The sequence below is a fragment of the Talpa europaea genome (genome assembly GCF_964194135.1).
Source record: "Talpa europaea genome assembly, chromosome: 12".
NCBI lineage: Eukaryota > Metazoa > Chordata > Mammalia > Eulipotyphla > Talpidae > Talpa > Talpa europaea.
The window spans coordinates 3,657,223-3,729,311 of NC_140079.1; the positions used below are offsets into that span (position 1 = coordinate 3,657,223).

General features: G+C 43.3%; 1 protein-coding gene across 1 annotated transcript; it reads right to left on the reverse strand.

The window, feature by feature from the left end:
- Positions 1-911: 911 nt before the first annotated feature.
- On the reverse strand, positions 912-55,120 carry PGR (progesterone receptor; the record flags this gene model as incomplete). Its single annotated transcript, XM_084249526.1, has 8 exons — positions 912-1,067; positions 4,205-4,362; positions 6,409-6,539; positions 7,984-8,128; positions 17,413-17,718; positions 29,864-29,980; positions 52,309-52,460; positions 53,670-55,120. 8 exons carry the CDS (start codon positions 55,118-55,120, stop codon positions 912-914), a joined length of 2,616 nt encoding a protein of 871 aa, XP_084105652.1.
- Positions 55,121-72,089: the final 16,969 nt, after the last annotated feature.

Genomic DNA, 72,089 nt, shown 5'->3' on the forward strand with positions numbered 1-72,089 from the left:
CTGAGTAGAGAAAGAGAATATTTCTCTTTTTTTCCTCTTCCCTGCCTCTTTCCTGACTTCCCTTCCTGACTTCCTCCCTTCCTTTCTTCTTTAATGTGAGATGTTAATAAGAAGCTCTGAGCAGAAGGAACATTTTGCAGGAAAGACATTATTGCACCAAAGTGCCCTGTGCAACTGAGCATCTGTGAGGGGAGGTGACCTCCACCTGCCCCAGTGGGGGGAGTGGAGTTAGGGCACAGCCTCGCCTCACTTTCAATCCTGATGCAGAAAACCTTACCAGAGGACAACTCCCCAAAAGGGCAGCAAAAATCTCCAGTCCTCTTCATACTGCTGTTGTGATGACATGGCTCTATACTTAATAACCTCTTTAAATGTTTGTGTTTCCAATCTGGGAAACGATCTTAACATAAAGGGTTTTTCCTAATCAGAAAAAATCAATTTATTTCAGGGATTTTAAAGTCTTAATATTTTTTGCATAAATATAGTCAAGGAGACAGAGGGGGCTACCTAGAAGGGACAGATACGCCAAGGTTTGTTTTTTTGTATTTTATATTACGCATAAGAGTCTTTCCTTCAGAGAAAGATTTGTTAGAGGCAAAAGTTAAAAATCTTCACTTAAATGGTATGAAATAATATGGATAAGATTAAATTTGTTTTGACAATCAATTCTAGTACCTTTTCAATCTTGCAAACTCTTAAAGAAAATATGGTACACAAAAACATTTTAAAATGCTGATTATGCTTTAAAAAAGAAAACCAAAACCTCACAATTTTCTCTGAAATTTACACAGTATGATATGTTATCAATGTAAGGCTTCAAGAAGAACATTGTAAAAATGCAAGACCTCATTATCCTGACCTAAACAAAAACACACCACAAAACTTATTTTGTTCTAAGAAAAAAATAGCATTCACTTTTTATGAAAGAGAAGAGGTTTCACCATCCCTGCCAAGATCTTGGGTAACTGTGCAGCAATAACTTCGGACATCATTTCTGGAAATTCAACACTCAGTGACCGGGACTGGATGAATGTGTTCAGGCAGTACAGATGAAGCTGCTTGACAAGCTGTTGAACAAATGGATAAGCAACACATGAGAAGAGAATGAACTTGTATACTATGGAAACAAGGCAGTTAATTTTTTTCTTTTTTATTTAAATATTTTATTTTATATAATTCTTATATCTTTTTTCATCTTTGCACAATGTATGCATTTTCATTTTGGTTATATTCCCCATACAATTGCACCCCCCCCCCATTCTGACACTAGTCCTTCCTTTCCTTGCCCCCCGCCCCCGTAGTGTGTCTCTGGTTTATAGTTGCTTGTTGATTTTGATTTTTACTTTGTATTGATTAGTCTTTTTCCTGGTCTCTTATTTAGGTTTTCTAAATTCCTGCTATGAGTGAGACCATCTGGTATTTTTCTTTTTCTTTCTGGCTTATTTCGCTGAGCATGATCCCTTCCAGCTCCATCCATGTTGCTGCAAATGGCATGCGTTTATCTTTTTTGATGGCTAATATTCCATGGTGTATATGGACCACATCTTCTTGATCCAGGCATCTATTTTTGGGCATTTGGGTTGTTTCCAAAGCTTAGCTATTGTAAACAGTGCTGCTATAAACATAGGGGTGCAGGTGCTCTTTGGAATGGATGTTTCTGTGTCCTTTGGGTAAATACCTAGGAGTGGGATTGCTGGATCCTATGGAAGCTCTATGTTTAGTAGGTCCAGAAATCTCCACACAGCTCTCCACAGTGGTTGGACCAGTTTGCACTCCCGCCAGCAGTGCAGGAGAGTTCCTTTTTCTCCACACCCTCGCCAACGTTTGTTGTTGCTAGTTTTTTTAATATGTGCCATTCTCACTGGTGTAAGATGGTATCTCATGGTAGTTTTGATTTGCATTTCCCTGATGACAAGGGATGTTGAACATTTTTTCATATGCCTGTTGGCCATTTGCATTTCCTCTTCAGAGAAGTTTCTTTTTAGCTCTTCTGCCCATTTTTTGACTGGATTATATTCTTTGTTTTTGTTGAGTCTCATCAGTTCTTTGTAGATTTTTGTGATCAGTCCTTTATCGTTAGTGTTGTGTGCAAAAATGTTCTCCCAGTCGGTGGGGTTTCTCTTTGTTTTGGTTATTGTCTCATTTTCTGTGCAGAAGCTCTTTAATTTGATGTAGCCCCAGCTGTTTATCTTAAGGCAGTTAATTTTTTCTAACAATATTAAGGTCACCAAATGCTTTCCTATCAAGATGGAAATAACTCCCTCAATCTCTAGAGTAAACTATATTCTCATGATGCAGCACTCTGATACTCTGGGATGAGCTAAAGAAATGAAAGTAATTCATAATCCCACAGGATATTCAGTATGGACATCATGGGGGATGTCTTTCAAGTCTGTCTTCCTTGTCACATGTGTACAGAGACATACCCCGGTATATACACCAAGTAAACATATATACCTTTCCAAAAACTTTTGAACATAGTAGTAATAAAAGCTTGTGTTCAATGTCTTCTTGAGTTACAAAGTCTATTTGTGAGCCTGGCATTTTCATATAACAATACATTGGACTTGTCCCATGTCAATGCAAACAACACGACATAACTCATTTTAGTGTAATTTTAATTTTTGTCAATGTAATGGACATACAATATTTTAAATTTGAGGTAAGCTCTATGAGACCTTGCAGATATGAACACTTTTGTGATGTCATCAGACTCGCTTGATAGTCTGGCTGGATATAAAATTCTTGGAGGTTCTCCTTTCCTTCACAATTCTGAAGGCATTGCTTTGTGGTCTGCGGTTGACAATCTCAACAGCATCCTGCACTCTGATGGTGTTGTTCTGATGGTGTTGTAGTTTACAGCAGTTCTCTTCAAGATTGGTGTGCTAGAATTTCACATTAACACGGCTTGATTCAGCAGTGCTGTGCTCACATGCTGGGTCCCTAAAACTCATGTTCTTCCATGTAAGCAAATTTTCTTTTTTTTTAAGGTTTATTTATTTATGCATACAAGAGTTGGGGTACAAGCCAGAGGTGCAGGTGATGAGAGGATTCACAGAGAGAGTGGGGAGCAGAACAGGCAGATCCACTGAAATCCACTGCTGAGGGGAGCAGCAGGGAGACAGGAGAGGTCTGCAGCGCCCTGTGGGTCACCTCCCTGGCTGAGGATCGAATTTGTGCAGCAGTAGCTGCAGATAGTGCTGACGCTTAACCCCTTGAGCTACCAGGGAGGCCCCTCTTTTTTGTTTTTTACATAATTTTATCTATTCTTCTAAAAATTCCTTTTAATTACAAAATGGAGTCTTCTGGATTACTTCCTGAAATTTAATATCTCTTGTCTATATTTTTATATCTTTATGCAAATGTTTCCTTTTAACTGTTTTCTATTCTTTCATGGGGACAATATCATACTTATTTCTCTAAATATCTTAATTTTTTGGAAACTTTCTTTTGAAACATTCTCTGCACTGGTGCTTTTCCCCCCAAGTCACATTTTTACTGTTTGTTTTGCTTTCTACCTTTCATTTTAGAGGCTTTATTTACCAAAATGACTAATACTCCTTGGCTAGCTTTTCATATACAGGGAAAAGATCTCAAAAGTTGGCCTGGCAAGTGGACAGCTTTTAAAGCCTCAACTCATTTTAGTGTGTTTTTTGAATATAGTAGTACTAAAAGTTTGTGTTCAGTGTCTTCAATAACTACATATATCTTGTTTATAAATCCAGTTCTGGTGTTGCGCATTTTTTCTTCTTTTTCTTTTGTATAACCAACGCAGTGGTGAACATTCCTGCATATGTATCTTAAATACTTGCCTAGTTATTTCTTTAAGGTAAATTCTAAAAAATGGAAATTTAAAAAGTAAATTTTAACCTTTTCTATATATTGCCAGCTTATGATTAGCACTGTTATTAATTTATTATTCTATCCAAAGTGGTATGAGTCTTTTTTTTTCATATCCATACATTTGATTTTGTTGTATATATAAAATACTGTATACTTTAAGGCAACAATATTTTAGAAAGAATTCAGGAAAATGTATCTCAATTCCTATCTGCCATTAAACTATTCTCAAAAGACACAAATGCTAGTAAAAGAATATTTGGGTTATCCACAAGAAAAAGAGAAAAGGTTAGGTTTGACATTTTAAAAAGTTGTGGACATTCAGAAAATTAATCAATGATATTCTGGAAAACAAAATACTTACATCATGCAAGCTATCAAGAAGTTTTGTGAGTTGGTAGAAGCGCTGTGAACTGGAGACCACCCCCTTTTGTCTCAAACCAATTGCTTTGATAAGTTCTCTAATGTAACTTGATCTCATCTCTTCAAACTGGCTTTGACTTCTCAGTCCTTCCAAAGGAACTGTAAAAAGACAATTATAAATGGGAATGGTGGTTTTAGAAACATGACATGAGCAGTTTATAATCTGAATCTCTGAGCAGTATAAAGAATTCTTTTGCTATGCAGCTCTAGATACAAACATCTGAACTAGGAAAGAGAGCTATTGATCACGGTAGGACATACAAACTTCTGGTTTTCTGGAGGAATATAATTAAAACAATTAGATGCATTAAGAACATTTCAGCTTACCTATTTTAGAGCTGTGTCAACAGATGACGCATTTACCTGAATACTTGCTCAGCAACACGCCCAACATCTTTCTAAATCCCATCTCCAAAACTTGGTTTGATTTAGTTTATACCTGCATGTATGTTAGGCCTTGTCCTTTTTCTTTTCTTTTTAGCAAATATCTGTGTCTTTCTGTAAAGTTGTTTCTTCACATAAATTGCAAGTGTTTGTCATTTAGGTTATTTATGTCAAATTTATCTTTATTGTTGTAATTTAACATTCCTTCAACAGATTTTCTTTTTTCTGATGATAGAGGACAAAACCATTGGTGCTTGGATGGTACTCTGCTATCTAGCCACTGGCTGCTTCTCTGTGTGCTTCTTTATTTAATTTCTATTTTAAATTCTCACAGTTTTTGGTTGATTGCCTTTTATACAACCACATTATGTTCATGTAATACTTTCATTGCCCTGTTTCCACTAGCTGTAACTTTGATTTCTGCTTCATCACTATTCATCGATTATTCAGGACGCTCAGAACAATATTCAGTAATAATAGTGAAGACAAATATCCTCAGTGATTTTAATGGGAATGCTGTTAACGGGTAAGGTAGCTATTTAGCTCTGAAAATTTAGATTCATAAATACGGATCTCAGGCACAACTTCCTAGTCTTCCTAGGAAGTTGTCTTCCTAGTCTTTTCTTTATACTGTCGGTAACTGAGCTCCCCAACGCCTAGCAGGGCCCTCCCATTTTAGTGTGTTTAGCTCCCCAGAGTAGAGCCTTTCTTCTTGAGGGGCACCTCTCACCCTCCACCATTTAAGATGCACACCCCTAAAAAAGAATTCCCTGCCAAGATGCTCTTGATGGAGACCCTTGGCCCGTCATCCCCCCAAGGCCACAGCTCTCTCCTTCCAAGCTGTCTGAGTGAAAGAGGGAGCAGTTCAGACATCCAGAGCTGAGCCTCCCCATGCAAGAGACAGGCACAGAAAAGGGGAAGAGGTAAAAGCAGTTTTGGGGTTTTTCCCACTCGGATCCCTGGGGTGCAGGGGCATATGAGCTCTTGGTCTACAAGGAAGACAGGGAAGGAGGCCATCTGTCTGTGCAGTGAGCCTGGTGATGCGCCACCTGTGCGATTTCCTTCTCCCTCTGGGTCAGCAGCTCGTGGGCACTTCCCAGCCTCTCCTGTGGCTAAAGTAGCTGCAGGTGGGTGGAAACCGCACAGGGCATCCCAGGTGGCGCCTCCAAACCTTTGCCACTCCAGCCTATCTTCAATCAGATCGACCCAGGACTGCAAGCGCAGCCAGAGGGTGGAGCTCCCGGCTGGAGGGAGCCTGTGTTCTCTCGCCAGGCCGCTGGCCCATGACTGTGCGTGACAGGGGACAGGGGACAGGTAATCCGCTACTGAGTTATGCTGCAGCTCTCTGCAGGCACTCGTGACAACCTTGAGCCTGACCTGACAGAGGGAATAGCCCTGAACCAATCTCTGGATTCCACACAGTAAATCCTCTGTGGGATGCGGGTGGAGGGAAGCATAGTGTGTGTTGCCACAATATTAATTAGTGTATAATTGTTCCTTGGGTGAATCTGAAAAACTCATTTCATCATCTGTTACCTAAAAAAAAGAAACAAATCAGCTGAATCGATGGGCTATTTTAGCATTTGTGACAATTACTACCTGAGACCTAGAAGCAAGTTTCTGAGTTTATGTCAGTGTTCCAGGCATTTCCCCATTGTAGCTACACTAAGACTCATGCCTGTTATAACCATTGACCACATTGCTGGGGCTTTCCAAGGAGCGGATAGTTAGGAAATCGCCCGACGTGACGCGCCCACTCACTTGTGTTGAGAAGCAGCAGCACCTTCATGCACAGGTACTCCTCCTGGCTGACCTGCAGCTTCACGAACTCCTGGGGGATCTGCCACATGGTCAGGCACAGCGAGTAGAAGGACAACTCCTTCATCCGCTGTCTTGCGCCCCACACGCGCACCAAAGAGAAAGCAGCCAAGAGAAAGAGGCACACACAGCGTGTTAGTCACTTTAGGCACTTTGTTAGAGAACGCAAGATTTAGCACTTCTTATAGGGAATAACTTTTTTACCAGCAGACTCAGTATTTGGAATTTTAAATCTCTTCTAAATGCACTTGCAATACTGAATTTTTGAGGTCATGGAATTTTAAAGCAAGATAATCATAGGAAATACATTTGACCAAGATTCAGGTTGTTCTCACCATTATGTTGTAAAAGCCTAAGCTGAGGAAAGAGAGCAAAGTGAAGCTGAAGAATGCACAGGAAACACTTTATTTACTGATTTTTTTTTTCCTGTAAAAAGGTTATCTAAAAATGTGTTTGCAGTTCAGTGAGGGACCACATTCGGTGTGCAAAACTGCACAGGAGAGAAAATCACACTGTGAACTCTTCTAGGGGCAATGAATGGTGACATGGAAAAGGGATGACCCCAACCATTAAGTAATGCAAGATGGATCCCCAGTTCTGAACTGGTTAGGGACATTTATTTATGGCGGTCCCTCAGCTATGTGCTACTTTGTGACATCTGCATTTGTCAAATGAAGCTAAAGGGAAAGTGAAAAGAAAACTAAATTTTGACCCAGATGACCAAAGATTAATTCTGACTCTCACTCAGATTCTTTGCATTTGTCACTCAGATGCAATTCTGAGTCTGTTTCCTGAGCTGTGCAATGAAGGCTGCTGATTCCTTACAAATTTCAAGGGATCACAGGGTAAAATACAATAAAATGCATGGAAATTAAATTAAATCATAAAGACTTCTACAAGTTTGAGTTATTATGTTACATAACTCTGTGCTAGTAGCCTTTACCATTAAGATAGTATAAATAATTCCAGGAAAAAATTCCTACAGCTTAAGAGTCTATGTAGAAAATGAGTTGTAGTCATTGAAATGGAATCAAGCAAATGGAAATATTTATCTTTCAATTTTTAAAATAAATTACCAGTCTGCTTTTTCCTTTAGGAAAAGAGATATTTTACTTTTTGAAGGCAACTCAGTACTTTTAGGTAAAAATATTTCTAATTTACCTTATTATCTTTCTACCGAGGAATTCGATTTTATTTATTTTAATTTTAACTTGACCAAGTAAACATTTAATTTTGTCTTGAAGAATATTGCTTGATACATTTTTGTAATTCAGAACCTTGAACTTGAGACTACAAGATACATTGAAACAAAAGGGGAACCTACGAGCAGCAGACCCCCTAGAGCAATGAGTTGATTTAATTACCACTATAGCACAGGCTGTATCTTGGGGAGATTCTGAGACATCCTTCAGGGAAATTCTATTATTTAGGACAGTAGATGATCATCTACTGAAATAATTATCAAGAGTGTACTCTTTTGAAACTCATAAGAACAACAAAAGCCAAACTACTACTTACTCATTTAGTATCAGATCAGGTGCAAAATAGAGCATCTGCCCACTGACATGCTTATAGGATCTCCAGCCTAGTCCAAACACCATCAGGCTCATCCACGAGTACTGGATGAGGGTTATCTGGTCATCAATGTGTAAGTTTCGGAAACCTACAAGACAAATGAAGATAAAATGAATGTGAAAATCACTCGTGTCAAAATGTTGACAATGAGTAGACATTGGAAAATAGTTAATGTTTTCAACCTTAATATACATTTTACACTAAAAGGCAGGAGATGTTAATAAACAATAGGGCTTGGGAAATGTAAAAGGAGCCACAACTTTGAAAGTCATTGAAATCAGTCAACGTGATTTAGCATTTCTGGGAATTTAGCGGCCAAAGCAGTGTTGATCACTCATCCGGGCAGTGATCATAATTGAGAACCATTCCCGCGCCAGGCGCTGTGCTAAAAAAAAGCCCAGCAGAAGGAAGAGCACCTAAGCGCTGAGGCAGAGAAGGTTGAGACAGAACACCCCAGAAACTGGGAGAGCAGGAAAAATGCTCTGAAATAAAGAGATAATGCTTGAGCGAAATAGAATCAATTTGTGGAGGAATCGCCGTTCTTTGGGATTTACACATACACTGGGTTTTAAATGTTTTTAAACACTGCTTTCAAGTGCTCTCACTTTTCCTTAACATGCTCAAATTGTGCCTTGGGTGGATTTCATCATTATCTGGTCACTTGCATGTGAACCTTAATCCAGTCCTGTTTTAAACTTCCATGTGGCTTAGGAGGCTTACAGTGTGTGCACGTGTGGTGTGTGTTTGTGTGTGTGCATGTGTGTGTTTTCATGAATGGGAATGAATGTGCTGGTCTTTGGCAATAGCCTCCTTCTTCCAGGTTCTGTCTCTGGCATTGCTGGCAGTGCTGGCAGAGGGATAATGACAAGGAAAAGCAAATGCATCTTGTCTGTGCCACTTTCTCGTTCTGTTTGCCTGTGTGGGAAGCATCGCCAGCTCAGGACTGAAGAAGTTAAAGGAGGGACAGGCAAGGAGGGAAGTTTGTGCCACCATGGGTGGTCCTGGGGTCTAGTAAGTAGGGAATGACACAGCCTTCTTTGCGTCATCACCTATCTCGAGGTGTCTGGTGCAGGATGAATCTAAAGGGGGTGGATCTGCATTTATGGAAGTTGAGAGCGAATGTCAAAGGCTGGAGATGCATGGAAAGGTTGTGGTAAGTCAATGGGGAGCAGCCGACAGGATGGGGAGCAACAAAAAAATACTTAGAGTGAAATCAAAGAATTTTGGCAAATGACTGCGCATGTGGCAGGAAGGAGTCAAGTGAACTTTTCAGGACTGTTGCTTGAGGGGTGGGGAATGACAACAGCACAGATGACATCGAATAAAGCAGGAGAAACAGGTTAGAAGAAAACAGTAAGCTTTGTTTCTTTGTTTTTTTTTAAAGATTATTTATTCATGCATACAAGAACCGGGGTACAGGCCAGATGTGCGGGAGGGTGAGAGGATTCACCAGAGACAGAGTGGGGAGAACAGGCAGACTGACTGAAATACACTGCTGAGGGGAGCAGCGGGTGAGTCAGGAGAGGTCTGCTGTGCCATGTGGGTTGCTCCCTGCAGAGGCTGCAGATTGCTTCATAGTGTGGTGCTCAATCCCTTGTACCACCAGGGAGGCCCAAAACAGTAAGCTTTGGATATATCTGAGGAGCCTCTGGGATACCCAGAGAGCAGGTGGGCAGACAAATTAGAAATACGAAAAACAACCTGGGTAGAAATACACATTTGGAAATGATCTGTCCCTGAGAGTCACTGAAACAATGAGATTGGATGGAATCTTCTATTAAAGGTACAGAGAGAAGTGAGGATTATGGCGGGAACCCCAGCCACTTTGCACAGAGCCATTTTAACCACATCTACTGGCCAAGTCCACATACAAATGTCCACTTTTCAAAAGTAAAACCAAAACGAAACTTAATTCCTCAAATCTGAAGAACAAAAGAAATGTAGCTGCAGGGACTGAAAATAACGTTTGCCATAGTCATAAGAAGGATGTCACAGCAGACACTGGCCTTTTTTGAGGGGTTCACTCTTCAGTGTCTAACTGCCCCCCACTCCAACCCCAGCCTTTTTATCTTCTGCTATGTTGACAGTCTCCCAGGTTGTGGGGGGACATGTACCCCACCTCCCACCATGGAAACTGGGTAAGTCTTCTGCTCCCCTGGGCTTGGGTCCTGGATTTGGTCTGTGGAACACACACTACCTGGACTTGGACTAACTGTGGTTGAAAAGGAAAGAAAAAGCTATGATTAGGCTCCATTTTTATGGTGCCTGGGGAGAGGGAGGCTGGCTAGGGAGATTCTGTAATGGTTCTTCACTGACCTGCACAAATGCCTGGCTTCTTCTTTAAGCTAGTGCCCTAGTTTCTATTCCATGACGCCCTGGTGTCATTCCAAAAAAATATTATTTTTCTTTTCATTTAGTTTTTGATAGCCAATGGGTTCTATTTATTTTTTTTAGAAAATTTATCACATTTCTTTTCATTGCCCACATCCTGGTTTATGCAGTCAGTGCAGAACGATTGTCCTGTACAAATAGCCGAGAAAGTTCTGGCATGCAACTTTCATATTTTTTTCTGTCGCTCCATAGAAGCATATGCATCTCTAAGTTCAGGTAGATATCACCAACATTTATAGTAGAAAGTGTATTATTTCCATTTAACAGAAAGGAGTACAGTTCAGAAAACAGCTTTATTTACTCCATCTTCCAGAGGGCTTATCTCTATAAATGTACAGTGTTAAATGGACTTGAACACGCCTGGTACAGAGAAGCTGTTTTTTTTCTCCCATTAACTGTAATATCATTCATTACTTTACACTGAAACAAAGGCAGGAACACCGAGAGCAGATCCCCATCCGTGATAAAGATCAGGTAAATGCAGTACATTTGAGATGATGATCAAATGAAAACCTTCACAGAGAGGTGATAGACGCCCCCTAATTGTGTTTAATAAACAGTAAAGAAAAATGCCCTTTCCTTTTAAGCGAATTAACCTGATAATTTCTGACAAAAAGTCCCATTACAAAATGTCCCAAGCTTAAAGCTTAAAACAAATTTTAAAAAAGTGGATTGTAACAGCCTGTGTGACCTTCTGGGTCTCCTATCTGACTTCCTGAGTTCTGGTGAAATACCTACGTTGTACGCCTGCAAAAAGTCTGCTGCATTGAAACAATTCATCCAGAATGTTAAATACCTCAGCCCTTTTCTCACACCAAGTAAGAGCTTCAAGGAACACCAAGAAACTTCAGCACAAAAAGAATAACCAATGTTGGATGACTTATGACTGAGAACTTGGTTAATCACCTCCTATCAACACCATCATTCACATTCTCTAAATATTCTTTAGCATGTCCTTGGAATGAAGCATTGTGCCTGTTTTGGGGTAGCAGGAGAAAATTTCCCACCCCATCTGGGTTCTTCTGTGCTTGGATGCACAAACAAATTCACATCAGACAGATTAGGAGGAGAAAGGACCACAATTTAGTAATATGTGTGTGGAGAATTCACGCTGCTGTAAATTCTGGAGAGAATAGAGCAGACGGGGGTATTTGTCCAGCATTTAGTGAACTGGGACATCAAGGAGAGAGACGGGGAGACTTCACAGGACAGGGAGGGGCGGCTTCGCCTTCATTCTGAGAGTAAAATGAGATTCTCAGAGAGAGAGAAAATGTTCTCTGGGCAAACTACGCCTGGGGTTGACCAGGAGGCCCGACCCCCACCCCGCTCCCAATCTACATTTTCTAAGTCAAGTTAAAGGGAAACATGACTCCCCTTAAGGAAACAGGCTGGGGACTCGGGCAAGGGCTTGACCGTTGTGGGTGGACACAATTGCACAGTCAGGGGCTTGATGGAGATCCAGGACAAAGTGGCGGAACCCACAGTAAGTCTGGGCAGCAGCCGAGCAAGCGAACAGAGTGAAGCATCTGTTTAATAAGCAGAGTTGCCAGAATTTGATGACTAACTGGGCGGGAGGGAAGGAGAAAAGTGAGTGAGGTTCTAAGGCTTCCCCGGTGGCGCAGCGGGTTGAGTGCAGGGCTGCGAAGCTGTCCACAGCCTCTGCAGCGCGGGTTCAATTCCCGGCCGGCCAGGGAGATACCCACATGGTCACAGGAGACCTCTCCTGTCTCGCCCGCTGCTCCCCTCAGCAGTGGATTTTGGGCCTTCCACCTGCACTGCTCCCTGCTCTGCTTCTGGTGAATCCTCTCACCCTCTGCACCTCTGACTGTACCCCAATTCTTGAATAAATAAATAAATCTTTTTAAAAAAGTGAGCGAGGTTCTGTCTGAGGCAGTGTTTTAAGACAGAAATGAGAGCTAGTGTCTGAAGTAGGTGGTTGTGATGACTTGAAGGTCATCCAGGTGGGAGTGTGCAACGCGCAGCTGAAGTGCACATCCCATGTGCCACACAGGACCGGGTGGACACAGTGTGTTCAGGAGTCATCAGGAAACCAGGCTCACAGCGACCTTGCCCGGCTGTGCAGCATGAGAAGCTACTGCAGTAAGAGACCATGCCCAGGAGAGGCAAAGCTTATAGCGTGAGTGGATGAACAAACCCACCAAAGAGGCGGGAAATGTGCCCCTTTTTAAAATATTTATTTATACATACAAGAGCTGGGGTACAGGCCAGAGATGGGGGGAGGGTGAGAGGACTCACCATAGACAGAGTGGGGAGCAGAACAGGCAGATCCACTGAAAAGCACTGCTGAGGGGAGCAGCAGGGAGACAGGAGAGGTCTGCTGTGCCAGGTGGGTAGCTCCCTGGCTGGGGATTGAACTCATGCTGCAGAGGCTGCAGACAGCTTCATAGTGCTGCGTCTAAACCCTTTGTGCCACCAGCCAGGCCCTGAGAGAACATTTCTAACTGGAAGGGCCGTGATGGATGCCAGAGAGGTTTGACAGGAAGCACTTTTTCAATAGCCCCAGAAACACGTGAAATGTGGGAAGGCTGGAAATAGTCATTTGATCTGACAAATAGGACAATTTGTTCACATTGGCAATGGTAATGTCCAGGGAATAGATGCTAAAAAATTTTCATTTAAAAAAGTCTTCCTAAAAGTATTCACCAGATCTCACTTATTCCCAGTAGGCTGATCTAATTCTTTCCCATTATTTTTTTTTTGAGGGGAAGTAATTTGATTTTTTCATTTGATTTGGGGCAAAATTCTTTTGTCACATTTACAATGGCTGTCACTGACTTAAAAGATTCTTCGTCCAGCTTCAAAACCAGAAAATGAGGCAAAGTTCTGGTTTTTAGATGCTGCTGGCCAGTGCACTGACTAGTGAGGACCAACAAGTAAGGTAGGGATTAAAAATGTAGTGTTTAAAAATATCAAAGCATTGGCCCTAGTAGATATTTCATCAAATAAGTAGAAGAATCAAGACAAAATATACAAAAAGGAAGTATTTTCCCCAAACCTGTCACTCACTTCAGTTCTGCTACAACACATTGATCTACTGACTGAAGAATATTAAGAGTGAAACTGAATTTGGAATGAGAATTTCTTGATTTCTCAAGCCTTCCCTGACTGTCAAGAACCTCCTTGATCAGCCCATAACTTATCCCTCTAAATTTACTTCCTACAACTTGCCTCCAAAGAAATTTATTGTCAGTATTTTTGTGATGAAGCCCCCAGGGGGCCAGTTCTTATTGCAGCAATGTTTGAGAAATCCTTCATATAAATGCATTTTCTCAATCAGCCACTTCTAAAGAGTTTTAATTACTATGCTGTAGGGGGGCATATAATAGTAATAGCTACAATATTTATGATAATTTAATATTCGTATATCATCAAATAAAATAGAATTTTGCATATTTGTATTATTTAATTAATTTTATAAGTTACTAAATAAATATAATATTATTTTGTATTTTGCAAAGGTCCTGGCACCATTGCAAAGAACCATTCCTAGGTTGGCCCGCTTCATCAATCACAAACATCCCTCATACTTTCCATATTTTACATCATGCATCACCCTATTCCTTCTACCTGGAACGCCTTTTCTTTTTAATCCTGATTTGTCAAAGTCTCACCTCCTTCAAGACGCAGTTTAACTGACATCTTGGCGCTGAAGTCCCTTCTAGGCCCTTAAATCAAAAGCCATATTTTTCCTTCATTTTCTTTTGAACTGCCCCTATGTCACTTGCACATGTCCTATAGCTGTTTAGGTCCCTTGCACATGTCCTATAGCTGTTTAGGTCCCTTGCCTTTCCCACTGGATCAGACATCCCTTAACCGAGAAATGAGTCCTGTTTCTTTTAAAATTTTGCAAATATTATGTTGATTCAGACTCCAAATAAGACAATCTTACCCACTGTCATTATGGCTAAAAGTCCACTCATTCTGCATGCAGAGGTGACAGTCAGAGGCCTAGAGCTCACAAAAGTCCCTTCCTAGTCTCCAGGAAATGAAAACAAAGGAATCCCTGCAATATTCTGAGGCCCATAAGATAAGCTGCAATTAGGTAATGTCCAAGACAATAGAAGGACAAGGACAAGAATTCTACCAGGGACCAACACAATGGCCTGGGGCACTGCAGCCAGCAGACGCCTTTGTTATGCTGTCACTCTGCCTGGACCTGAATCCCACTTCCCCACACGCTTGCCTGCTGTGAAAGAATGACCTGACCAGCCAATGTGTTTCCTTAGTAGTAGCTTTTTTTTTTTTGGGGGGGGGGGTTGTCTGGTACTGTAAATAAGTCAACGACATCCATCACACTATTAGTAAGCCTCATTTAACAAAAGTCCATTGTCACAGACCAATAATAAGTGAGTGAATGGATAAAATAATTCGATGGCCAGATGCTGGGATGCAAGGCTGCACCCTGAGCCCAGCCTGCTGGTTCCGCTGTCACCGCCAGCATCTATGCCTCAGGACTTGCACACAGCAGGTGTGCAACACACACACTGAGTGAATTAAGTGACAGCTGCACTCTGGGTTCAAGTCAGCTGAAAGGCTCTGAGCAGTGAATGGCCCTGGGTGACCTTAACACCGGTCCCTGGGTCCCTAGCAGAGGTAAATACCGTCTCTCTGGTTCGGTGACCCTTTTCATCATTTATTAGCGTTCCTTGCAGAACAGGCCCATGGACACACAATGCTTTTCTAAAGTTAACACCTCCCTTAATTTGAAAGGGCAGATAGGAAATCCTTGAAGCCATCCATTCTTACTTACTTACAAGAGAGTTACATTTTGCAATATTAAAAAAGTTGCCACTGAATTCAATTTAAAAATTTCCTTTCACTCCTATTGAGAGATGTGGGTGTCACAAATCTTGACAGATAACCATTTTTTCAACTTACAAAGCTCATTTAGCTTTCATCCAAATGAATAAATTACCTTTTTAACTATATTGGAAATTGTAAACTTTGTCACAGATAGAATCTTTCTAAACAAGCAAAGGATTCCAAAATGAAAACCAAAGAAATACGAACTACATCAAAAGAATCAAAGAAGTTAGCTTCATCAAGTAATTGAAAAACAGAAAAGTAAAACATGTGTTTAAACATTCCAATTTTTAAACAGAAAAAGTTCATCAATGTTATTGCAACAGCTTCATTAACAAAGCGTTGATAATCACTTTACAGTAAGTTTTAAACATTCAGAACTTTTCTAATGGAAAAAATATTACCTGTCCAAGGTCTTTCAGAAAGAATGAAGCTATTAAGAACCTAGACATTTTGCTTTTTATATAAAAGTACTTCATCTCCATTAGAAGAGTGAATTTTATTCACTTTCCTCAACATGCACTTTTTGAAAGATTCAACAAGCAGGAATCTACTTTCCTTCTCTTTCACGAAGCCTTGAATTTTCAGTGATAATTTGTCTATTGTACTTCAAACCTTTCAAACAGAATAATAATCAAGAAATACACTAAGGCAAATAGGAAAAGAAATTCTTTTTTAAAAAATGCTATTGAATTTCGTTGGAGATTAAAATGACATACTATGTTTAATTCTTGACCAGATATTGGAAGAAATATTGGTATAAAGGACTATACGGATATCATGGGTGTGAAGAGGATGTAATTCATTATGTTCTGTTTCTAATTACGGGAGTAGCACCTCCCCGGCAGCAGCCACCCACGTGTTCTCCTGGCGCCGCCATCACAGCCTTAGCCAAGAGCTGCATCCTTGCTCCCTGTCAGCCTCTTGCCAAGAGCTGCATCCTTGCCCTGTCAGCCTCTTGGCCCCTGTGGGGCTGTGCTGAGGGAGCAAAAATACCTTATTGATGAAGTGACTAATATCCTTTCACAACAATATAATTGAAATTCTCATTGTTACCCCTTTGGGTATCAGTGAGAAAAAATAGTAACTGGAGGTTCATTTTTCTATGTACAAATTATTATTTTTTTTATGTAAGTATGTACGTTTGTACATACTTACTCTGAATTTTGATTTATTTTTATTTTTTCTTTTTTAAGATTTATTTATTTATGCATACAAGAACTGGGGGGACAGGGCCTCCCCTGGTGGTGCAGTGGTTAAGTGCTGGGCTGCGAAGCTGCCCGCAGCCTCTGCAGCGCCGGTTCGATCCCTGGCCACTGGGTAAGGGTCCCGCATGGCGCGCAGACCTCTCCTGCCGCCTGCTGCTCCCCTCAGCAGTGTACTTCGGTCCTTCTGCCTGTTCTGTTCCCCGCTCTGTCTCTGGTGAATTCTCTCACCCTCCAGCAGTTCTGACTGTACCCAGTGCTTGTGTAAATAAATAAATAAATCTTAAAAAAAAAAAAAAAGAACTGGCGGACAGACCAGAGGTGCGGGGGTGAGAGGATTCACTAGAGACAGAGTGGGGAGCAGCAGAACAGGCAGATCTACTGAGTTTCCTGGCTGAGGGGAGCAGCAGGGAGACAGGAGAGGTCTGCTGCACCGTGTGGGTAGCTCCCTGGCTGGCGATCAAACTTGTTCTGCTGCAGATAGCTTCATAGTGCTGCTTTTAACCCCTTGAGACACCAGGGAGGCCCCTGAATTTTGAATTATTTTGACTAGATACTTTCATTTTTATTTTCAACGCATTGAAATTGGCTAAAATAGGATTTGGAATGAACCAGACACTTTTCAGAATGGCTACAGTCTTTCTCTGAACTGTGGTTCTCTGAACCAGAACAGCTGTGGACACTCACTCTCATCCTATTCCTTAGCAGTTTCGTGAGTGTCATTCTCGATCCAGCAACAAGACTCATCGTGTTACCTGCCTTTTCTGTATGTCCACAGCACACAGTAGGTCCTAGGCAAGTAGCGGAGAATAGAAGGTCCAGGATCAACATTTTGAACTGCAGAAGCGCATACCACAGCCAGCTCTTTACACGCCATCTTGTATCCAGCCATCTACCAATACAACCCACATAGGACGGCCTCAGGCCACGCGATTCTGCACACTCTGCTTACCTGGGAGCGATTTGGACCACTTGACCACTGAGAGGAGCTGCCTCTCGCCCAGCTGGTTGAGGCTGGTGAGCACAGAGCTGGACGTATCGGGCTTGGTGTTGTCGTGACCAGCATATACCACGTCGGGCTCGATGCTCATCAACAGGTTGATCAGCGGTGGAACCAGCTGTATGTCTTGGGTTGGAGAAAAGGTGATCCTCTGGCCCAAGGCTTGGCCCTCACTCGGGAGGCCCACCGGCTGGGGCAGGGTGACAGCGTCCAGGGCTCGCATCACTCTGACTTTATTAAACTTTTTAAACTTCCGACCTACAGTGAGGGATAAAAAGACAGAAGTTCAGATCAATGCACATTAACTGAATCTTTGAGGGAAGTTCAGGTCACTCTTTGAGGGGAGTGTTATTTTTGTTAAGTTTTCGAATCATGGCATCATAGGTTTTTGCTTCAATCTAATGAGATGAAATGGAATAAATGAATATCGTAGGTTCCAGACTCGGCTCAAAGAACCACCAACACAGCACTCTCTGGGATGCTGCATCCAGTGGGGGAGGCTATGGGGCTTTGTAGCAACTTGTATGAGAAGACAGATGGGTTTGGTCGGGTTTAGGTTCAGGGTTGCTCAGTGCTCTCTCAGGCCTGCTTTCCAGAAGCTAGTGCTGCAGTCCACATTCACAGAAACAAGATGTTGGGTCTTCTTTCTTTTTTTTTTAATATTTTCATTTTTTATTGAAGATTTATTTATTTATGCATACAAGAACTGGGGTGCAGGCCAGAGGTATGGGAGATGAGAGGATTCACCAGAGACAGTGGGGAACAGAACAGGTGGATCGACTGAAATCCACTGCTGAGGGGAGCTGCAGGGAGACAGGAGAGGTCTGCTGCGCCCTGTGGGTAGGTCCCTGGCTGGGGATCAAACTCAGTCCATGGCTGAGACTGAACCCCTAGGCCACCAGGGAGGCCCACTTCTTCTTTAATTCTTTCTTTCACTCACTCATAAAACATTTGTTGAGGGTTTTTATGTGCCAGGTGCAGTTTAAGTTTCTGAAACTACAGCAGCACATGACCAAGGAAGGTGCCTGCCTTCATGGAGCTTGTATTCTGGGGGCAAAGTAGAAAAGCAGAATAACACTTATACTTTAACAAAGAGGATGGAATGAGGAAAAGAAAATGAAAGGAAACATGGAGTCAGCTCAGTAAATCTGGGAGAAGGGGCAGTAAAGAGGAAGGCTCACAAGTAGAGAACACAAACTGTGTGAGAAGAGACGAAAGCTGATGCACGGATCATCCCAACGCATGTCAATGGGTGGACTTCACGTGCCCGAGTCAAAGAAAGTCAGGTTGGGTCAGAAAACACAATTCTATTTTCGTTTACAAGGAACCCAACAGAAACAGGAAAATAAATTGAAAAGTGAAAGCTGAGAAGAGAGCAAAGAGGCTAACACACGTGCAAAGTGGGAACGGCCTTGTCAGTGACAGAAAGAACAGAAGTCCAGAGACATTGTAAGAGACAATGAGGGGATGTGAAGATGGATAAAAGGTAACTGCTTCGAAGATACTAAACACTCACCCTTTCACAGCAAACAACATAGCAGCCAAATCTTAGAAAAGCCCTAAAAATGGACACAGTGAGTGTGCATATATTTCTTTCAGAGTTTATGGATCAAGTGGACAATAAACGCAGATGGAGAGAACTTAAAAATGAAAGTAAAAAAAGAAAGCCTTAATAAGTTTCCCAACAAAAATTTAATGTAGTCTTTGATGATGAGACATTTTATTAAAAATCAAAATTAACTTGGAAATCAGCATTGTCCTAATTAAGTCCTTGACCAAAGAGGAAATGAATGTAAAAATTATGAATGTAAAAATTATGAGTTGTCTAGACATGGACAAAAAAACAACAAATCTAAATCTCTAGGATAAAGCTACCTGCAAAAGTATTTTCTAACGTATATATGCATATCTTATAATTTTGTTGTGGGTAAAGATAAAACAAATGAGCTCAGCATCCATTAAGACATTAGTACAAGAGGGCCTCCCCGGCGGCGCAGCGGTTGAGCGCTGGGCTGCGAAGCTGCCTGCAGCCTGTGCAGTGCCGGTTCGATTCCCGGACACCGGCAAGGGTCCCACATGGCGCGCAGACCTCTCCTGCCGCCCGCTGCTCCCCTCAGCAGTGTATCATTGGTCTGCCTGTACTATTCCCCAATCTGGCTCTGGTGATTTCTCTCACCCTCCCCCGCTTCTGACTGTACCCAGTGCTTGTATGTATGTATAAATAAATAAATAAATCTTTAAAAAAAAAAAGACATTAGTACAAGAGAAAAAGTCAAACCATTAAGGTGTAGAGGGAAAATGTATATGGTGTGTAATAAGGAGCTATGACTGTAGATACTAAAATAATTAGAAGATTATGCCAGGAAAGGAAGTGCAACTCTCCTGAACTAAATTTGATAAATTCAGGAAATGGAGATTATTTTAGGAGAGTATAAATTATCAAAATTGTCACTGATAGCTTCATTGCCTAAGCCCTGGCTCCTTTAATGACAACACTCAGGTGGAGGAAAAAGTGGAGTTCCTATATGTATGACAGCTCAAGGTTTAACTTAAAACATTACAGCAGAAATGGAGATTAAACTGTTTTAGGATTACATAGCTAAACATTCTAAATAAGCTGCCAACAAATTAAATTTTGTAGGATTAAAAATAGGACACCTTTACCCGGGGTGGGGGGCAGAGCCTGTTCTGAGAAGGGGGATATCAGCTGGAAAATGTGCCACCCCAGTCCTCACACAGGCCAAAGCACAAAAGTCACACCATTTTTATCAGCAGGCTTATAGGCTGTGAAAGGTGCAGATGTCCCAGTTCTACTCTTAAAGACATGTAGATAAGGGCAGGGGTTATAGTCACAGGTGGAATTAAGATTGCTAATCAGCCAACACTAGGCTATAAAAAGAAGCAGGATCATCCAGGTGGACTGATCACAGGGAGTTCCCGGGAAGAGGCAGGCCGAGAGTCTGCGGGAGCAGGTGTCTCCACGCTGTTTGCTGCAGATACCATGGATGTCAGGTCCCATGGAAGCTGGGGGCCTGGTGTAGGGGAAAATGCAAGGCCCAGCTCTTCTCCTGGGAAGGCGTGAGATCCTGCTGACGCCATGATTTTAGCCCAGAGAGCCATCTCAGACTCCCATCTCCAGAACCGTGGGATAATACATTTGTTTTAAGCTATTAAATTTATGATGCTTTGTTGCAGAAGCAATAGGACACAAATACAAAGGCTTTCTGTTAAAATCCAGAAGGCATTACTTAAAAAGGAAAAACTGCAAAGTAAAATAAAAATACGAATGTCGCAAAACCATCGACCAAACCCAACAGCAAATACTACATTAATATTGACTACTTTATTTGCAGATAATATGATGATATATCTAGAAAACTTACAGGATATTACTGAAAATCCATCAAGTTATTGAGATAATTTAATCATATAGCTAGAAAGAAGGTAATTATAGAAATCAGTAGCTGATAAAAAGCAATATTCCACACATGAGCGCTATAAAATATTCAAGAATAAACTCAAGATGAGTATCCGATATTAAAACCATACACTCTATCAAAGGACACAAAATAAAAAATGTGAATTAATGAAAAGGCCTATTTGCCTATGACTGTTAATCCTGCTCAGACGAATGCATATATTTTCCATTTCAGTCAGAATCAAGCATGTTTTGGAAGAAGAAATGGTTTCACTGTTCCTTGAGAATAAACGTGTGTAAGAATGGCCAGAACTTTTTTATAAGAGCAAAGGTGATTTTTCTATATGCTAGGCTAGGTGCTAAAATTTGCAACACTATCATAATCCAAACATGATGATGTTATCTTAACGTTTGCATGTGAATGAACATATCAAGCCACAGAACAGATACTGGCCTCAGGAACACACGCCAATCCGGGCAGTGTCTCAGGGGTGGTAAAAACTCTAGGTGAGAGGGTGCTCACAGGGGTCATATAAAGGCTACAGGGAAATTAGAGCATGTAAGTTTTCAGGGCCCATCACCCTAACAGTCAAATGAGGACCATTTGGTCACACTTCTGTCCTCCAGCAACCTGGCCCTCTAAATTTGAGGGGCAACTCAAATAAGAGTTAGAGAGAAATAATGGAAAGTTGGAAAGACTGATCTTATTTAACCTGCAGAGATGAATATATGTTAACATTTAACCCATTCTCTCTTGCTCCTCTGTTTTCTCCCTAGCATTTGCTATTTTCTACCAGACCATAATATTTGACCCTAAATATTATTTAATGTCTCCGTGTTCTACTAAAACATATGCTCCTTGGGGATGGAATAACAATTTGTGTATAATAATACCTGGTAACCTTGTCAAACCAATCAACAATTATACAACAATAGATATGATTCCCAGAAGGTCTCCAACAATTAATGGCCTCCTGTCAAACAGCTTCTGCTCCTGAAGAATCGGAAGAAACCTGGAGGGGATCCCCGTCCAATAAAAGACACAGTCTAAGACAGAGGGCCTAGCAGATCTCACAGAAGGATGCTGGGGTTCCAACATACCTGCACGCTTCAGCTGCTGACCCCTTCCCCCACTGACTACAGTGTGTGCCCAGTCATTGTTTCCCTTCCCTCTGTAACAAGACAAATAGCTGAGATCTCAATTCTTCTAGCTCAAATTATAAAGGAATAATCCAGACAGGAGGAAGGCAAGTGGAACCAGTTAACAATTACCAAGTCAAATAGCAGGCCCAGCAAGAATTATATAGACTTAAATGTGTGATAAATAGCAGATACATGGCATGGAATTTAAGCAGAAATATTTTTAGAAGTAATAAAAAGACAACGTAAAGGTAAAAATCAGATGAATAAAAGTTGGAGGAAGAATTAGTGTAGTAAATTGCCTTAATCTGATTAACCGTATTTCAAAGATAAAGCCGCATTTAAGTTTCAGTAAATCTAATAAGAGAAACATAACATCAAATTAAAGAGGAAATAAATTACAAAATAGAATAAGATAAACAAAGTCATTATGAACTTTAAAACCATGTTAGAAGAAATAAAAATATCTGGTAGTGTAAAAAGCCAAATTAGTGACTTGAAGCTCAGATGCTGAGATTTTTTAGAAAAATCATCAAATGAAGGGTAAAGGACTATAACCAAAGTGGGTAGAGAAAAGATGACAGGTATGGAAGACAGCATGGAAAAGAGGAAAAACATTAAACAGAACAAAACCTGTGAAGGTAATATTAAGAGAATACTCTGCCGGTATAAAAGACGACTTGAATTTTCAACTCAAAAAGGGCTTAATTTGTAGCAAAAAATTATTACATTAAGATAGAGCTAAATTTTGTGAAGTTACTGAAATTCAAGGATTAAGAAACATTCATTTTTGATGGCTGAGTAGTATTCCATTATGTATATATACCACATCCTCTTGGTCCACACATCTGTTCTGGGGCACTTAGGTTGGTGGGCACAGTATAGTGGTAATACTTGATGGGGGTACCCCAATAGTAGATCAGTCAAAAATAAATTAATTATTATGAAAAAAGGAGATGTACGTTCAGGCAGAAGTAGCAGGAACCACAAAAATTAAAAAAAAAAAATTATAGGACTCAGCCCACCTGAGAAGAATGGTTAACTGGAAAAACAGAACTGACCTAATTACACAGACTACAGCAGGCAGATATTAACATGGGAACTGTTAAAAAGAAAAAAAGAGATACGGGAGAGAGAGTAGGCTGACCTAGGGTGTCTAATATGACAGATAAAAAGAGAAGGTGAGGCGGGAAGCACTCTGAAGAATACTGGGATGCTTTCAATCCTCCTGGCAGTTTTTGAAAAACACAAATTCTCAGATTTAGGAATCATGGTGACTTTGAAGTAGAACAAATAAAACTAAAATAATAACCGTAACAAATAATAACTTTACAGTGAAATTGGAGAGCCAAGTATAAAAAACATTTTATAAAATACAGAAATAAGATAGCCTCAAAGAAACAACTACAGGAGAAGGCTCATCAAAATAACACAATAATACAAGCCACACCTAACATCTTTAAGGTGTGAGGGGGAAAAAAAGTCAATTAAAACTTTATAACCAGCAAGGATATTTTGTTATCATTAACATATTTCCACAGAAGGAATTTATAAAAAAAATATATTTCCAAAATAAGGAAACCAAGGGAAGTGTTGAGTTGGGGGGAAAGTTGAGCAGACAGGCCAATTAATCAGACTTAATAAAATAATAATGATACTAATGTGAGTTGTGTCCTGGCTTGAGTGCTGTTCACTTTGCCATGGCCTCTTTCTGTTTGTTTTTATTTATGGTAAAAAAAACTTTTTTACATTGAATGGGCCAAATAAGGTTCATGGAATAATGCTGGGCCAGCTGCATCGAAGCAACAGAAGAATATTATGTTGGATATTAAATTGTAACTTGTGTGGCTGCCAGAAAGCTTTCCAGAATCGTCGAGGAACTGGAGGGTAAACATCAGAAGTCAGTAAGGACTGATGCGAACCTCCTGTGACATCATGGCTGTTAATTGACAGGCAAGTTTCAACAGCGGCTATAAGAAAGGATGACTTGATAAGCATTGCTACCTCAAGTTAGCAAAGGAACGATGATGCTGGGCCTGGTCTATAGGTACTAGGCCTTTTTTTTTTTTTTTTTTTTTTGTGGGACCCTTGCCAGGCGGCCAGGGAACAAACCGGCGCTGCAAAGGCTGCCGGCAGACTCGCAGCACAGCACTCAACTGCTTCGCCACCAGGGGAGGCCCTATAGGTACTAGGATTTAATTAACACCCACTGTGGTGCTGGTGTAGCTTGTTTTTTTTTTTTTTTTTTTTTTTAAGATCCACCTCTCCTCCCCAGATCAAAACAGCGTGTCTGTAGTTATACTTCAAAACATACAGACACTAGATAATAGGAAATATAAAATTAAAATAGAAATTTGCCCAGGAAACTATACTAGGGAAGATAAAGAGTAAATCTCTCAATCATTCACATAAAGTAAGACAGCAAATGGAGGAAAGCTTTCTAGCCCTCAGCCCTGACTTCTTACAGCGCCTGGAAAAAGGTAGATACTGATGAACAGTTGCAGCTGGCAGCCAAAACAGCAGTTTCCATGATGCCCTCTGCCCCCCTCCCCCAAACCAACTAAACAAAGGAGCCAGAACAGAGGCTCTAAGGTACATCATCAGCTACTCTACTACATGGGTAAAAGCCAGCCTTTTGGAGAGTAATTTGCTGATAGGCAGCAGGTTGAAGATACACAGTGACATAATGAAATAAATTCCCTTTCTGTTTAGAGAGGGGGCACAACTGGGGAGTGTAGGAGATGCCTCAAAAGGAAGAAGAGAGAGGTCTGAAGAGGTAGGTGGCAGGCGGCACCATAGCCCTGGTTTTAGGGAGGGCGGATGATTTTCCACTTTCCAGTCATTAAAGGCACAGACTAGGTTTCCAGACTGCCAAGAAAGGAACTTACTGTACAGTGTCCCAATTTCAGGAATTTTGGAATTCTTCAGAGAAGGAATTGAGGCTTTGTTGGCTTCGTGAATAGGAGAAAATAAAATACTTCACTGCACAGTCTATACTCTGTAGCCCAGAAGGGTATTCTCTTTGCCAAAAGAAGTGGGGTGATCTAAGTAGGAGGAGATGTGAGAGGGACTGGTATTCTAACACAGCCTTTTAAATTTGCAAGATAAGGCTCTACCAAAACCAAAACCAAAACAACCCTATAAAAATAATGCTCAGCTTGAAAAAAATTCATCAAAACAGTTTAGCATTTTTAGCACAAAGGTAAAACACAGAGCTGTATTAATTCCTGAATTTTCTGTGTGTGACTCATCACACAAAAAATGTTTTCTAAAGAAGTAAGTTAGAAGCAGGACACCTAAGAGAGAAGATAAATTACCCTTCCTCGGGATGTAACTATCTCCCCGACTCAGTACAGTACAGCAGTGACAAAACGCAAAAGTTCAGCGTGACCTGGTGAAGGTAAGGGAAGTGACTCACAAAAAGCCAGACTCATACAGGCAGCCAAGAGAATAAACAGCTTCAGCATCTTCTTGCAGTCAGAGCGCCGCTGCAGAAGCAGGAAAGGAGAACCTGCAGAGCCTGTCATGACCTGTCCAAAACATTTCTATTTCTGACCTGGATATTTCACCAGAAAATTGCACTCAGTCTTTCACAAGTGTTTCAATGTTCTCACTTGTTTCATCCTTTGACATTGAAATAGTCTCTATCAGAAATGCAAACCATCCAGGAGTCCTAAGCAGGAAGGAAGCAAGGAGAAGAGGGCAGGTGGACACAGAGGCCCCATTTTCAGTGTGTGCAGGCGATTATTACTGCAGTAAAATCTTCTAGTTACTGAAGAATCCAACATGAACAACCCTGGGTGTCACTCCAGGGAAGGTCTTATTCTCAAGGAAGACCTCAGGACACTTACTCCAGGCATTTAACACAGGACAAGCGACTGGAATCTCACTTCATGGCCTCACTGCCTTCTTCCTGGCTTATCACAGGCCGATTATTGACCCCCCAGCATAGGCCACTGACTGTCGCAGGCAGTGACCGATCAGGAACATGCCACGTCAGAGGGTGCCGCTGGCATCTTCCTATGAACCTGTGTGCAAACCCACCTGTGGACTAACCAAGGGCCCTGTTATCCTATTGCTGTGTTTGCCATGTGAAGCTGACCCCTAGATGGGATGAGCAGTGAATTAGCCCTACTTTCATCTGTAATATGGGGGTTTTGTTTTGTTTTAATTTAGAATTCTTCCTCAAAAAAGCAGAGGCTGTATCACAGAGAAGGCCTCACTAGATGTCTACTATCACAAAGCTCTGAGTTATTTTTAATGACAATATGTTATTTGGGAAAAACAAGTTAACATGAAATTACTTCAAGCAGTGGTATTTTGGGATGCTGGTAGAGATTATTTGATTGAAAAAAAAAAAGAACAAAAGAAATTAATGTACATCTAACTATTCCCAGAACTGAGAATTCATAGCTCTAAGTGTTAGAAACCATTATGAATAATCTTTTTATGTTTCACTTTATAAGAACAGATCAGAGAGGCAAGAAAAGATAACGAATTTGAAGAATATAACGTAGAGATACTTATTCTACCAAGTACCAGGATGGATAAAGCTGCTATTTCTGACGGTGTGGCGCTGGTACTGTTACACAAGGGACCAGAACGGAGAAAGCAGGAGGAGAAGCAAATGCACATGGATTTTGATATTTAACAGAGAGTAGCATTACATTATATTTTTAGTAAGGAAATAAAAAAGAAGCAAGCTTAACAAACATGCATTTAGTAGTAGTGTGTACGGATGACTTATCTGTAAATAGACCTATGTTCACGGTGGGGAATTTCCACTTGTATAGGAGACCACCGCCAAAACAAAGATGACCATTGTCTTAATACACTGGGCATCCCACTGGAAAATATAATTATATTCCTGCCTCTCTGTGATAAAAAATACTCACAGGTTGGATAAGAACATGAATGTGAAAAACAAACTTCTAAAATTTTTGAGGATTTTTACATTATCTATATGACTTCAGGGTGGAAAAGGATAGAAAGGGGGAATTTTGATATAAGCAATTATATATAAAGATGAGAAAAAAGACATCCCAGACAAGGTAAAAAGTAAAGACACAGAATGCACGTAACTAACAAGAATTAGCAGAGGAGGTAGGTAACTTCTAGGCATCAACAGGAAAGAAGACAACTCAGTTTAAAAATGTGCAATAGATATGAACAGGCAATTCATGGAAGAGGAAATAAAAATGGCCAATAAACAGATGACACAGGTTTGGCCTCACCGAATGAAGGACATACAAACTAAATCAAAATTCAACACCAATTTTCAGTCCATCCATTCAGAAAAATTAAAAAGTCTGAAAATACTGAGTACAAATGAGTACAGGCGGTAGCAAGATCTTCTTGTGTAAGCAAGAAGTCTTACACACCCCTGGGGACAAACATCCAGAGAGTGGTGTGATTAGGCACCTGGTAGTAAGGCTGAAGATACACAGTATGGAAACGAGGCAGAAGTTCCCTTTCTAAAAAGAGCCGCGAGCACATCTTGAAAATGAGCACAAAGATACAGGTACCGGAATGTTTACTGTGGCACTTTCGGTAATTACGAGCACTTAGAAATAAATACCCATTAACACAGGAGAGAGAAGCACCAGGAAAAGTGCTCAAGGTGAAGATCAGAGAGAGGTTAGAACAAAATATCTCCCCTCAGCCAACTCAGATAACATCCAGTGAAAGAAAGCAAATTGAAGTACATGGCCAGCAAGGTGCCATTTATATAAAGTCTTTTTTTTTTAAAGATTTATTTATTCATGCATACAAGTGCTGGGGTACAGGCCAGAGATGTGGGGGTTGAGAGGATCCACCAGAGACAAGAGTGGGGAACAGAACAGGCAGACTGACGAAATATACTGCTGAGGGGAGCAGCGGGCGAGACAGGAGAGGTCTGCTGCGCCATGTGGGTTGCTCCCTGGCCGGCCGGGGATCAAACTCATGCTGCAGAGGCTGCAGGTTGCTTCATAGTGTGGTGCTTAACCCTTGTGCCACCAGGGAGGCCCTATATAAAGTCTTAAAATATTCAAAACAATAGCATTTTACTTAAGGATCCATAGATGTGCACTGTAAGTATGAAGCCAATAATTCAGCAGACTAGTAATTTGTGAGGAAGATAGGAGCCTGATAGGGTGCAGAGAAGCTTGAAATTATCTGTAATGTCTTATCCTTTATAAACTATAACAAAGATGAAAATGTGAAAAAGGATCTGACATCGACAATTGAACGATGGATTCACAGGTGTTTATATGTTTAGTATTTTTGGTAGCCTTGATTTATTTCATAATTACACAATGTGGCGTGTTGTTATATTATGGGGAATCACACCGAAAAAATCCCCTTACAGAATATGTATTAAAACTGTTACATTTTTATTTAATACCAAGCACAAAACTTAGTATTATAGGATAGGTATTTTTGGCTTAGGATAGATCTTCCATGACAGCAATACCCAAGGATTCAAAAAGGGCTGTATAGCAAGTGTTTAGAGGATGAACTCCGGAAAAGGAACAGCTGGCTTGTGAGGTGGTTCTACCAAAGCAAACAACCTCCTGTTACAGGTTTGTGAAATTGGTTTTAAGGAAACTTCACGAAAAGTGAGAGCAGAAACACAATACTTCTGAAACAAGAGATTTTTGGTTGTGACTTAAACATCTTATTGCACTAAATTAATCACCAAGTATGTAAACACTTGACTATTTTCCTCACATCCCCAGAAGTTCATGGTGGTCATTTTGGCGGGAAGACATTAGCATCTTTCCCCATCACTTCAGCATCTTTTAATTGGGGAAATTGGTGCAGTTTAATCATGGATCGTGCTCCGTCACCTTCTCAGGAGTGTCCTGACTCATTTGACACATTTCAAAAAATTAATTAATATATTTGTTTATATGCTTTTTACAGCATTGTTTATTTTTGTACAATGTTTGCTTTCTCCTCTCAGAGGCTGTCCCCGTAAAATCCCCACCTCCAAGTCTCGTGACCATCACCACAGTCCTTGTGCTCTTCCCTCCCCTGTTTTGATCCCTCTCTTTGCCCTGCTGGATGTCTCTGACATCCCTTATGGTTGCCTGCTAATTTTTTTTATTTATTATTGTTTTTTTTTTTCATGATCCCTTATTTGGTTTCCCTATATTCCTCTGATTATTTTCCTTTTTCCTTCGGGCTTACTTCACCGACCATAATCCCTTCCACCTCCATCCATGTTGCTGAGAACCACAATGAGACACCACCTCACACCAGTGAGAATGGTGCATATTAAAAAAACTAGCAACAAGAAATGTGGCGAGGATGTGGAGAAAAGGAACTCTCCTGCACTGTTGGTGGGAGTGCAAACTGGTCCAACCACCATGGAGAGCTGTGTGGAGATTCCACAAACTACTAAAAATGGAGCTCCCATACGACCCAGCAATCCCACTCTGAGGGATCTACCCAAAGGACACAAACACATTGATTCAAAAGAACACCTGCACCCCTGTGTTCATTGCAGCACTATTTACAATAGGGAAGCTATGGGAACAACCCAAATGCCCAAACATAGATGACTGGATCAAGAAGACCTGGTCTCCATACACAATGGAATACTCAGCAATCAGATAGATGACGCATCCTAAGGTCACTGCCCCAGAGGGCAGCCCGCTGATGGGAGGAAACCCCCCAGGGGCAGAGAAGTCCCCAGGCTGCAGAACTGGTCACAGGACAGCAGCCACAGGGATAAGCCAAAGGGACTGCATCAGGTGCTTCTTTCACACACCACAAATCAAGACAGAACAAGCCAAGCACCAGCAAAGAGGTGTGAGAAGGGCAGGCCAGAGCGCAGCAGTGGTGCAGGGTCAGCGTTACCTCCGAGGACCATGCCCGCCTGGCAGCACTTCCGGAGGCGACACGCAGGGCAGTTTTTTCTGCGGATTTTATCGACGATGCAATCGTTTCTTCCAGCACACAAATAGTTATGTTGTCCTAAAAAAAAAGCAAACAAGAAAAGGTGACCATGAATCACAAGATCTGAGGACGACCGGAGACTTCCCCTGTGAGCACCAAAATGTTGGTATATTATGGGGAATGGCCCACCGGGCCATCAGTGCCAGGGCGCCTCGTGCACAAGGATTTCTGTACATCTTCCTTCTGGTGCCAGCACTGGACCGGCCTGTCACTGCAAGGTGAGCCAGGTGCTGTTGATCCACCGTAGACAGTTGAGACGGTGAAACCTGATGCACCTTCCGGCGTCTCCCTAGTGGGACCTCAAGCTCAACGCACACAGGAAGGAAGGTAGCGGTTGTCTGGCCAAATGGCTTATTTCATAAATTAGAGAAATCCTGTAACATGTTAAGGGAATTAAAAACAGAAAAGGATCTACCATCTGCTTACAGTGCAACTATTTTCATTTTTGTATTTCCATTCCGTCTGCCGGTAGAGATCTAGAGGGTACGGAAAATGCTTCGACAAAACCCTCATGCGTTCGCCAACTGTTGCTTACTGACTCTGTCTCAACACTGTTCTTTCTGCAACCTCTTTCCCACTAAAATGACACGCTGTTGACACTGAACTGCAGGGTTGGGGACTGCTTGTTCAAAGCCCACTTTTGCAGCGTGTATGTTATTCACTCATTTAATCGTCATAGCAACCTTGGGAGGTATTATAGACAGTTAAATGGGTAAATGGAGTCGTTGAGCAATAAGCTTAAGGTCACACAACTAGATGTTTTAGCTTAATAAATGTGAGAGGTAGCACTGGGAGTTAGAAATATTGGAGCAATATTGCTTTAGTTCAAAATTCACCCTCCCGCTACCCATTAGTTGAGTGACCTTTGGCAAGTAAAATGAAGATAATATGAGTACCGAGGGCTGCATCTAAGGATTAATTGCACTCATGGAAGGGTTCAGAATGGCTTGGCATATACTCAATGCCTACCTCACAAATATATTAATAGTTCGATCGGTTTGAGACACAAGCTGAGAAATCTGCACCTAGTCAAATTATTCAGGTTTAAAGGCAGCTGAAAGATACTCTCAAATATGCATAAAGCCAGGAGATAAGGGTCCACTCTTCCTGAAGAGGTGCATAAAGATGCAGGTTAGACAGTAATTGAGGGTCTAGTGAGAAAGCACAAAGCGGGGTCTGGCAGGAGGGACGGAGGATGGCAAGGCAATGGATTTAAACACAAGCAGAAATGTAGAAATTATAGCTACCAAACAGAATGAAATTCTTCTGACTCTGGGGCAGAAGAAGCTAAGCATTCAGGATTTGACACTTGAGTGGGAGGGAGATCTTCTGGTAAGTTGACCTTTTGCCTTTCCTCTGCTATGGTGAGTGGTCGGCACGAATCGTGTCCCCGTGGACCACCCATGATGGAATCTGGAAGCTCAGCCCACTCTGAGATATGGCCATCTGTACAGCATCACAGAGGAAGTGTAGGGGACATACCTGGAGATGAATGTTCTCTAAGAGGTCTTTGTGTCTAAGAAATGTGGTGGCCAGTCAGGTCCAATTAGAGCTGAATAACTACATCAGCATGGGGTACAGGCCACTCTCCTGTACCCCAACAGTCAGGCGTGAGTGCATGTACAATACCCCTCTGTGCCCCACTTTTCAAAAGAGAAAAACTGGGCCTTCCTGGTAGTGCTGGGGTTAAAGATAGCACTATCAAGCTATTGCCAGCCTCTGCAGCATGAGTTCTATCCCCGGCTGGCCAGAGAGCTGACCCACAGGGCGCGGCAGACCTCTCCTGCCTCCCCGCTGCTCCCCTCAGCAGTGGATTTCAGTCGATCCGCCTGTTCTGCTCCCCGCTCTGTCTCTGGTGGAACCTCTCACCCCCCACCCCTCTAGCCTAATCTCAGTTCTTGTATGCAGAAATAAATAAACATTTTAAAAAGAGAAAGAGAGAGAAAATCCTGTAACATGTTTTTCCCAGGTCTGCCCATTGAGAAAGTCCAGCAGCAAAGACAACCACAGCTGTGATTAGCACGAAGAAGCAGCCGGTCCCACCCAATATCATTTTCATCTAAAAGGAAGCAGAGAGCTTTGGAGAAGTGGCTGACCTGGGACTGAAGCATGAAAAGTACCCTTTGAACCTTGTCGTGACAGGAAATTTGATGTTACTCAGAGTCAGTGGAGAGATGTCAAAGCCACACTGACCAGAGAAGTCAATTTAACATCAGGAAGAACTTAGTACGAATGATTCAAGTTACACTGACTTTATGAAAAGCCACGAGTACTGTGGTATGTAAGGACGGAAAGCAGAGGGGAAAAAACATAACAGCTCCCTGGAATCTACTAGAGGTTGCTAAGAGCACAGAGTCATTACTTTTAGTATAAAATGTATTTTAAGATCACCAAATTGCCTCTCAGAAGAGACAAAGGGCTATAAAAAGGATTTATAGTTGATAAAATCAGAAGGAATAACAGAAGGAGAAAAGCATCCTTTTGCAATCCTAATGAAACGATCGCCACTTGTTAAGTAGAAAAAAACGATTAAAATCCTCCCCCCGTGTTCCCCTGCATGTCTGGGTGGCGTCATGGCTTCTCCCCTGGCTTCACCCAGAACAACACATTGCAACAGACTGAATGTGGACGGAGACAGGACATGCAGCTGGATTCTGTTAAGGCAGACATTAAAATGACTTATAAAAATGCAAAACAATATCATTCTTGTCATTAAATATTTTGGGTGTGGAAAATAAGCCTCTAATGGGTTTGCTATTTTTTAAGTCAGTTAAAAAATGTTCAATTATCAGCTTTAATTTTAATTTCTAATAGAGTAAGTCCACATGAACCAAAGCTCTTTGGGCTCGCTATAGTTTGTAAGCAGGTAAATGGCCATAAAACCAGGGTGTTTGAGAACTACTAGCCTGGGTACGATTCTTGTAAAATGCTTAAGCTCAATCAAATCCTATGGGGGAAAATCAGACAAATTCAGATTTCTATAAAATAGCTGGCATGGAATCCTCAAAAAATGTTCATATCCTGATGGACTCCCCCCCCCAAAAAAAAAAGTGGGAGATGTTTTTAGATTAAAGGTGATTAAAGAGATTTGTTCATCAAAAGAAATATATGGTTTTAGATTGGCTCCTGCACGAAAAACCAATCTATTTAGTACATTCTGGGAACAATTGGGGAAATTTGGATACGGGCTTTATACTAAAGTTATAGTATCAGTGTTGAAGTTTAGGAATAATAACAATATTGTGCCTAGATTGCAGAATGTTCTTGTCCTTAGGGAACATATTTTTAGATCCTGAGGTGTGAGAGATGATGTTTGCGACTTTAACATAGTTGAGTACAGCTATTTACTATTCTTTCAATTTGTTTGCATGTTTTCTAGAAGCCAAAGTACTCTAAAGACACAAAGAGGGAGAAAACGGTTTGGACCAGCCTTTCATATTAGCCAATGGGGGGCTGGTCATGTAAACCTGGGGTGAGGTGAGGAGAAGAATGAAGGTCTGACAGTATGAAAGAGCCAGTTAGGGAGAAGTAAATTTTAAAATATTGAATATGGGCCTCCCTGGTGGCGCAGCGGTTGAGCGCTGGGCTGCAAAGCTGCCCACAGCCTCCGCAGTGCTGGTTCTGATCCCTGGCCTCCAGGCGAGGGTCCCACATGGCGCGCAGACCTCTCCTGCTGCCCGCTGCTCCCCTCAGCAGTGTGTTTCATCAGTCTGCCTGTTCTGTTCCCTGCTCTGGCTCTGGTGAATCCTCTCACCCTCCCGCGCTTCTGACTGTACCCAGTGCTTGTATAAATAAATAAATCTTTAAAAATAAATTTAATATAACACCCCAAAATTTGGGGTTTCTTTTTTTCAGTGAAGAGAAAATGTGGGGGAGAGGGAAAAGGTAGGAACAAAGTCTCACGGAGCAACCATTGCCATGGGCTAGTGCAGTAGGGACTGCACCGGTTTGTGTCATGTAGTTATTATAGCACAGTAGATATTACACAGGTGTTTCATTGCCCAAGGGGACGTGGCTAGTGAGGCTCATGGGATTACCAAAGGGGAGCTGGACAAAGAGTCTTTGAGAAGCAAGAGGGCACAGAATGTGTCTCTGGAGAACAGAGCCATGGGCACAGGTCACCAGACTGAGCTTATATCACCTGAAAGGAGAGGGTCACTCCCCACAGGTGTGTATCAAGGGCTTCTAGAAGACTAAGCTTCGCCCTTAATCAGGGGTCACCCCAGGAATCCCAATTTCACTCAAGAACCAGACAAACGTACTGCAGTAGAGGCCAGGCATCTTCCTGACCCAACATGACTACGAGGACATGTGCTGTAAGAACACAGACTGTCTTCACCCCAAAAGGGCAAACACCTTGATAGGATTCTTGCCAGTCTCAGAATCCAGTGCTTCACAGAGGAACTCTAGCATCAGCTCAATTTTATGTCTTGTTAGTATAGTAGCTTGTTCTTTTCCTGTTTACATGCATGTAGTGTATAACCTTTTTATGTGCCATTAAAGATTTGCTCAATCTGTGCTGAGGTATAGCTTTTTCACCAAATATATATGTATACACACACACACACACACACACACACATATATGACAAATGAACCCTTCAGATGTATAGAGTGAAAATTTTATTCAACTGCTAAATTTCCTTCTGTTATCTAAGATCTACCACCTATTAATGATAAGACCCTGAATATATTGCTTAACTTCTTGATGCTTCATCTCCCTCCTCTATAAATAATAAATATAAATAATGGTTAATCCTGTAACACTATGACAGACACAGAATACATGCAGTATGAGACAGTTCAGGAAACCAGCATTGAATATCCCCCAGGTACTGAGTTGTTCTAGGCGCTAAGAACGTCCCAGGAGCTTACTTCCCACAGTCAGCGAGCACTTTGCTGAACGTTGTTAGTTTATCTTCAGAAACACTGATTACTTGTAGGTTGGATTTCTGCTGTCTGTTCACCAGGTCCGTTACCCAACAGCACAATAAGAAGACCAGGTGCAGCTTGGTCAAACAGACTACACACACATCCCAGTTCCATCACTAGTCACATGCTGAGAAAATTATCTCATTGAAATTTTACTTTCCCCACCTATAAAATGGAAATCAAGAGAAATTTCTACCAGGTGCTTATGTCGATTTATGGGGCTAGATTTGATGAAATGCTTAACCTAATCACAGGGTGGAGTAAAAATCATAAATGAGAGCCTCACATTATCATCAATATCTCCTTTTTCTTCATTATGAGCTTACTCCTTAAATATGAACTCTTCATAACTGAGTTTATTTTCTACTTTTTATGGCTTCCAACACAGCTTTAACCCCGCAACCACACGCTGGCTCACACTCTCTGACATTCTTGCTTGTCTGGCTCTTCCCTAGACACTCACTCTTGTTTCACAGACATCACCGTCTTTTGTCTTAGTAACTCAAATCCAAATTCTTCTTCTGTTTCTTTCATTCAGAAAATCAGCTTTTCCTAAAAACCAGCCTACTTAGTACCCATAGGACTATTAAGCACAACACTGGCGACACTGGGGAGTGTGATTGTCTGGTGATGGCCGGACAGTTACCAAAATCTGTGTGTTCCCTCTGGGTCAGAATGAGATGCAAGCGTGGGAGGGTCACAGCGTGGAATCAGAGCACAGGGCCCACTGCCAGGACCCCGGGGCCACGGCAAACTGCCAGGGGCAGTAGGCAGGCCACAGCTGACACCGCGGAGGACAGGAACGAGGCGTCAGGGAGAGAGGTTAGGGTGCGGAGGGCCGTGGGCACCATGGTGAGGCTGAGATTCTTCTCAGCTGGGAACACTGTGGCCCCGCTGAGTTTTGACAGAGAAAGGATGTGGCTTACACATCACCAGGTCACTCTGGCTTCCAGTTTGACCACAGATTCCAGGGGGGCAGGGAGAGAAATGACCCAGGAAAGAGGCGGCTAGAGTAAATCTAAAGGCGAGTAACTGGTTTGAACCAAAGGGGTCAGCGGAGGTGGCGGTGTTTCTGCTCAGACTGTCTGCTCATTTTTCTTCCCTTAAATTTATCTTCCTGACTGTGGTCAGCTTCTCATCATCCTTCCTGAAGCTAGCCCTACAGTTTTCTTTATAAACAAAACAATGCCTCTGAATCTCCACTGGTACATAGTCATCATCCTATTATTATCCTAATTATCCACATGTCTTTTATGGTGTAAAGCACTAAATTATATGCGGCATCTAACTAGTAATACCCAGGACTCTTAATTATACATTTAGCTAAGCAGAAGGCATTGAGGACAGGTAAGGGACTGCATTAGAAAAAAACAATTATTTAAAAAAAAAAAAAAACAATTATTTGACCTTAACAAAATTCACGTACCATCGAGAAAGGAGGCATTTAAGACAGTTACATAAGAAACATGAAAAAAAATTACAGTCAACAAGATTGTTGAAGTCACTGTGCTGTTCTGATGCAGGACTATGGCTTTTTACACCCATGCAAATGCTTCTCTCCCACAAATACAGTTTATTTTTTTTCTCTGGACTCTGGTGATCCTGGATTTATCAACATCGAGCTTCATTATTGTGTTCAAAGGTCTGCTAGGCATCTCAGGCGGCTTAAGATTCTTTCAAAAGTCTCCAGTCACCCACCTTCCCTGACTAACTTTGCAAAAGAGGAGCATTATGTGGGTAATGATGAGCATTTCCTTTTCATTGTTGACTTCTAGCGCCTCAATATAGGACAGGACGACCACTGATTTTTAAGCCTTTTCTGATCCATCTTAGTTAATTTATTGCTTCGCCAAGCCTTACGTCAAACACAGTGCTGAGTGCTGTGGGCAGTAAAGACAGCCCAGGCTGTGGAGTCTGACAGAACTGGGGTAGATCACCAGCTCCACCACCAACTGGCTGGGCGACCTCAGGCAAGTGTCTGCAGAGAATGAAGGTAATAGCTCCTTAAACAGTTCCTCGTTGAAAATGAACAACGATAATGACTACAGGAACTGTGTCTACTACAGTGCCTGGGATACAATAAGGACACAAAAAGACAGTCTCCATTTTCTCTCCCTGTCCTCTTACATTTTTTTTTTTAGCATTCCTCCTGGAAAAAGGGTAAGTCTTGCAACTGTCCATCTGCCCAACTGCTTCAGAGACTGAAAAGCAGTTTCTCCTAGGCAAAGGCCTGAGGTGCCCCTGTTTAGGTCAAATGGTGTTTTTAATTATCCTAGAACTCCCCTCTCTGCCTCTCTACTGCCCATCTGCCCCCAACCCTTGCTGCTGGAGTTAATGTTCTCAAAAGCAAAGGTGCCCTGGTCATCAGGGCAGGATCCCTCCAGGAAGACTGGCTGCCTTCTGAATGAAACGCTGACTCTACCTAAGAAAAGGTTGAGCAGTTCATCAAAATGCAGATTTCTAGGCCACTTCCTAGATATTTTGATTGAGTTGAGATGGATGATGCACAGGAATCTTCATTTCACACCTGACCCGGGTGATTCTAGGCAGGATATTTTGAAGAGCAAACTGGGAGGAGCACTGGTTTACTGAATAGACCCCAAAGTAGATGGGGTGCTAACTTCTGGGTGCATGAGAGTGATAGTTTGGGTAGTCACCTGGGAGGCTCCCAGTCAGCAGCTGGAGTGAGGGGAAAGTCTGGGCTGGGGAGAGACATTTGGGAGAGGTCAGAGAATGGAAGACTTATCCAAAGACAGGATAAGCTCTCCAGAAGGGAAGGAGCGAATTCCTGAGCAGCGAGCCCTGCCATGTTAAAAGGTAAAGGAGAGGAGATGAGACAGAACAGAGCCGGTAAGGAAAATCAAGAGCGTGCTTGAAAGCAAGGGGGAGGGGACACTCCCAGGAAGGGGACTCGTCGGCTGTCAGAGGTACCAACAGACCCAGTGATACGAGACTGAAAACCGCCATCAGATTTTGCCACGTGGGATCCTTGACCAGAGAGGTCTGGGGCCGGGAGTGAGTGATACAGGCAAAGACTGGTATATGATGGAATATTACTCAGCTGTTAAAAATAACTATGATCTTTTGCCACTTGCGACAACATGGACGGAACTGGTGGGGATAATGCTAAGTGACATAACTCAGAAGGAGCAAGACAAATATCAGGTGATTTCATTCATGTGGAATATAAAGAAACACAGCAAAGCAAGAGCCAAAACTAAACCAGAACAAACTCTAGAAATTAGACTGTAAAATCGAGGCTACCAGAGGGGAAGTCAGTGGGTAGGATGGGAGCAAAGTGCAGAGGGGTCCAGTGGGCTATGGTGGAGGTCTCTGGGGCCTTGCTGGTGGATGTGGTGCGCTGATACATTTTCCATAAACACAGCAACTGTTAAGTCTGTTCAGAATCTAACCATTGGGATTTTCCACAAACTCTTTAAAGTAGTTAACAAGGCCTGTTTCTGAATGTTAATGTATGGAGTTTTGAAGCTATTTCATATCTATAATGTACCTGCAATGCCTTCATCACAAAATCAACTGACAATGGAGGGGCCTCCCCTGGTGGCACAGGCAGTTGAGTGCAGCACTGCGAAGCTGTCCGCAGCCTCTGCAGCTCAGGTTCGATCCCAGCTGGCTGGAGAGGGTCCCACATGGCAGCGCAGACCTCTCCTGCCGCGCCCGCTGCTCCCCTCAACAGTGTATTTCGTCAGTCTGCCTGTTCTGTTTCCCGCTCTGTCTCTGGTGAATCCTCTCACCCTCCCGCACATCTGGCCTGTACCCCAGTTCTTGTATAAATAAATAAATAAATTTTAAAAAAATTAAAGAAAAATCAACTGACAATGGAATTATTGGCAACACCTTTCTTTCAAATGCTGTTTACAGCACAAATATGTTCAGGGGAGTTATTCCCTTTCTGATGTGAAAACAAAGTCTTTCACTGAAGAGGCAGCCCTTCTGCTGAACATCTCCCAAGGAGCAAAGCAACGAGCCACCTGTCATTACCTGGGCCAGTCCTTTCGCATGGAGAAGGTCCCCTCACTTTACATTTGACCACGCTTTCAAAGTGCTGTGTGGTGAGAAGGCTCTGTGAGATTGGGGAGCTTTTCATGGCCACGCCTCACGGTGTGGTTCGGTGTCCTCCAGGTGCTGCTGTGTTCTGCAGTCCTTGTGTTAACACTGGCCACAGTAAGGCCATCGTGCAGGGCTTGCATGGAAGATCTCACCTGTGGGCTGCGGTAGGCAGTGCCTCTGAGGGCAGCCAGGAATGAATTTCATATCTGACGGGACCTGCAACCTTAACCTGAATTGTCTTCTTTTTAAACACCACAGGGACATTCCTATGGATGGTGTATGTAGTCTTTATGTTATTATGAAAAAACATTCTTCAGAGTAAAGAAAGCAATTGCTACAGGGGCTACAATTTCTCTATGTGTCTTTGCTTTTATTGATTTATAAAAAGCGCAGGGTTGGGGATATTTTGTTATTGAAACAGAACCTGGCAATCAACAAACCCCCTTATCGAGCAGCTAGTAATGACGAGATATTACCTTGGATAAAATCCAGCTCTCAAATGCCTCCTGTCCGCCAACCAGCTCTATTGTCAACAATCAAGAGGAGGATGAGTCTGGGTGAGAACAAACAGGCAACCCATCAGCTTTTATCCGGGCCAATAGCACGGAGTGGGTGAGGAAAAGTAGTACAAGCGAGATTTCCTGGACTGTCCTGAAGCTGCATCAGTGAGTGATCCAAGGGGCAAAACCCACAACTGAGTCTAAGTGGATTTGGATTGCGAGAGGGAACCCCAATATCCGAGCCACAGGCTGTGCCAACTTGACCAGTCATTTCCTTGGCCCCATAGGAATGCCACCTTGACGCCTGCTGAACTGAGGGTTTTGGTGAAAGTGGCAGTAGTTCGCTGTGAGGCAAACCAAGACCTACACAACTCGGCTCTCTCATCTGCCTAGTAAACCTTCACGCTGTAATTTTTCCTAATGCTTATCTATCTATCTATCTATCTATCTATCTATCTATCTATCTATCTATATATTTTTTTTAACATCTTGAGCAATGTTTCTATGAATCCTCCATAACTATCCGTGACTGCATTTAGCTGCTTTATTTCAGTGACTTAATACTCTGGGAGGAAGAACAAGAACCTGCACATGAGGATTTTTATCCAGGAATCCTCAAAGGAGGCTTCTGAGCAGTTCTCATCGGATTAAGTGAATTTGTGAACAACCAAATCGAGGCCCGCATGATCTTAAACACTGCTGGAAAAATGGCAGAAGTTTGCTGTTCAGATCCTCAGTCCCAAGCTGTGAAATGTCTTGCTTACACTCTGGCTTCCTAGAGCCATTATCTAGCAAGACAAATTCTCAGGCCAAGGCTCACCTATTATGACACTGGATGTAAATCCACATTTCCAAGTGTCCTCTGGCTAATTTTCAAGTTTTTCGATTTCTTGCCCCTCTGATCACTCTGTCGGCTGTGAGCCACCGAGCCGAGGCGCAGCTCTCCGTGGAGGGAGGAACCCGCTCAATGGCACCGTTTTTCTGCTTACTAGTCCTCACTTAGTTGGTCTTACTTTCAACATGTGGTTGGTTTCTGGGCACAAAGCTGTTGCGTTTTGCACACAAGTGTGAGTTGGGAGCACGGCACAGGGCGTGTTCTCAAGCCTGCTGCCCCCTCGGTGTCTACCTGTGTGCTGGGACAGGGGACACACATTCCATTGATGACAAAGCCTCAGTTGTTATAGTTGATTGGGAGTAAACACAAAATGTTTTCTTCACACTCCGCAATGCACAGCCCCCAGGAGAGGGGCACCCTACCAGAACCCAGTATTCTAGTGCACTTTGGAAGAAGTGTCCCAATCCAGCCTGAATCAACACCCTTGGATCACGCCATGGTGGCAATTTACTCAAGGCTTGGGGGCAGCTTAATCAAACATAAGAGTCAGTCAGTCCACGTTGCTCTGTGACATCACTGTTGCAGGGATTTCTGGAAGCCATGGGGTTTCTCATGGGCTTTAGCTCTGCCTGAGCCCTGGCCTCCTGGTCCAGCGTCAGGTGCTCCGTGTCCCCCACTTGTCCCAGCTGCCAGCCGACACTGTTTTCAGTTAACACTCATGCCATGTTCACATCTCTCCCCTCAGCCCTCAGCAATTAGACACCAGTGTGAGCTGCTCCCCACACCTCTGCCCTTGTATCCACACCTCCCTGAACATTATGAACAGTTATCAATGTAGCTGACTCACTTACGTCTCAGTCGTTGAAGACATGTTTGGGTTTTTATGAATAAATGAATGAACAAAGGAATGAGTGAATGGGCAGACCAGACTGTCCCAAGTCTCAGAAGCTGCATTGTGCACCCAAGGGGAGAGATTCTTAGAGCCTGGGGAAGGCATTGTGGGGACTAGAACACACATGGCCGGACCAAGCTGCCTCTCACTACCCCCATGTTAGCCCCAGAGGCCTGTGCTGAGCCCACCTGTTCAAACCCTCTTTGCAAACTGCTCTGAGGCTAATCCTCCCTATATTCCACTTTCAGCAGCACCCCTAAAATAATCATGGGCTCTCTACTTCTGTAGGTCAAAGTTCCTCTACCTACACTCCCAAGTCCTTTGGGGAACTTTCTCTCTCTTTTAATTATTTTATTTTATGTGTAGAAGAGTTGGGGTATAGGCCAGAGGTGCAGGGGGTGAGTGGATTCACCAGAGACAGAGTGGGGAGCAGAACAAACAGATCTACTGAAATCCACTGCTGAGGGGAGCAGCCGGGAAACAGGAGAGGTCCGCTGCACCCTGTGGGTCAGCTCCCTGGCTGGGGATGGAACTCGTGCTGCAGTGGCTGGTGATAGCTTGATAGTGCTGAGATCTAACCCCTAGGCCACCAGAGAGGCCCTCAATATAATTTTCAGGGCTGCTACATTGCAGAACTCCAGCAGGCATTACTCTCACTACCATCTGTGAATTTATTTCTTAGAACACATCTGAAACCTCTTAGCTGAAACCTTTCAGCCAGATATAGCTCAGAATTCAGGATTATTTTGATTTTGGAAAAAAATAATAGAGAACAAAACTTCATAAGAAACTCAATAGTATTTAGACAGCAAAGTGCATGAAACTGCATACAGCCCACTATGTGCGTTTGGGTCAGGTTGGGTATTACTGAAAAGTGACTGCCACAAACTCTGGTCTGCAGGGATTTAGTTTTTTCCTATGGAGATTGGGAATGAGAGCTAGAGAGGATCTCTGGGTTCTTGGCTCCAGGCTGAACTCCTCAATTCACTGTGCAGGGTGACCTCAAGTTTTTCTCCGGAATGGTTCTGCCATGACTCTCGTTGTTGGTCTCCTTCAACTTCCTAGGTCAGCTGAAGGTCAAAAGAGATGGTGTGACCAGTAGACAGCCCTGGGGAGCAAACTCTAGCTCAGGCTAAGGAGAGGCATTGCAGGGTGTCCAGCACTGGCTGGACATGGTGGCCTCAGGAAGTTCATGCATAAAGGGAAGTAGATTCCATCACAGCCCTGCAGCGTCTTGGAGCATACATTTTTTTGGAGAGATATGCTTCTACACATAGTAATGCCAAATGGGTGACATTATTTTACCCAAAATGACACGGCTACTTGCTTTTTCTAAAAACATACATTGTATATACATGTTCACATCTGTAAAAGAGCCAGCTCTCTTGTTTTTAGAGCCACAGAATACTTCAGTACAAGGGTGTATCATAAGCTATGAGCCTCTTATAACAGACATTTGGGTTGTCTTCAGTTTCTCAGCACTGCAGATAATATAAGTCCACCTAAAAGCATCTCCAGACATTTCTAGACTTTTCTAAGTTCCAGTTTCTAGAAGTAGAATTGCTGCATACTTAGATACCAGCTTGCCCTCAGGTCCTCCAAAGGGCATTGTTTGCTATTCCATCAATCTGATTGCAGAACACCCGGCATTAGTCAACAATATCTATTGGTGAGTTGAACCCTTTTCTGTACTTCTATAAGCTGTGCTTTGTGAACTATCTTTATTTCTTTTTCTTTTTCTTTTTGACTGTCTTTTTTCCTGGTGGTTTGTAAGAATTTTCACATATTAAGAGTAACATTTTTCCATTTAAATAAGTGTTATAAATAGTCTCCAATTTGTTCTTTGACTTGCAAGTGGGTGTTTTGGTTGGTTTATTTAGTTAATGTGTATTTTTCCTTACTAAAGAAATTCAATATTTATTTATGTAGCAAGCTGATGAAATTTAACTGAATTCTGGATTTCATATCAATATTAGAAAGTCTTGCCACCCCAAGCTTACAAATCTTTAACTATCTTTTCTTTCTGTGCTCTTAAGAGTGATTTTCCTTTAAAGCACTTTACACACTTAAGATCTGAATTTTTTTTTCGGTATAATAAACCAGTAGTCCCAAGAGCATTTATTGAATAACCCATCTTAAAATAAATGCTCCTCAACTCCCAACTATTATCTATTATTTTTAAAAGATTGTGAATAAGCCCTAATATTTCTGGTATACCAGCTTTCTGTATTTTCCGGCCAAAATAAATAACCTCTTCCAGCACTAAGGATTATTTTTGCTACATTACTTAACCCCTGAGTCTCTGCTGTCATACCGAAAAAGATGGGATACAAATAGAGGCAATGAACAGAAAGCATTTAGTAGGGCTGTCAGTTGGGACAGCTTCTGGAATCTTCTCTTCTGGTCCACTCCACGTCTGAACTGCATACTGGGTGGTGTTTGTCTGTTTATCGGTCACTTCACCTGCCCTGAGAGCTCCTTGAGACCAGGACAGCTGCTGCTGGAGGACAGGCAGGAGCAGTTGGAGGGAGAGAGCCTAGGGCTCCAGGGACAGGTTTCTACCTTACTTTGCACTGACCCACGAACCTTCTCTGTAAAATGAGGAGCACAGAGCCTGCCTTAGAGGATTGTGGCCAGGGTGAGGTAAGTCAGTCCAGGTGACAAGATTAAAGATCACCTGAATGTAGGAAGCAGTTCATAAATGCACTTTATTCTGCACTTCAGTGTTTACATTTCCTACAAATGCGGCAGCAGACTCCTGAGCTCCGTGGGCCTCACTTGCTACTTGCTGATTCATGCTCATACATCAGTCGCTTAGTCATGAAAGAGAGAGTAAACATGACAGTGGTTTTCTCCTTGAAAAAATTATTATAATTGAGTTGAGGATTTTGCTTGAAGAAAAAATCTGTATCATCTTTAAGGTGTTCCACCAAGTCGTAACACCAGGGGCAATAGCAGCAAAATCATTAAAAAAAACCCAGCATGGAAACTTACTTCTTTGTTTTGTGGAAGTCAAAGTAAAAAGGGAAAGACAATAGGGCAATAAATTATGTGAAGTGCATTATTATGTGGCTTATTACACAAGGGCACTCAGTAAGTAGGAGGATTTTGTGTTCATCTGCCCTACTAGGATGGGCTCAAAGGGCAGCCCTACACAGCAAGTGGCTTCTAGTGTCCCTCATGAGAATGGAGTTTATCAACCAAGGGAAGCAGGTGATGGTTACGCCTGTGTTGGAGTCTCTCACCTAAGTATCAATTGTTTTAGTCAAGCCTTTTAGAGATGTTACTAATGAAAAATTCTCTGGCATCTGTTTTGCTGACAGAAAAAAGCTTTATAATCAGAAGTGATTTTCAGATGACAAAATTGATATAGCGTTAAATTATGAAGCAGTTGATTAGCTTTGGAATGTTGTGCAAACGTTCATCCTATCTCTGCACAGAAGTTAAAAAGGTATCAGCAAGTCAAGTGTAGAATTCGCTCATGCTCCTGGATAAACACTTCATTGAGGCCTGAGTGTTTCCTGTCGTAAAGCAGTAGTATACAAAAAAAAAAAAAAAATGTTGGCAGAGAATCCTTTGTTCAAATAAACTCTTAAGTGCAAATGTCAACCAAATAAACAGACAAAAGCAGGGCTGTGGGCAGGAGAGGAGCGGACGGAGGGGCAGAGAGACAGGCTGCAGCAACAAAAACCAGTCCCCTGTAGGACACAAGCTGCTTGTCAGGCAACTGCGAGGTCATCAGTGCTTGTTCAAATACCAACAACCCAGAGGACGGCACAGAACTCAACACGCAAGCCAGGAGTGGAGTCAGAGGCCTGGTTTAGACCTTGGCCCCTACACTTTGTCGTGACCTCTCTATATTGTCACCTGTCAGGTACAGATTATAAGACTACCATGTCCCCCACAAGATGCTCAGAAGGGCTAAGCGAGCTAACACAGTAAAGCTCTTAGCAAGGGTGTGTGAGATGAGTAAGCCCCTCCTACACCATCAGGATATGTTAGTGGAGCAGACAGCAACCATGTCTTGTCTCAGGGAAAGTTGCTGTGTCATCCGTGGCCTTGTGATAACTCACACCAAAGTCACATTGGTTTGTTGCATCACACCGCCATGTTCCGTATTGTTTTCTGCCTTTTTTTTTTTTTTTAAGATTTATTTATTTATTTATTTATTTATTTATTTATTTATTTATTTATACAAGCACTGGGTATAGTCAGAAGCGTGGGAGGGTGAGAGAATTCACCAGAGCCAGAGCGGGGAGCAGAGCAGGCAGAAGGACCGAGGTACACTGCTGAGGGGAGCAGCGGGCGGCAGGAGAGGTCTGCGCGCCATGCGGGACCCTCCTCCGGTGGCCGGGGAGCAGCCGGGGATCGAACCGGCGCCACAGAGGCCGCGGGCAGCTTCGCAACCCAGCGCTCAACTGCTGCACCACCGGGGAGGCCCTGTTTTCTGCCTGGTTTTGTACATGTCAAAGACAGGGCTGACCTACATCTTCATCTTAGTAGTCCCAGCACAAGAACTTTCTCATGGAATAAGTATCAGCACGTGCAGCTGGGGTGGATAAATTAATTCATGAAATTATTTGAGCAGCACGAAAGAAGCTAAGCATCTAGATCATGTAGAGCCATATCAAATCACTTGTTGGGGCCTCCCTGGTGGCGCAAGTGTTAGGACGCAACCTATGAGGCAATCCCCAGCCACTGCAGCATGAGTTCGATTCCCAGCCAGCCTGGGAGCAACCCACATGGCGCAGCAGACCTCTCCTGTCTCCCCGCTGCTCCCCTCAGCAGGGCATTTCAGTCAGTCTACCTGTTCTGCTCCCCGCTGTGTCTCTGGTGGATCCTCTCACCCCCCCATGCCTCTGGCCTGTACCCCAGCTCTTGTATGCATAAATGAATAAATCTTAAAAAAAAAAAAAGCAAAAAAAAAAAAAAACACTTCATTGTTATTTGGAAAGAGGAGCCACACCCAACCCAAGGAGGTAGCATAGAAAATGCTGTCTTGAGTAAGGGGATGATAGAGCAGCCATCTTCAGTGAGGAGGCATTTTCTTTTTTTTTTTTTTTTTTTTTTTTAAGATTTACTTATTTATTTATTTATACAAGCACTGGGTACAGTCAGAAGCGCGGGAGGGTGAGAGAATTCACCAGAGCCAGAGCGGGGAGCAGAGCAGGCAGAAGGACCGAAGTACACTGCTGAGGGGAGCAGCGGGCGGCAGGAGAGGTCTGCGCCATGTGGGACCCTCTTCCAGTGGCCGGGGAGCAGCTGGGGATCGAACCGGCACCGCAGAGGCTGCGGGCAGCTTCGCAACCCAGCGCTCAACCGCTGCGCCACCGGGGAGGCCCGGCATTTTCTGACTATGACAAATTACGCAATAGTTAACAGAACAAGTTAGAGCTACAGGTGAACACGCAGAGCTTCAGCATGATGAAGTGATGGCATGTGACGCCGTCTGTATACTAGCATATCCAAAGGGCAGATTACATACACACACATTAAAAACTGAGCTAGAGGACCTCCCCGGTGGTGCAGCGGATTGAGCACAGTGCTGTGAAGCTGTCTGCAGCCTCTGCAGCGTGGATTCGATCCCTGGCTGGCCAGGAGCTACCCACATGGCGCCGAAGACCTCTCCTGTCTCCCCGCCACTTCCCTCAGCAGTGGATTTCAGTCCATCTTCCTGTTCTGCTCCCTGCTTTGTCTCTGGTGAATCCTCTCACCCTCCTGTGCATCTGACCTGTACCCCAGTTCTTGTATAAAAATAAACAGATCTTAAAAAAAACAACTAAGGTAGAGACACAGAAAAATGGTAGGAAAGGCAACATATTAAAGGTACTGGTCAAAGAGACCTGAAGCCTATTGATAATGTTTTATTTACTCATTTTTTAAAGATTTATTTATTTATGCATACAAGAACTGGGGTATAGGCTGGAGGTGTGGGGGCGGTGAGAGGATTCACGAGAGACAGAGTGGGGAGCAGAACAGGCAGACTGACCGAAATACACTGCTGAGGGGAGCAGCTGGCGAGACAGGAGAGGTCTGGTGTGCCATGTGGGTCAGGTCCCTGGCTGGGGATCGACCTTGTGCTGCAGAGGCTGTGGACAGCTTCACAGTGCTGATGCTTAACCCCTTGCACCACCAGGGAGGCTGATAGTGTTTTAGTCTCTTAAAGGGGAATGGATTGTTGTCACATGAGTGGTTAAAGCACAACAATGCACATCTACGCAGCCATGCTAGCTGTGCGCACCAGCATGCACACCAGCAGCAGAGCAACATCCCAGGGCTGCCAGTGGGATTAAGGTGCAGGTTCTGAAGGAGCTTTAATAATTTTGGAACCCTACACAACAGAATGCTGTGCTGATGACACTAAGCGCTACCTTTCTAACCACTTCTTTTTCCATAGAGACTTACTAATTGACCATAATGTAAAATTGAGCCTAAAACCAAAACTAAATGTTAAATTCAGAGACCTGCATTTGAGACTAGATTATCCAATTTATGATTTCTTAGCACTATTATTTATGGAGGTTAGAAGTATAGTCCAGTGAATTTCTAAAAGTTTCTTTTAAGGTAACAGGAAAACTGCTCTAATGTAGACTCTACTGGAGGGAAAATTAAATTTAAAAAGTAATTGGCAAAATATCTTCTCAAGTCCTCACATATGTGTCAAAGAAATGATGGTGTGCGGGATTGCTAGATAATTTTATGGACTACAAAAGATGGAGAAAGCATGCTAGAACTCTAAACAAAGGAAAAATAATTCATGAATTTTGTCAATGTAAGTTTGAAAGCACACACACACACAGCAGACTTCAAAGCAAGGGCAGTTATCAGAAATAAATAAGGATGTTAATAATAATAAAAGGGCCAATTGTCTCCCAAGTAGACAAGCCCATCCTTAATGTGTATGTGTCTAACCACAAAACATCAACATCTCAAGAGACAAAGATTGCTAGAATTGCGAGGGAAATAAGTGAATCTGTGCTGATGGTTGATGATTTCCATACCCACCTGCCAAAAGTGGAGAGAGGCAGCAGGGAAAAGTCAACTCAACACCACCACACATCACCTGGGCTTAGGACACCTATAGACTACTTCACCCTAGTGCAACAGAATACACATTCTTCTTAAGCTCATCCGGAACATTCACCAACACAGAAAACATTCCAGAACATAAAACCCATCTTGACAACCTCAGAGAACAGAATTCACATGGAATCTGATCTCAGCCCCTGATGGAATTAAGCAAGACACCAATAACAGAAAAGCTACTGGAAAGTCCCAAAATACATGGTGATTTAACAATGCAATTTATAATAACATAAAATTCACAGAACAAGTCTCAAGGGCAATTTTGAAATATTTTGAAATATCTGAACTAAGGAAAAATGAAAACACACATGATAAAAATTTGTGGCATACAACCAAAGCAATGCTTAGAGGGAAATTTGTAACAGTTGATACATATATTAGGAAATCAATAATTAATAACTTTCCAAAACAGAAAGTACCAAGCATTGATGGATTCACTGTTGATTTCTACCAAATATTTTTCTAAGATTTATTAATTTATACAAGAACTGGGGTACAGGCCAGAAATGTGGGAGGGTGAGAGGATTCACCAGAGACAGAGTGGGGAACAGAACAGGCAGACTGATGAAATACACTGCTGAGGGGAGCAGCGGGTGAGACAGGAGAGGTCTGCTGCGCCATGTGGGTAGCTCCCTGGCTGGCCAGGAATCAGACCCACGCTGCAGAGGCTGCAGACAGCTTCACAGCGTTGTGCTCAACCCGCTGCGCCACTGGAGAGGCCTGATTTCTACCAAATATTCAAGGAAGAAATACTAATTATCCATAATCTTTTTCAGAAAATATAAGGAATTTGTGAAGCAGGGCTCCCCTAATTTAAAGTCAGACAAAAGAAATAAGAAACCTACAGACCACAAACATAGATGCAAAAATGCATGTGCTTATTAAATCATCACATTGTATATTTGAAATATCTTAAAATTTTATTTGTCAACTATACCTCAATAAAGCTAGAATAAAATGAAGACAATAATATAATTAAAAGTTCATGAGTACCTACTTAGCCTAGTGTTATAGGTTTCAACTGTCTTATAATATTTGGCCAACTCTATTCCATCAAATGTGTTCACTACCACTATGTAAAGCATCCCAAGGGTAACAGCTTGACATTATCTGGGAAGATGATGGTTTACTCAGCAAAGTTATTTATTGAATGTCTAGTGTATTCTGAGTGCCAGGCTGGCCACAGGGCATCCAGAGGCAAGCCAATGAGAAATGACCCTTTCCTTTTCAATACCAGGTCAACAGCCTGCATTTCTAGAACTGGCAGACCATCATGACTTCACCTCCTTGAAGGGGCTCAAGGTACCTCCTGACTACTTTCTGGTTCACTCTGGCCTTGGTAAAGACTGCAGTGGCTCTTCAACCCTTTGCTTATTGGTTACTTGATTATTTCAGATTAGGAGAGAGGATCTCTCCGTAGTCCTGGACCCAAACTTCCTGAGTGGCTTCTTTTTTTTCTACCTCACCAGCTTTCCTGGGTGGTTTTATAGTTTTAATCTTCTCTCACTTTTAACTTGGAGGAGCGATGGGGAATCTGCTCTATACCCTTGGTTATGTCTTCCCATTGCTGCCTTAATGTGAAATTAATCTGTCTTTTTTTTTTTTTATTTAAACCACATAGCCTATCAAGAGAAGGGAAGTACAGTGGCCAAGATCAGGGACTCTGGAGTCACCCCAGTTGGGTTTGAATCCTGACATCCCCTCTTTAAGACAATTTAACATTTCTAGGTCTCAGTTTCTTTATTGGTAAGTGAGAGTAAAAACACTATCCTTATAAGGATTAAATGCATTAAAACCCATAAAACACTTAACTAGTCATTGGCCTGCAGAAAACACTCTATAATGCTTTTATCACCATTAATATCCTTGGCAACATGAACATTCCTATTTTATGAATGTGACTATTGATTAATGTGGCTATTTATTTTATTAATGTGGCTATTTATTAATGTGACTATTTCAACTTCTGGATATCCTGGCATCCACACTGAACCAGCTCAACACACAGCCTGGCTTTATTGTAAGGTTTCAAACCTAGTGTTTCTCTCCAACTTTAAGTCTTTCCAGTCGTTTTTTTTCACTATTGAAAACTCCCAGAACATTTTTGATGTTCTCTTATCTTGATCACTAGATCCCAGTTTATTCAAATATTAACCTCTAACTCTTACAATTCCTAACCTTTAACTCTCACAATTTCCTAATACAAATCTTCAAGTTTTAGAGAGAGTATTCTTAACGTTTTTATTCTTCCTTAAACACATACTCTTAAATACTCTCCCTCAATGCCTAGAGATCAAAAATCTTACTTGTCTTTTAATAACCACATGGAGTTCACATATTCTCTGCAGCCCTCTTTTATCATTCTACAACATACACATCCCATCCTAAACCATCTCCCTCCTGCCCAAACACACAAATGCACAAACCACACAAATCTTAAATACTTACAGAATTGTTTCTCTGAGCATTTAGTGGGAATCTCTTTTCTGCCTGCATATATTTTACACACACATATGTTAACTCCTCACCCTCTGTTCTAAGTTCCTTGGAGGTAAACGCAGTACCCGCTGAAGCTGACAACATGCCAAGTTTTCTTTTAAATATGCCACTTGTATTAATTCCTTTCATCTTTTAGCAAACACAGAGGTAGCTATTGTTATCCTCATTTCATATCTAAGGCAGAGAGGTAAAGTTGGGGAAAAAGTATCTTTGGCACAAATATAAGAGGTATAAAATAATTGCTCAATGAACTTACTCATATTGTCTTGCAATTCTGCTCTAGTTTCATGAATGATTCATCAACACCTCTTTGCAACCATCACAGAATAATGCCGTTTCGTTTCTATTACCCAAGTCTGAAATAGGACTGTGCCAACAAATGCTTTCCAAGAGTGCATTTTGGAGGGCATGTTTAAATGATTTTGGATGTAATTCGGAGGATAAATATGTGAAAGCCCTTGTATTTTACGGTCAGGGTGCTCTCGGCTTTATGCACACATTTTAAAAATTAACTTCCAAGAATGAAGGAGCATGTATGACATCTCTACTTGCACATACCATCTCTCATTTGTAACCATTGCAATTACAAAATATCTAACTTGAGTAACAATCAGCTACTAACTAGCTTATGTGTTTGGGACTAGATATCTACTTTCAAAAATAGGGTGCAGAGTCAGAATATACTGGACCTTATGGGATCCTAAGGGGATCATACATTTATAAATTATACTATTCTGAGAATGAAGGAATCATATTCATGCAAAAGGGAATGTTCAAGAAACCAGAATCAAAGCTGGAAGGGAATGGTGCTGCAAATGAGGCATTTGAGAACAAACTCTTTCATACAAAGAATTTCCATCTATAATTGATTAAATGATGTCAATGATTTTAAAACAAGGAAAATCTTACTTACAGCAAAATCCTACTTAAGAAATTATATTACAGTGATGTCCAGCTTTTTCATTTACTATAAACTTTTACCCTTATCCCCCTTAAACACTTACAAAAATATACTAAAAAGAGTGAATTGAAAAAACTTGTTTAGACTTATAATTCATAAATATGCATGTAGGGAAGGACAAAATCATGTAAAAATTTGTAACTGCATCATACACATGAATATATATATATACACATACATAAACACACACACATAAATATGTCAACTACCTTCACCTTTTTTTTTCTTTTGATTCGTTAAGATAATAGAAATATGAAAGATGGGATAAGAATAAAGCTATTTACGGTCAAGCTACAAAGTTAATGAGCAACAGTAACACTGTGCTCAAGTAGGACTTGGGTCTAATACTGAAAGTTTTAGTCAAATGGGCATGCAGTTGTAGCAGTTCTAATGACTGCATTCAATCTTGAGAGTCATCAATAAAAACATGCTGGGGATGTCCTCATACATATAAGTTTATGGAAACAGCACCACTTCTTCAAAGAAGAAAGGAAGGATTAAAATCTAGACATATGGGAGGGTCACTGTGTACAATTCAACCAACAATAAAGGGTCAGAGCAAGCGGCCTACCTTCCATGGCCCTTTTAAAGAAGACTTTACAACTGCCACAGGTGAGGACCCCGTAATGGCAGCCTGAAGCTTCATCCCCACAGATGAGACAAATCTTCTGAGGTAAAGACTCGAAGCTGTATTGCGGGCTCTGGCTGGCTTCTGAATCAGGCCTTGAAATGCAAAACAAAGCATTCCATTTATTTTTAGAGGAACAACTATCTAACATTAAATGTTCCCTCACCCAGCCTTGATAGAGTGGCAGGAAGTTTTTTTTTTAAATACATGCAAAGGGTAGGGAGCCTATTCCCTGGGGCTGGACCCCCCCCCCCCCCGACTGTGCAAACCCCTGCCCAGGCACCTCCAGCATAGACAACAATAAATAATTAAAGAATAATTTTGTTCAGAGAAGCTGGAGTCACTGCTTAGGAAAAAAATCTTTCTACTAAACTCTTTATAAAATATCAGTTGCACAAGGAAACCATTTTATCTTCGCCCTCCCTGGCCTCTGAGGAGCAAGGCTGCGAGGCTTCTTTCTTCTTTCTGTTTGTTGTTTTGAAAGTTGCTCTGTGCTCTCAATGCGACTGAGCCACGCTTTAGTTTTAAAAGCTCATGATAGTTCATTGAAACAAGCAAACGTGTCTGTCATTTTTAAGAACTGCTCATTCTGCGGACAGCCTCGCCTGCTCACAGTGTACAAGATTCCCAACCAACACCTTTTTTTTTTCCTTTTAAATTCCATTTCTTAGGTATGTAAATGAGATAGTTTGGAAACCCCGGGTGAAAAAAGTTGCAGGGACTGGAAACCTCAGGGTGCCGAGTCCACGGCCCCGGGGTCTGACTGCACCGAGCGGGCACCTGCCCCTTAAACTTGCTAATCTTGAGACTCAAGGGGAAACTGCCCGCCCTGTCCAAAACCCCCAGGCGCTTCTGCTTTCGGTTCTGGCGGCCCACCGGGCGCGCCTGCCCTCCTCCCGGGGTTCCCCCCCCCCCCCCCCGCCAGCCCCAGCCCCAGCAGGGGCCCGTCTGGGACAGCATCCTCCGGAGAGTGTGTTGGGGAGCCCCCACCCCGCTCCTCCAACTGGCTGTGACGCTGCACAATTGAAAGCGGGGCCGCTCCAGCCTCCGCCTGGAGCGGATTTGCAAAGTTTGGGTGGATAAGGCTCCCCGGGGGACGCACCCCAAGCGGCTCAGGCCGCACTGCCCCGGCCGGGGAACCCGAGCGGGAGGCCAGGCCGGGGCGCTGCGGGGCGGTGCGGGGCGCGGGGGGGGGCGCAGGGGGCGCGGGGGGGGGCGGTGCGGGGCGCGGGGGGGGGCTCAGGGGGCGCAGGGGGCGCGGAGCGCGCGGGGCGGTGCAGGGCGCGCGGGGGGCGCGGGCTCACCTCAGGTAGTTGAGATAGGGCGGGTAGACGGGCGGCAGGCCCTCCTTGAGCACCGCGGGCTGGTAGCCGAGCTGCGGCAGCCCGTTGAGGCCCAGCGGCGGGTAGAGCGCGGGGGGCGCCCCGGCGGCGGCCAGGCAGGCGCCCGGGCCCGGCGCTTTGCAGGGCGGCGGCGCGAACGGGCCGGGCGGGGGCGGCGCGGCCTCCGCCTTGTACAGGACGCACTCCAGGGCGGCCCCCGACGGCGCGGCGGGGCCCGCAGCCTCCCCGGGGGGCCGGGCGGACGGCGCGCGCGGCGGCTGTGGCGGGAGCTCGGGGAAGCCCGCGGGGCCGGCCGCGGCCGCCAGGAAGGCGCGCGGGGAGCGCGCGGCCGCGTCGGGGCCGCCCGCCTCCTCCTTGATCTTCAGCGCGGGCGGCTGCGGGTCGCCGTAGAGCGGGAAGGCGTCGTCCCGGGGCTCGGCGTCCAGCGGGCAGGCGCAGTCGGGGAAGTCGCCGCCGGGCGCGCCCCGCGGCGGCACGAAGGCGCCGGCCGCCGCCCCGTCGAAGCCGTCGGCCTCCAGCAGCTGGCGGGTGCGCGCCGCCAGCAGGGCCGAGCTGAGGGGCAGGATGGGCACGTGGAGGAAGTCCATGGCCGAGCTGGCCAGCGGGGAGCGCCCCGGCGGCGCCGCGGGCGCGTCCGGCTCCGCCAGGCCCCCCCGGGGCGCGGGGAAGCGGGTGTCCTCCTTGGGCACCAGGGCGCCGCCCGCGGGCGCGTCCCCCGAGGGCCGGGGCTTGCCCTTGGGCAGGTCGGCGCGCTCGTCCTCCGCGCCCACGTCCAGCGCGCCGGGCTGCGGGGCCGGCTTCCCGGGGCCCCGGGGCCAGTGCGGGCCCCCGGAGGGGGTGGGCAGCAGCGGCCGCGACGGCGACAGGCCCCGGGGCAGCCCTTTCTGCGCGGGGCCCGCCCAGGAGCCCTCGCCCGCCTTGCCGTCCGGCCGGCTCATGAGCGAGGACAGCGCGGCCCGTGGGGCGGGGCCGGCCCCGGGGTCCTCGGGGAGCTCGGGCCCGAACAGGCACCAGGGGCTGGGGGCCTCGCAGGCGGGAGGGCTGGCCCGGCCCGGCGCGCACCCCGCGGGCGCCAGTAGCGTGTCCAGGACGCTGTCCAGCAGCCCTCCGTCCTTGTCCTTGTCGGGGGCTCTTGGGCCGCCTCCCCCGGCCCCCCCGGGGGCCTCCCCTCGGGGGTACGCCCCCTCCACGTCGGGCAGCGGCGGCCGGTCCAGGGTCTTCTGGTCCGCGGGGGCCGGGCCGGGCCCCGGCCGCGGGAACAGCAGCCCCTCCAGCGCGAGCGCGGCGGCCGGGCCGGCCGGGAGGGGCCCGGCGTCCGCGCGCCCCGGCGGAGGGGAGCGGGCCTGGGGCGGGGAGCGCGCGCCGCCGGCCACGTGGGGAGCCCGGGGATCCTTTGCCTCCGGCTCTGTCATGACGGCCCGACTCCCTGCGCTGCACCCCTGCGTCTGGGCGGAGGACGGGGCGGGAGGAGGGGTGTGGGCCGTGGGGGCGCCGCGGGCGCAGAGCGCCGCGTGGTTGGCGCGCGGAGGGGACGGTCCACTTGGGGTCGGGAGGGGGCGCGGCCGCTCAGCGCCGGCCCTCGGCCCGCATCCCCGAGCGCGGCCCGCGGGGGCGGCGGCCGGGTCCCGCAGGCGCTGGCGGGGTCCGGCCTCCTCGGCGGGGCGGTGGCCCCGGGTCTCCGGCCGGCGCCCAGCGCGGCGGCTGCGGGTACTCACGGGCCAGGCGCCGGGCGGGCGGCGGCGCGGGGCGCAGTTCCCTGCGGTGCCGCCTGCGGACTTTCCCTCCCGCTTCCAACAGGTGCCGGGCGCGTGGTCCCGGCGCGGTCCCGACGGCGTCCGCGTCCCTTCCCGCGAGCGCGCGGGCGCTACTCGGGCCTCTCGGCGCAGCCCCCGCCATGGTGCGCCCGCCGCGCGCGGGCGCCTGGCATCTCCGGGCTCCGGGGCGATGCTCGGCGCCGCGACTGATCGTGCGCCCTGGGGACGCTGCGGGCGCGCTCGCCCCGACACCCCGGCCCCGCGCTCGCCCCGCAGCGACAGGCGCGGGCCGGCCCGCAGCCCCTCCCGGCCCGGTGCCCGCCGCCCGCCGCCCGGAGTCCAGACGCGGCCGCCGCCCGCGCGTGGCCAGATGCCGCTCGGCGCAGCAGGTGCCGCGCGGCGGGACGCGAGGGCACGTGAGGCTGGGCGTGCCCTGCGGGCGGCCTTGGGAAGGGAGCCCGGGGAGCAGGAGCGCCCGGCTGCGGGCGGAGACGCACTGGGGACGTGCAGGGGCAGGCGCAGCGTCCGGAGCGCCCCGGGTCCAGGCTGAGGAGCCGGCGGGCCAGGCTGCAGCCCGAGCGCGGGGAGGGGCTGGTGAGGCGCGCGCTCCGGGTCGGATTTGGCTTAGCCAGGATGGGCCGATGGAGCGAAATGCAGAATATGGAACCGCGGCGAGCAAGAGCTGAGACCGGGCAGAGGAAAGAGGCACCACTAACTAGGATGCCCTCTGAACCCCAGATTCACCCATTCCCCAGAATTGGAGCTTTTCTAAAACCACTACCAAAAAGTCACAATTTGGCGAACTCTTGCACAAAGAGACATCCTCTGCAGAGCCACAGCTGCTGACACGTTGTCTTCCCTCATTAACACCCCCTCTACCCTCACCTTCTCTTTAAGAAAAAGAAAAAAAATAATCCCCAATTGAACTGAACAAAAACTAGATGACCAGAGGTAGGATTCTGTCCTGGAAGGTAGCTGGCTGTGGTTACCTTTTAGAGTAAGAGTATCAAGGACGACGAGGGCAAAGAGTATAGAAGGGGTTCCCTCCCCGGTGACTTCTATCCACGTGAGTACCTCCAGATTTTTCTGACTGCGGGCGCACCATGACCTGCCCTGCTCCAGGAGTCCCCGTGTGGCCTAGAACCCTGGGAGTGGGAGGTGGTTGATAACTTCTCTCCACCTGGCCGGGAAGTTTGCATGTGGCGCTTCCATGTGTCCTCAGGGATGCAGCTAATAGACATCACTAAGGGTTTGGCCATAAGCCCGGTGTTACCTCATAAGAGCCTCAGCAGAAGTGCTCCCTTCCACATTATTATTGTCCTTAAAAATAGAAGTTTGAGCTTCTTAAGCAGCTCATGTCGTCGTGACACTATGTAGAGAGGGGCGGTTCTGAGACATAGTCATTAACTAGCAATGGTGCCAAACCTGGGTGTCTTGACACCACCTTAAATAGTCCATGGCAAGAAGGAATTATTCATTTGCTCTTATCTGTGCTAATGCCCCACTGGTTCCCTCAGCCAGGTACAGGGAGCACCGCAGGAGACTGAGAGCCCGAGGTAGGTGGAGTCTGGGTGCTGACGTCCCGGGGAGGGTCCACGTGAATGAGAAATAAAACTTTGTCATGTTCCGCTCCTGGATTTTGGAGTTGGTTGTCCCAACCATTGGCTTGCTCTGACTCATTTCAGATATGAAGGAGTTAGGCAGGTATAGGAGGGCGGAAGAAAACTCTGGAAGCAGATGGGGTGTGTTCACTGGGCGTCAGATGGGACGTGCAGGTAGGAGGCCATCGTGGGTTTCCTGGTCACCGTGTCTTCCTATTACGAAGCCCTCTTAGTGGTGGCTCACTGTGGTGTTTTGCTATTTTGTACAGTTCAAAGGAGTGGGTAGTCGACAAGTTGGAAATCGTGTCGAAATGCATGTGCGGTCACTGCAGTGCAGGCAGCAGGGTGTGCAGGGGCACTGGGCCCCCCTGAAGCTGACAGCCTCCCCCACCCACCACCCCCCACAAATCTTGACTCTCTCTGGACTCTTCCTCCTGTGGCTGTTCTCTGCCACACTCGGTCCTCTGTGGCTCTGCCCTTATAGGCTCAGCATCCAGGCGCAGGTGTGCGCAGCCACGCATGCCCACGCCGTGCTCCCGGTGTCCGGCATGAGGCATGCGGACTCTGAGCCTATACTCCCAAGCATCCAAGGCTGCAGGCGATAGCCACAGAGGCCAAGGGCGCAAAAACCTGACCAATCTCCATTGACCCTACTGTCATCCAGACCTCCCTCCTGGGTACTGTGGGATTTTATATTGTTTGCAGAACTTGCAGAACTTGAATTTCATCGTTTGATAGCTAGTTGTCGTGCTAGCTTGAGGAAGCGCTTACCCCATTATGGAGAGATGACTGTAAGTGACAAATGGCAGTTGATATGTGTACACAGAGGTCACGTCTCTGGATTCCTGGACACCTGCCCTTCCTGGGTTACTCCACAGTAGTCAGCCCCTCCAGGGACTGAACACACCCCAAACAAAACCCTGCTTTTTCTTCCCTCGCAAGTGGGATATATTTTGGCTTCAAGGAACAGGGTATTCAAGACCCTGTGACCTACATAGTGGGTATGTTTATGTCATGTGTCAAGAAGTTTAGAGAAAAGTGTTCTAGAGTTCAGTCGTCAGTGGCCCAGCAGTGTCCTCAGGTTGAAGCTCTCCATCTTTCGAGTCAGCTCATGTCAGGAGCTTGAGTATTATTTTCTTCCTTGTCCCCTGATGTCCAAAAAGAGCTACCGAAGGTGCAGGTGGCAGATCCCACATTGCATCAAACATAGGAGTTAGAGAGTTTCTCCCGCCATCTTTTTTTTTTTTAAGTTTTATTTATTTATGCATACAAGCACTGGGGTATAATTCAGAGGTGCAGGGTGGGTGGGGGTGGTGGTGAGAGGATTCACCAGAAAAACTGGGGAGCAAAACAGGTGGATCCACTGAAATCCACTGCTGAGGGGAGCAGCGGGGAGACAGGAGAGGTCTGCTGCACCATGTGGGTCAGCTCCCTGGCCGGGGATTGAACTCCTGCTGCAGTGGCTGGTGATAGCTTCATAGCACTGTGTCTTTAACTCCTGCACCACCAGGGAGGGAGCCCCTTCTCCTGCCATCTTTTCTTTTTTTAATTCAAGGAAGAAAACTTTATCCATGAGTCAAGCCTTTGGATATCCTACTAAGATTTATTGGCTGGGACTGGGGCATCTCGGCCAGTAAAGGGAAAGTGACTAGGTTGCTTGTGAATCATCCTCTGCAGTTGAGTCGACTGCACTAAGTACTCTGCTACCCAAAGTTGGGGTTCTGTTAGACACGGCTGGGAGTACGGATATTACTGTTGGGAGTTCAACCAAGAGTATCTGGCTTTATAATGAAGTCTCATTTCCCTAAAATTCTAAGTGATATTTAATCTAAAAGATCACACACATGTGTGAATAAATTTAATGGTATCTTTGTAAAAATTATCTTTTCACATTTTGTATGAATGATTATTTTCATACTTACATGCATACTTTTGATTTTGATCTCTCATATAATACTTTAAAAAGACGATCAACTCAAAATATCATTTAATGTACCTAGAATAATTCAACTTTGCACTGATTGCTGGTGGCTAGGGTGCTCATTTCTTTGATTCTTCAGTTTTAATGTATAGTCACCCAGAGTTTTTGCATAGGAACATTCATTCCTTGTTTTTTGTCCTCAAGACAATCTACACTTAATAGAGGACCTGCATTACACCTTTTGCTGATGTACTATGTATAAATGTTGTTAATATTGAAAAGGACAAACAACTGATTCATTGACAATGAGGACGTCTAGGCTTAGAAAGAGCCACATCTTTTTACACCAATTATTGTGAAAGCGGAAGGTAAGCAGCACAGCTACATTTACAAAATAGAAAACACAGCGGTCTCCTCACTTTCCCCATAGGCAATCAACCACTCACCTATTTTCTCTCCTATTTTCCCCAAAAATGTTGAATTAATAGAATCACACATAGGCAACGTTTTGAACCTGGCATCTTTCACTCAGCATTCAAGATCCATCTAAGTTGTTGTATTTGTCATTAATCTTTTTAAATAAAATTACTGAGTAGTCTTTCATTTCATGGGTGTATCAGTTTGCTTATCCATTCACTCATGTGATATATTTGGGTTGTTTCCAATTTTTGGTGATTATGAAGGTAGACATTGGTGTTAGGGTTTTGGTTTAAAGATATATTTTCTGATAGATATTTCTCTAGAATAAATACCTGGGAGTAGGATTGCTGATAGAGCATTTTTATCTTTAACTTTATAAGAAGTTCCTGTTCTCTTTTTTCAAGGGTCCACCATTTTGCAGAACTGCCAGCAATACGTAGGAGTTCCAAGCTTTCCACATCCTTATCCACACTTGGTGTTGTAAGTTTTTTTTTTTATTTTACTAATTTTAATAGATCTGTAGCAATCTGTTGCTATGGCAATAAATAAAGATATCAGTGTCCGTTGGTCATTAGTATGTTTTCATCACTGACATGCCTATTTAGATCCTTTGCACATTCTTTAATCAGGTTGTATTTTATTTGCTGTTGTTGAATTGTTTATAAATTTTGTATATTAACCCTCTCTCTGATAGATAGTTTGCAAATATCTTTCTCCATTCGGTTGGCTGCCTCTTTCCTTTAATGATGGTTTCTTTTGCTGTGCAGAAGCTTTTTAGTTTGATGTAATTCCATTGGTTTATATTCTCTTTTTTGTGTATCTGCTTTTGGAGAGGAATCTACATCATTAAGACTGATGTCAAATAGCTTAATACTTGTGTTTTCTTCAATGTATGTTATGCTTTCAGGTCTTATCTTCAACTTTTTAATTCATTTTAAATTCATTTTTGTGTGTGCTGCGAGATAGTGGTCTAGTTTCAACCTTTTGTATGTGACTGTTCAGTTTCCTCAGCACCATTAATTGAAGAGACTTTCATTCCTCCATTGTATGGTCTTGACTCCTTTGTCATAAATTAGTTGTGAATGTATGTGTAGCTTTATTTCTGTGCTCTTGATTCTATTCTACTCTATTCATCTGTGTGCTTGTTTTTATTCCAATACCATACTATTTTGATTACTGTAGCTCTGTAGTATAATTTGCAACCATGAACATGATACATCCATTTTTGTTCTTTTTTTCTTTGTATTAAATTTCTTATAGTTTAGGTTATTCATCTGTGACTCTTCTTTCCTAATATAAGCATTTATTGGTATAACTCTCCCTTTAAACACTGCTTTCACTGTATCCTATAATTTTGATATAGTCTATTTTCATTTCAAAATATTTTCTAGTATCCCCTCAAGATTTCTTCTTTGACCCAGGAATATTTTGAAATATGTTGTTTAAAATTAAAGTATCTGAATATTTTCTGATTATATTAGTGCTACTTATTTGTAGATTGATTTAATTTTGTCAGAGAGCATACTTCCTTTGATTTAATTCCTCCTAAATTTAAGGTTTCTGACTCAGATATGGTCTGTATTGATGAATATTCCATATGTGATTGAAAAGAATGCATATCTCATAATTTTGAGATATAAGGCTCTATAATATTTTGGATAGTTGATGTTCAGTTTTACATTCTTACTATTTTTATACTTTGTCTACTGGTATTGACAGAGGAGTTTGTAGTCTGTAGTTATATTGTTGTCTTAGCTATTTCTCCTTTTAGCTTTTTAGATTTTGCTTCATATATTTTCAACTTTATTGCTAGGTATATACATGTTTAGGATTATATGTCTTCTTGATGGAAGGACCCTTTTATTTTTATGTAATTTTTTTCCTTTCTTCTGGTAACTTCCTTTGCTCTGTATCCCACATTGTCCAAGAATGATAAAACCATTTTGAATTCTTGAATATACACTACATAGTATATATTTTTCTGTACTTTTACTTTGAAGCTACCTACATTGTTATATTTGAAGTGTTTCTTTTAGAGATCAGGTCTTTTTGGTTGTTTGCTTTTTGATTTTGTTTCATTATTCTGACAGTTTCCTTATTTGAATTGGTGCTTTCTGACACTATTTGTTGGAGTTTACAGTGACTTTTATTTCTAACCATTTCCTCTTCATTTTTGTTCATGTTTCTCTTTTCTGCCTTTTAGAGAAACTTAATATTTAGTTTTCTTATGTATTGCATAGATATACTATATATAATATGTACATTATGACATATATTATGTTTACATATACACATACACACTTAAAATCCCATTGGAAAGTATTGATAACTTTTGCTTTTAAACATCATACGTATTGTAAAGAACTCAAGAATTTAAGAATAACCTATATTGGATCATAGAGAAGATTGATTTTTAAACTTCTGAGAAACCTCCATATACTAATTTGAAAAGAAATATGCATTTCTGTGTTCATTGTAGCACTGTATACAGTAGCCAAACTATGGAAACTTACCTAGGTGTCCAAAGCCAGAGTAGACCAGGAAGATGGGGTGTGTATACTCAATGGAATACTGCTCAGCAATCAAAAATAAAATGAACTCTTGCTATTTGTGACAACATGGATTGAGCTGGAAGGGTTATACAAAGCAAAATAAGAAGGAGAAAGTCAGACACTGTTGGTGTCACATGTGCACTACAGAAAAACAAGGGTCGGATAAAGCCACACTATCAGTGAAACCTAGAAATCTGATGGTAGAGCTAAAGCTGCCAGTATCCATGGTGGAGGATACTGAAATGAAAATGGGAAACTTGCTTCCAATTCAGTGATGCTTTGAATTTTTATCTTATTTCACCCCAGCCTGCTTCTTACCATTTACTTTTTATTTTTTATTTATTTTTTTTAAATATTAAATTTTATTTTTATATTCCCCCATACAATTGCAAACGCCCCATTCTGACCCCAATCCTTCCCCTCCCGCCCCCCACCCCCCAAAAAGTGTCTCTGGTTCATAGTTTTTTGTTGATTTTGATTTTCACTTTCTTATATTCATTTTCCTGGTCCCTTATTTAAGTTTTCTAGATTCCTGCTATGAGTGAGACCATCCGGTATTTTTCTTTTTCTTTTTGGCTTATTTCGCTGAGCATGATCCCTTCCAGCGCCATCCATGTTGCTGCAAATTGCATTTACTTTTTACAGTTCTGAAATAGCTGTGACATGCATCCTGTCACATTACCGCTTCTTTCAGTGAGAGAAGGTTTGTGTAGCTCCTTAGTGAAATGATCCAACTTAATGGAGTAAATATTAATTGTAGGATCACTGGATGGAATATTACTTAGTAAGAAAAAGGAGCAAACTACTGATTTATGCAACTGCATGATTTAATCTCAAAAATTTGTACATAAAAGAAAGTGTATACAAAAGTGAAGATGTGATTCAATTTCAATAAAATTCTGTGGCAGGCAAAACTAACCTGTGATGGAAAAAGCAGTCAGATTAGTGTTTGTGTATATGGAACTGGGTCATGGAAATATCCTGTACTTTGATAGGTATGTGGATTACATAAATGTCTATAGTCATCAAAACTAGAAAAATAAAGATATTTCAAGTTTATACAATTTATCAAATGTAAGTTTAACATCAAAAATTAAAAAAATTCAAATATTGAATGCTAGTTAATCATATGAAACTTAAAAACTTAGGGAGGAGTGTGCTGATGTCTGTAGTTGACTTTGGACTGAATAAAAATGAGATGTTTGGTAGATGGATAGAGATGGATTGCTGGATTGATAGGTAGATAGTATCTGATCTATCAAATCTAGAACATTTGGGTAGTTGAATCTAGACATTGAATATATGAGTGTTTACTATAAAATTATTTAAACTTTGGGGTTTATCTGAAAATTTTTTAATAAAATTTTGAAGAATGCATTTCAGTTTTCTTGGCCAATGCATGTAGATATTCATGTGTACCATTAACTCCAAAATAAAGTTCTACTACAACATTCACATTTGATCCTACTTTCATAAAAAGAGAAGAACCCCATAAACACATGTTTTTAGTGCTTCAGTAAACAGAGGAGTGTGATGCATGGGGTTTTTATGCTGTCAATTCAGATGCTCAAGTAGGAAGTAGGAACTATCATATGTGGCATAGGGTGGGGTCGGTGATACATTTATCTTTATTCAGCTCTGTAGTGTTTGAGTTTTTATCATGCCTATGTACTACTTTTGTAACTTTTCAAAAATCTATTTCAATATATCTTTAAAGTAAAGGAAGATGAGTAAAAACTGATTTGAGTAACCACTTGAATTTTAATGTGTATAAACACACACACATAAATAAATACTAAAACAACTCTCAAGCATGAGTATCATTCTGTTTCTGACAATACTTCACAGCATCTAAGGGAAAATTGGCAGAATTGGGAAGGAAGCACCAGCAGTAATGACCTAGTCTACTGAACTGGTTATTTAGCTTCAGTAAAAAATATAATTTTCTTTGATTTCTTCAACCTATTCTTCAGTGCCCTTTGGAACTACTGGTTCTTAAAAATGAATAGGTTTCTCCAGCCAAAAGAAGAGATAATGAAACCAAACATCTATAAAAAAATCAACTAAAATCATTAACATATATAGAATAACAAAACATTTTGGAATCTTTATAGCAGTTAAGGAAGATGGAGGAAGAACTATTTACCCAAGAAGAACAATGGTGATATCTACAAACATATAATTACATATACATTTTCACTCAGAGTTATCAGGCTTAGGTGTGTTAGCCTTTCTTCCTTTCAAAATTGTCTTTTCTCTTGAGACATCAAATTACAATTTAATTATACTTGGGTATTTTTTGGCTAATTATTGAGAACAGTGTTTTGTGTACAGTTTAAATTTCTTTCCTCCTCATTCTCACACTCCAGCATTTACAAAGTCCTGAGGACATATTAGTTGCATAAATACATGAATTGAGCTTTGACTGATTTCCTTGCTCCCTTACTTTAACCCTGGCAAGAGGCCTCATTCTTGATCAAAGCCCGTTTCTCCCCCTGGAGTATCAACTCCATCTCCTCTCCGCACCACCAGGGGTCTTACTCCCTCTTCCCATAAGATTTTCAGTCTCCCACCCACAGGTGCTTTCTCCTCTTCCAGTCACACATTACATTACGCTTTGCTCTCTTCCTGCAGGAAAGGTGAAATAAATCTTCCTTGGCTTTGTAGTTTTTACTGCTTCTCCCCTTTTTGGTTAAAATTCTGGGATCTGTTTATCCTTTCTTTCTTCCAGAGTGGATGTTAAATGCCTACTATGTGCTTGGTCCTGCAATGAAAGCAGTTAAGATAACTGCTCCTGCAAAGCTTTTCTTCTAACAGGGGAGACAAGAACAATTAAACAAGGCATAACATTAAAAGCATTATAAGGGGGGAGCAGAGAGCTGTGGGAACACATTCTTACCTCCCATTGTTTCCTCAACCCCGCGATTAGAGCCCTGTCACTTCAATTTAATAAAACTGTTGTCACTGCAGTCGCAAAACATCTTCTCAATGTTTTGAGTTCAACGAAAAATGTTCAACACATATCTTAGATTTCTCTGAGTGATTAACTTGTAAGTGCCTAGAATGGCGGATTTTAAATCAGTGATTTAAAATCAGTTGAGTGATCTATCACTTAACACCAGTGACAATGGCTGTTATCAAAAAGGTGAGAAGTAGCAGCTGTTGGTGGACGTGGAGGGAAGGGAATCCTCATACACTGGTGGGAAGCAGTCTGGAGGCTGCTCTAAAAATTAAGAATAGAGCTGTCATATGATCCAGTCATTCTACTTCTGGGTATTTATCCAAAGAGATCAAAATACTAATTTGAAGAGACATATGCATCCCTACGTTGATCGGCACTGCTCGCAGTAGCCAAGATTCAGAAACAACCTCGGTGCCCATGGAGGTATGTGTGGATAAAGAAGATGTGGTGCAGACTACGTAATGGAACACTGCTTGGCTATAAAAATAAGAAATCTTGCCCTTTGCTGCAACATGGATGGGAGTGATGGTATTATGCTAAATGAAATAAGTCAGGAAAAACTCAAATCCTGTCTATGTTCACTCGTATGGAAGATGAAGAAATAAAACAAATGAATGAGAAAAATAGAAAGAAACTCAAACTATAGGAACAAAATGGTGATTATCAGGAGGGAATGGGGAAGGGGGTGGATAAATTGGGTGACAGGGGTCGAGTGCAAGGTAGAGGATGGAAACTAGACTTTTGGTGTTGATCATAAAGTTGTAAATATAGAGGCCAAATTTTATAATGCACATCTGAAGCTTATATGACATTATAAACTGATATTCAAAAAATTCATTGTATAAATTTAGAAACGAACATGGCGTGGTATCCAGACTTGTTTTTATATATGTACATATGTTTGTATGTTCTTAGAAAGATATGGATCCTCTCTCACTCTCTCCCTTTCTCCCTCTGTCTAATCACAGGGCCAAGCACATAGTAGGCATTTAACATCTAACATCTACTCGGGGAAGGAAAAATAATCACTCAAGAATTTCGATGTTAACAGATGGATGCAGTACGAACTCCAAGGTCAAAGACAAATTTTCCTTTTCTTGCAAGAAGAGAGCAACTTGAGAATGTGTTCAGGGGAAGGGATCATGGACAGGAGGGAGGGAGAAAGCAGAGAGGAAAGAGATATCTCGTCCGGAGGGAGTGTTCACCCCATGGGCAGAGGCTCTGTCCGGGGCACACACCCCACTCTGCCCTCTCTGTCCTCTGTTCTTATGTTTAAAGAATTAAACAGTTGGACTGGAAAGTCTGTAGGATGCTTCCTAGCTCTGGACAGCACGGTTCCCAGCCAGCTCCTGTGGAGATGATGCCCGTCAGCAGAGAACTCTATCGGAGAACGGAAGGCGAAGGGTAAACCTCTGAGGGCAACAGCAAGTGGGGTTTTCCTTTCCTGCTGAACTCAACCACTGGTACTTTCTTAGACATCAGATATTAAATTCTTTTGTTTTCCTGTACCAAGTACAGTCTGCCTTGGCATCTGTTTTCCTCTACTATCAAATTTTGAAATAAAAATGAGTTACTGCCAAAGCAAGTAAAAGGGATCCTTTTGTACCGATCTTACTCAAATGAGGTGTGTTGCTTAGCCACATGGAAAGTGTTCCACGTACAGATGGGTATTCTGAACTGTGGGCATTGGAAATTATGTGGGAAACTAATAGAGGACATTGGTGTGATTCAGAAGAAATACCTATTTTTCAGTATTTAGAAAATACAACCGAGTATTTAAAATAATTATCAGGCATTCGAACAGTATGTTCTCAGGACTTGCCATTCTCTGAATGCGCCATGTTGACGACTGAGACTTAACTGAGCTCCAGGAGAGATACCATGATCCGGGTAAGGAGCCAGACAGCTGCTCTTCCATCAGGGAAAGACATCTGGCCGTGGCTGAGGATACCCCTCCTGGGCCGTGGCACTGGCTCTCGTCACATTGTCCCTTGTCAGCCTTGACACAGACTGTCTCACACACTTATGGGACAAACATTGCCAAGATGGCGTATTCCACTAAATCTTACTGTTCTATTTTTAATTCTTAAAAAATATTTATTTATGCATATAAGAGCTGGGGTACAGGCCAGAGCTGTGGGGAGTGAGAGGATTCACCGGAGACAGAGTGGGGAGCAGAACAGGTGAATCTACTGAAATACACCGCTTAGGGGAGCAGCAGGTGAGTCAGGAGGGGTCTGCTGTGCCATGTGGGTCACCTCCCTGGCCGGGGATCGAACTTGTGCTGCAGAGCCTGCGGACAGCTCCTAGTGTTGTGCTTAACCCCTTGCACCACCAGGGAGGCCCCTATTTTTATTTTAATGTAATATACCTGCATTTTGGATATTTTACAATGTTTTAAAAATAGCATCTTGTGTCTTTATAACTTATCTCCCAACTGATTCATTGGTCTTGGCAGATGCATTTGTATTTCAATTTTCAATTTGAATTTCAACTCTCATCTTCTTGAGCAGTTCTAATCACCACCTCATCAAAGAAAGATACTTGAGAGAAATATGACACAGTGTTCAGAGCTACTTCCTTGAAAGATTTTAATCACAAAAAAATATTTTCCTCCATCCACCCATGTCACACCTTTTAATAATCACACTATTTGCTCACTAACTTTTCTCCCTCATGCCTTATTTACCAAGCTGATTTCTATCTTTGTCAATAAAACTAAAGATTTTGGAGAGGACAAAAAAGTAGTTTTAGGGTAGAATAACTGACTGGAGACGCCAAGTGGAACTGTCAGTTGGAGGTGCCAATTGGCTGAGATGTCAATAGAAAACGTGTCTTCATGTGGGACACAGGAAGAACAGAGGACAGGCTGAGGAGAAGCAAATGGAGCTCCTGATTCTTCTGGGATTCTTCTGGAATTGGTGTGTGTAAGTCCCTGTTCCAATGAGCAATGCTATCAGGCTCCCTATTTTTAAAGGTATGCCCTCTTGGTTAAATTGAGCATCCATAATAACTGGTGTGGTGAGGACCTAATGACTTATTCTACCCTCGGTTATTGCAACATTGCAGAAGTGGCCGTGTTTTACAAAGAAGGAAAATAATAGACAAATGGAAAATATTTTTGTACATACTGGCTTTGGCAATGGAGTTACCCTGGACTGTCCTGCTTTTAAACTGAAAAGGTCTGCCTCTTGAGGAACCTCCTTGATGTCAGCTTTAGCACTAAAGTCTGCCTGTGAGTCCTGGCAAACCGAGAGGACTTGTCACCCCACAGCCATGGACTTGGGGTAGAGTAGGTGAGGCTCTATCTCTATTAATAGATTGGGGGTGACTCCAATCTTGTGGCTTGATTATACATGGACTGTTGCACCCTGAAGGCTTTGTGTGTGGGGTCGTGACTTGATGGATGGGATCAGGAGAGGACTTCGTGGAAGGGAGTGAATGGACTTAGACTTTGAAAGATAAATGAAGTTTCGATGGATGGAGGTTAAAATATCCCAAACTGGCAAAGACAGAGACACACAGAGAGTAAGTTGATGGCCCCCGGATGACCAAAAACACAGGAAAAGCAGGAAATTTGGGGGCATTTTTGGGAATTGGTGAGTGGTTCTCACTGGGCCAAGGAAAGTTCTGATAAAGGAGCCAGTGTAATGAAGGATCCTGGTTGAGAAAAGGTTGATTTAGACCATCTTCTCTTGGGCGATAAATGACAGGAAGAGGAGTAGGAATTCAAATTGCAAATGTGTAATTTACTACATTTCATCTTTGTCTGCTTGTGCTACTGCTAAACCCAATAGGCTGTGCTCAGAATCCAATTTTCTGTTTCTTCTGCAGGGTTGCAGACTCATGCCATTCATGAGTTACATGGAAATAATGCTGAGCTCTGTTTATTTTTCTCTTGAAAAGAGTGCTGTGGCCTGAATGTTTATTGCTCCTTGGGCACTGAACTTTTGTTGATATTATCCAACATGTGGCATTAGAACGAAGGGATTGGTTATGTAGAAATGGAGATATTTCCAATGAAAATTGAGGAAGTCATCCCAGGAGCATTGTCAAAAATTTTCACAGGAGCATACAGGGTATCTTGATGGTCTAGGAGGAATCAAATGGTCTATATGCTTTTAGCTGTGGAATAATTAGCACTCCACTTCAGAGCACCAGGTGAGCAGCATAAGTGCTGTGCTTTAATTTTCTCGCATGTCCAAGTGTTGGAAATGCCTGGCACCTTATGGAGAGATGATATAAAATCTGCCCTGGTTGAGGACTGGCACCCCCTGCTGGTGGCCTTCTTGGAGTGCTGCCCAGTTCTCCATGCACAGCCACATCATCAAGCTGGCAAAGCAGCAAGAGGCCCTTTTCCATGTTGACCAAGTCTATGGGCGGGTTGAGGCAGTGAGGTCAAGGCTAGGCCATTTCCACCCAACGCAGCACCCCTCTGATGGGCATTTTTGCTCTAGCAGCCTGAGACCTTGACCAGCAATAGTTGATTGGTTCCAAGAAAGACCTGAGAAAGTGAGGTGGCTTCACTCCTGGCCAGCAGTGTCTACATCTACTCTGGGCACAGGTGGAGCACACAGTCGTGAGTGAGCGTGTGGTGGCCGTCCGAGAGCTAACACCTGTACTGGTGGTAAGGGGAGTTGGTAAATTGGTGGAAGGGAATGTTGTTAGTGGGATCTCCAATCAGACCTTGAAAAGCATAGGGGAAAAGTAACTATATGGACGGTGAAAGTGGATTGTATCACTATGCTCCCCTTATGAAAAAAAAAAAAGTTAAGCAAAAGATAAAAAAAAAAGTAAAAAGAGTTAATAGCCAGTGTGCAAACCAGGAGGCCTCCTTTAGGTGCTCAGAGAACTTTCTCTCCTGTGCAACCATTCCAGACCGGGCAGGTTCATGGTTGATTCGGGCAGATGAAAGAGAATTTTAGAGCCTTCAGTATCTCTAACGTGCCTTTAATGCTGAACCAGGAGACTGGATTCACAGGCTGAACAGCAGAGAGGGAGACAGGGAGGCAGGCAGGCAGCCGCTAGCCTCAAGCCCCCACGATTCTCCGCTTTTATCCCTGGCTTCTCGGCCCAGGTGTCCTCAATCCTACGTGTGCATACCCCATGCTCACACTCCCAAGCGCTTCTTGCGTCATCATGCATCATGTACATGCGACGTGACCTGGGAGGAATGTAAGCCTGCAGGTAGCAGGAGGTGGACAACGGCCTGAGTGACTCCATTTTCTCTACAGACTCACCTTTCCAGTAAATTTATTGACTGACTCAGTCTGTTCTCTAGGTCCATGGCTCCCAGACGTGGATGAACATAAAAAGCAACTGGGGATTCAAAACAATACAGGTTCCCACGCTCCACTCCAGACCTACTGAATCTGGGGCAGGGCCAAGGTATCTGGACTTAGAAACCGTTTTCCATATGACAGCCCGGCCTCAGCCCATCAGCACAGTCTGGTACCATTCCTCTACCAGTGTGTGCTTATTGTTATTGTATTTTATGTTGGATTCATGTCACATATTTGTTATATCATCATTAAAGAATTTTAAGATACTTATCGTATCGAAACCTTTTGATATAATGCCAGACACCCGGGACGGTGACGCTGTTTCTCCATAGTCACTGGAGAGTGTTTTACTGTCTCACATCTTGAATTTATTCATTTACTTTAAACCCTTTCATTTTAAGATCACTGCATAGTACACTTTGGATACTCAATTAAATCTATATAAACATACACATGAAGCTGGTATTTTCCGACTTATTAGTACAGCCTATATTTTTATGGTATCATATGACTATTTTAGAAAATACCAAAAGTATTTTTATCTCACTATCTTTTATGTACTTTATACATCTGGCCAGCACAGACTCCATCTGGGCTGAGTCCAACAGAGCTGTTTCACTTCTGCCTTGTTTGTGTTATTGTCAACACAGCCCATGTCAACACGGCTTTATTTGCTCTTGTTCTAAAAAGGCTGACCCAAATCCTTGTAGATACTTTATAAATCATCTGCATTTTCTTCCATGCCATTGCAGAGTGTTGACATTCTTCAAAGGAAGGTGTTGTCCAGACAACAGTGATTCTAACATCAAGCATCCAAATCATATTAACTTGACTTTATCCTTTTTTCTAAAATGCCACATGAGAGACTGCCATTTCTTTCTCTACAAGCATGGTTGGACTAAACAAGAAACTTGGCTCAACTTAACCTCATAATGCCAATGTCATGACATGTTGCTGTGGGAAATTATTATTACTTTGGAGCATGTTTTATGCTTTTGTTCTGGTTGAGGCTGATGGTCATCTGGAAACCTTGGCATTTCTTGATGTAACTGATGACTCTGTCAATAGGCATTCGAGTTTTTCTGATTCTTCAACCCTTCTGCATCAAATGTGATGGTATTCCAGATGACCTTTCCAAATCTTTTCTACTCTTTCAGCCCTTTCAGATGTGAGGCTCATCACGCTCTTCCTCCATCATTACGCTGCTTCCTGGGGACCCGATCTTGGGGGTCGGTCTTGTCAATGTCAACATCCCGAGCTTTTGTGTTGCTTTCTTTGTGGAGGAGAATCTGTCCAGCGAGACATTTTCCAAAAAAATTTATAGAGCCCTATAAAAGGTAAGCAGACTTCTGGACCAAGTTACTCCCTTTTTACCTGTTTTTCTCTGGACAATATTTCCTGGGTGGGATGAGACATTGGACCTGCCCACTGTCCAGTCTCTTCACAGTCCTGTTGTCCAGTGGACCATGTTACGGCACTGGCATCCCGACTACCTCTCTTCCTGAGCATACTCCATCCTGCATAGCCATTTTTTAAAACCATTTTGCAGTCCACGCTCTCCGAGCTCTCTGTCAATGGACCCCCTCAAGACTGATTCTTCAACGTCTTTTGTTGCTTGTGAGCTCTTGGTCCCTAGCCAATACAGTTTTCTTTAAATTTCTCAACTTGTTCCCACTTTCCTTACCATCGGTAATGTTTATTTAATGTGTTATATAATTTCCATATTAGAAGATCATTTAGTTTTAAACACTAATTTTAAAGATGTCATTGTAGTTTATATATTATTTGACTGTTGCCTAGTAACTGACTTAATGTTTTTTACCCTGTCTCCTTACTTATTCCTATTGTATTTTCTTTCACATTGATGGTGTTATCATCCATTCAGTGGT